The sequence below is a fragment of the Poromitra crassiceps genome (assembly GCF_964638095.1).
Source record: "Poromitra crassiceps genome assembly, chromosome: 15".
NCBI lineage: Eukaryota > Metazoa > Chordata > Actinopteri > Beryciformes > Melamphaidae > Poromitra > Poromitra crassiceps.
In genome coordinates, this window is record NC_139634.1 from 31,650,199 (window position 1) to 31,722,287 (window position 72,089).

Sequence of the window (72,089 nt, forward strand, 5' to 3'; positions counted from 1 at the left end):
CAAGAGCTTTGTTTCACAGTGTTCTAATTTGGTTCGACTGTATATTGTTCGAGAAAGAATCGCCTGCAGTGCTATAATGCAGGAAAGACGCAGGATACTAAGTGTATGAAGGAGGGCTAAAATGTGAAATACACATTGTTCATCCGATTCGGCTTTCCTTGTGCTAAAGTTACAATGTGTGTATCCCAATGTCACCCGCATCTCTCTGAACCTTTTTCTTTCTGTGTTGTCACCAGGTGAAGATTTCAAGGCCAGTGCACCTCTTACAGCCCGGGGCGAGCTCTGTTTCCATCTGATCTCTATCAGAAGAGAAGGAACGATGCATGTTGCAATCTCTGCATAAACAGTCTTATTGCACTCTCTTAGACGTCGTCAAAACCAAACAGGATGTGGTACGAAACAGGATGCTGTCGACGGGATGACATTGCAAGTGGTCAAAGAAAAAAAGTAAAAAAACAAAAACAAAAAAAACAAAGTGGAGCGACCCTTGTTGAACTCCACTTAACACAGTACTGCAGGTTGTGTAGACTGTAATTTGCACACACTTAGTTTGTCTACCAGCGTTTGCCTGTTACGAAGATATTGAACTATTTATTGATTTGTCTATTTGTGGATATATTGATCAGTGTACGTTTATCACTGAGTGTCTGATTTATTCGTCTGAAAGGGCACTTTGTGTTGTTATCAATGGGCGGCGGCTGTTCTGCCACTACTACAGTATGTATTGTTCAATGAGTCCCTCTCTGTCCCGAGCCTGATTGGTTCTCTGTGCAGTGGCTGCATTGCTAACATACTTTTCTCCTCAGCTTGTCTGGTCCGCTCTGCAGCCCCCCTGCACAGATCAGCTTACGCAGGGACAGCACCCCCCCCCCCCTCCTCCTCCTCCTCCCTCCCAAAGGGCTGCAGCTAAAATCCACCACTAACCTCCAGAGCCAGCAGACCTCCAACGCTTTCATCCAGTCTGTGGCTCTCGTTGTTTGACTACAGGCAGGCTAACGGCAGCTAACGATGTTAATCATTTCTTACAACAGGGGAGTTTCCACCTTGGATAGTAAAGGGAAGTGCAGAGGCCTTTTTGGTGCATCTGGCAGGGATGACCTCTTTAGAAATATGCAAAAATACTGAAGCCATATATTATTTACCACCATGGGGCGCTGAGCTTATCTTACTGGTTTTGGACGTAGATATATTAATATTAGCTTCCTTTGGGCTGTCCTAGGAATAGCTTACCACATTATGGAAGCATTTTCTTCTCTACAATACGTTCACTGGTAATGTGTTACTGAGGAATACTTATTGTTTCCAGGTAGGATATTTGCCTTGGGTGGAGTTATGTGTTGAATAAAGACGTTATCGCAGGTTTCAAGATTTGCTGTGATGCATGTTAAGCCGACGAATGTCTTTGTATTTCGAGTCAACTCTCTTTGCATCATAGGCGAAACCATGTGTGCCAGTTAGATAAAGTGAATGTTTAAAACTGGATTAGTTAGTCTACCTCTTGAATCGTTTTGGGAACTTCTGTCATATACGGTACTACTGTTTCCAACAACAGGCAACAACCCTTTACTGTCGAGTACAATAAATTAAGGTGAAATATTTGGGTTCTTGCTTATTTTGTTTGCACTCTCTCTCTCACTTTCTCACTTTCTCTCACACATGTTGCTTGGTTGCAATTATTGTTGCTTTTCTCACACTAGTCAGCTAAGAAACTGTGAACTGCATCAGTATCACACCTCCCCTGATCAGATAAATTGCTGTTACTTTTTTTTAAGCCATAGTGGTTTAAAGTCCAATTGCTGGACTACAAAATACGCCAAAATATGCCACTATCTCAAGATATTCTCCACCTGAACGCAAAGCATTAATATTAATCATGTGGAACCTGGGGCTGTTTAAATTTAGGAGGAGACTAATCTGGGACTTTTAATCTTTAAATGATTGATTCAACAGGGTAATCATTTGTAGTCGCACAGCTGGCTTCTCTAATACAGTAGTAGAGCCTATAGTTCCCAAAGTGGGTTAAGAGGTACTTGGAGAATATGAGGAATAGTTTAATTTCACTATAATTGAATTAATGGGTTTGGAGTTATGACAGTGAATGGATATGAATTTCTAGGCTACGGTATGTCTCAGCTCAGTATAAACAGCCCAAATTAATTCTCCCATGGTGGGAGTCACACAGACAAAAACCTGATCAAATGGTGCTCTGTGGTCTAAATATCATTATGATGATTATTATTATTGTTATTGGTGGTAGTAGTAGTAGTATAGTTGTTATGTATTTATTTTTGCCCCCAACACACTTGGGATTAAAGATCTGAAAAAAAAAAGATCTGAGCTTGCAACCTATTTGTTTCTGGTGGTCATGAGAAGGTACAACCCCACGGTTTGCAGCATCTGGACGTCATGGCAACTTGTGAAGGCGATGGGGAGGGAGGTGGGTGGTGCCGCGCCTGCCCTGCGCTGTCTGGTGTTTTGTTGTAGTGCGCGCCCCCCCCCCCCCCCCCCCCCCCCAAAAAAAAAAGCCGAGCTGCTGTAGCTACTGTAGAGGCGGGCGGGGAGGATGTTGCGTCTGAGCTGCCGATTAGACTGATCAGACCCGAGCAACGATGCAGTGACAGACAGACAAACAGGAGAGAGGGGGTGGAGAAAAGAAGAGGGGGATAGGCTACACACACTCTCTAACGAATGTCTTCAAGAGATGACCCGCTCGTAGACCATGGCACCGTCGGGCTCGCGTAGCATTGCGCGGGGCTGTCAGAGAGTTTTGTACTGGATCCCGGTCCTCTTCATCGCCCTCATAGTGGCTTGGTCATACTACGCCTATGTGTTACAGCTCTGCGTGGGTAAGAACTCCGCCGCATGGATAGTGTGCTGACAGCATGGTGTGTGTGTGTCTGTGTGTGTTGTGTGTCTGTGTCTGTGTGTGTGTGTGTGTGTGTGTGTGTGTGTGTGTGTGTGTGTGTGTGTGTGTGTGTGTGTGTGTGTGTGTGTGTGTGTGTGTGTGTGTGTGTGTGTGTGTGTTGTGTGTCTGTGTGTGTGTGTGTGTGTGTGTGTGTGTGTGTGTGTGTGTCTGTTTGGGAGTGTTTTTTGGATGCAGAAGACTGGCTTGTTGTTTACACACAGCATGACTGTTAGGCGCATGCCAATTGTGAGTGAATGGATGAATTATGAGCATGTTGTAGCTTGCCTAGATGTGTTTTCAGGTGATGCAATTGCCAGACAGACAACGATGTCCATTATGCATTCTCATGATTGAAAGCAGTAGCTATTTAAATCAATCTATCTGGAGAACGTCTCATTTTCATTCATGACACTGACAGGATCAGCTGATGGATTGACACCATCAGCCTTTACTGTGCCCATAAAGCACACCAGTGAGTGTACAGGTTGACATTTTTATGACTATATGAGATCAAGACCTGTTCTCTGGATGTGGATCAGGCCATCTGCATCTGAATACCTGTCTACCACTAGCTTACACTATCAGCATTAGCCTAGCGGTCCTAAGAAGACTTACAGTACACTCTAATAGCTTTGGGCCATTCTAGATGCATGGGGTTCATTATATCGGCCACTACTACACTACTGGCATTATCTCTTTTGGCAAGAAGACCTACTGTAATGGGTGTGTGGGTCAACTGCTGCGTTCACGCTCTGTCTGGCTCGGAGCAGTTGTGCAGGGACACTGTATTGTGTGGTTGGCTATAATGGGCACACAGAGCTTTAGTGAGTGGTGAACACAGAGTTGACCTGGATAGTGAGTAATGCTTTTGCAGTTTTGTCTCGGAGGAGTCTGACTCTGAGCGGCCTGCTCGGTGCTCCATTTGGCATCCTGTCAGACCACCAGGAAAGAAAATCTCCTCTGTCAAAAGGAGTGAAATGGAGACTTTCTAATGAGAGCCAGACACAGCCAAACGTCTGAATTAAAGGGACAGAGTGTTTGTTGTTGTTGTTGTTGCTGTTGCTGTTTTGATTATGGTGGTCGTTTCTTCTCAGATCCTCTCTCTAGAATATTCAACCAGGCATGCCGTTATTATTTCCTGTTATTGTGAAGTGTTCAAATCACTGTCAGTGCAGAATTATGTCACTAAAGAGTTTTAAATCCATTTTGAGCGTCGGGGTTCAGAGGAGAGCTGTTAGTGCCATGTGTGTCATTGGGTTCATCAACATCCTGTCCCAGCCAGGATTAACCTCTTCTATGGGTACAGGACACAGTGGCTCTTGTTGTCCCATTCGTGGGCTATTCAGACAGAACAACATACAGTACATCCAAAAAACAGTTAGTTTGATTATAGGCCTTGGTGTCTTTTTACTGCGTCGCTCTCTCACGTGTGTTGCTTTGCATTCAAGCAGAATGAGGAAAACATGTTGTGGCGCCTTGATGTCACATGCAAATCTGCATGCAGCACAGAGGAACAGCGGGGCAGACCGGGGGCCAGGACGGTGGGTAGCTCAGGGGCCAGCACGCGCGCCCAGGACATACAGAGATAATTGTGTGAAAGTATCGTCAGCTGATATCTCTCGTTCAGCTAGCTCAGTTAATCCCATTGTCGGACTCACTTAACTCACCCCGAGCAATCTGTGCTTGACCCACTTTCTTTTAAAGGGGTGAACACCAGCTTGTTGAACATTTGTTTGCTCTTCCTCAAATGGACAACATTTCAGATCAGAGTTTTGTGTCTGTGTTGCTGCAAACCTTCAGTCTGCAGGTTTGCACAAGAGGGCAAAAGAGGAACGTTGCCATGGCCACATGTCATGCAGGCAAATTGTTTTTATAGCAACATTAATTAATAAAGATCCGTGCACATGCCCTTAACCGCCCCTCTCTGCCCTCTCTCTGCCCTCTCTCTCTCACACACACACACACACACACACACACACACACACACCCTTGTGTTTCTCCCTCAGACCCTGGCAAGGTGGCGTGCACAGGGTTTTTGGCTGCATGCCTTGATTCACCTCCTTGACTCACCTTTCCTCAGATCCTGCTGTGTGTGTGTGTGTGTGTGTGTGTGTGTGTGTGTGTGTGTGTGTGTGTGTGTGTGTGTGTGTGTGTGTGTGTGTGTGTGTGTGTGTGTGAGAGTGTTCATGCTGCTTTATTGGCTCATTGCTAAAGATGGATGATTCTGTATGCTAAGCTTCGTCAATGATTGCTTAGTTATTGGGGAAAATGTAAACCACCTGTAGTGTGTATCCATTTGTATAAGAAAGAAAGAAAGAAAGAAAGAAAGAAAGAAAGAAAGAAAGAAAGAAAGAAAGAAAGAAAGAAAGAAACTCTTCTTCAATTGAAAAAGTTAAAAAGCCTTTATTGAATTTGGGAGTAAAATAGCATTTGATTGATCATATTTTCCCGGTGTCAAATTGTGAGTTCAGAGCACCAGGGTGGTGTTCATGTGAGTTTTGGGGTGCTGATCTGGTGTGTTGGGTGCTGATCTGGGCCTGGTCAGCAGCTTTTCCCTGGTCCCCAGCCACCATGGGCCGCTGTCAGCATTCACACAGGCTACAGTACAGACTGTGCAGGACACCATGTTGTTTTCACAGCCGGCTTTGTGTCATTGTACATGAATGCGTTCCTATATAATCAGGACGTGCTCTATAATGATTTTGTTTCATCGTTTTTTTTAAGCACATTGATCTGTTCTGGGACATTTGCGATTAGAGCTTTATCGATTATTCAGCAATATTCAGCATGATTATTCTTTATTATTCAGCATTTTTCAGTTTTTGATTTGAATTAGGCTGGCAGTGATTTCAGTCAAACTTGTAAATAAAAAAAAGCGTGGATACAGCACACCCAACTGTATAAAGCAGCCATTCCCAACCTGTGGGACGGGGCCTACTGCTGGGCCACGAAGGTACTGCAAGTGGGCCGCCAAATCATTTGCAAAACATTACAATCTTCATGAAACAAAATGTATCATCTTCATTATTATGTATGAGAAATGCATTTCTCCATTGTTGAATGATACCGTTATTTAATTTGTCATCAATTATTCGTTAGCTAGCCGATTGCAGACAGCTCCTCACTTTTAGTTTATGATTTCTGTGTGGTGCTGATGGACAGCTCCTTTGATCCTTACTGCACTCTTTGGCCTTCGTACTGTTTACGGTCGGATGTGGGCCGCGAACATTTTTGAGATTTTCAAGTGGGCTATGAGCTGGAAAAGGTTAGCAATCGCTGCTATAAAGGGTTAAAAACCAAAGGTGAAATGGCCCTTCTTTACCAACACATTTTCAACCAGCTTTGTATGACAAAATCAGTATCTACAAATGAACAATATTTAACTTCCCTCTATCATTCCTGGACTGAGCGCTCTCCGTTCATTCACAGAACTTCCTGGTGCAAATGAAGTCATAATGATGTAATTTGGAGCAGTTTTGCCATGGTGTTACTTTTACTGTCACTATCACACTATTACTATCACTGTTACTATCACTATCACACTATTACTATCACTGTTACGCTCATTATTGCTCTCTCTACCTTCATTTGCAGAACTTCCTGGACCAAATGACATCACATCATTTGGACCAGGAAGTTCTGCGAATGAACAGGGAGCTCGTGGTCCAGGCAAGATGGAGAGAAGTTAAACATGGTTCATTTGCATAATACTCCTGATTTTGTAAGGATACGAAGCTGGTTGAAAATCAGCAAAGTGGCCCTTCAAGTGTTTCACCTTCCTTTGCTCTACATCAGTGCTTCCCAAACTGGGGTACGCGTACCCCTAGGGGTACATGGAGGTACTACAGGGGGTACTTGATAGAAAGGTGAAACTAGAAAAATGTAAGAATAAATCATGGAAATAAATGAAATGTTCAAATGAATCTGCTCAGGAGGCACTGATTGCAACAATTTCACTTTTTTTGTAATGTTATATTCTGCATATTAAGGTGGTATCATCTGATATAGTTTTCTCTTGCAGTTTTCTAAGCAAAATGTTGTAGTCGGGTAAAGGGGGTACTTGGATTCAGAAATGAGGGAAAGGGAGTACTGAAGCCAAAGAAGTTTGAGAGCCACTGCTCTACATGAACCTGACTGTCTTTTCCTCTTTCACTTTGCAGAGTCCATCGACGACATTGCAGAACAAAGTAAGTGTTTCTCCCGCATTATACTGCTGTGGTTCATCTTTGAGTGTCTCTGTGATTGAACCTCTGTGCTGAGCAGTAATGACTAACAGCCACAGGTGGAAGGTTTCCCCTGCCTCGCTCAGACCTGTCAGCCGCTGCTCAGGTGCTTGGCAGGGTTGTAGCCAGAGGATGTGGGTCTGATCTCAGGTGCTTGGCAGGGTTGTGGCCAGAGGAAGTGGGTCTGATCTCAGGTGCTTGGCAGGGTTGTGGCCAGAGGAAGTGGGTCTGATCTCAGGTGCTTGGCAGGGTTGTGGCCAGAGGAAGTGGGTCTGAGTGATGCGGTCTGTCTATTAAGTCTCTCCCTGCAGAGAGGCAGCTCAGACCCAACACCGTTATCAGCCTGTGTCATCTGTCCTTGTAGAATTAGAGGAAAGTGATCCCGAGTTGTAGATCCTGAGCCTTGAATCAAATTGCCTATAATACGTGTGTGTATTTTGTATCCAGACAGTGTAGAGAGATCAACTGAATTCAGATCAACCAAAGGGACCAACATAAACATATCATTTTGTCTTTGGTTGATCTCTGGTATCTATCAAAACTCACCAGTCTTCCAGCATTGCTACAATTCATTTTCTCTATGGACTTGCTGCAATCCTTTTTACGGCGTGGCCAGCAGGCAGAGCCCTCTAGAACAGGGTTTGTCCGTATGTAATCGAAACTCTATTTCATGCCAACAATGGGGTCAGACTATGTATGTTTCATTGTTATGGTCAGATACAAGTGCAGCAACACAAATCTGACTCTCTACAACACTAAAAAAGAAAAGAAAAAGTCAAAACTCGTGTTCATATTCGGTCTTGTTAAACTATAACAGGAAATATGACTAAATATTAATAATACAGTTGGTATTGTGTTGGTATTGTGTGGCTATTAGATTCTGAATTTGACATTGAGGAGGAGCTGTGAAGTTAAGAATAAAACGCTTTAAAGGCAGTGCAAAAGGCTTTAACTGATTAATTGCTTTATTATTCCAAAACTAAGTGATGAACATGTTTTTCTCATTTCAGTCGTGTTTTTGCTGGTGTACCATGTCATTTTCATCCTGTTTGTGTGGGCCTACTGGCAGACAATCTTCACCAAGCCTATGAACCCACTGAAGGAGGTGAGTGAGTCTGACTCCGACGCAGCGTTATTGCAGGCGAGGATGATGAGGCACTGTGGGAAGTGCAGATGTCGGGTACAGCCTCCCGCTGTGATTGAAGGCTGCATTTACAGTAATAATACTTTGGTGTGGAAGCGCCCGGGGCAGCGTTCTAAATGGCTCTGTTCCTGACCACAGCACTTCAGCTCTGCTTGGAGAATACATACATCTTACAGGACATCTCACAGAAGAAACAAAAGCTACCTTGCACTTCAGGCAAAGCACACGCCGGCAATATCCCCGCTAATAGGAATGCCATCCTTTATTGATTGGTAGATCACACTGGTGATATTGAGATTGTAATCCACGTGTGCCGCGCTGTTTCTTATTTGTCTTCAGTGTTCAGTCATGAAAACGGCTGAGTGGCTGAAAGTAATATGGCAGTGCTGCACTGATGCTGGGGCAGAAGGGCACCGAGCCAAAGTAAAAGGCACAACCACAGAGCTCCCCTTGAAAGCCCTTTGGGTCGGAGCTGCCTTGGAACACATATTACTGCACTACTGCTACCAGAACCGCATCTAGTCCATTTGCCCAAATGTGTATATATATATCTATATCTATATCTATATCTATCTATCTATCTATCTATCTATCTATCTATCTATCTATCTATCTATCTATCTATCTATCTATATTTTATAGACTGTAAAAAGATGGATATAGTGAGTGTGATTTCACCTATTGGTTTGTCGACTACCATTTTCAAGCCTTTAATTTGGCATTGTGTGTCCAAAGATGTGATTAATGAGAAATAAACAGCATAGATGTATCACATTTCTTTCTTTCTTTCTTTCTTTCTTTCTTTCTTTCTTTCTTTCTTTCTTTCTTTCTTTCTTTCTTTCTTTCTTTCTTTCTTTCTTTCTTTCTTTCTTTCTTTCTTTCTTTCTTTCTTTCTTTCTTTCTTTCCTTCCTTCCTTCTGTGTTCTGCCCTCCATATAGTTTCACCTGTCCTACTCAGACAAAGAGTTGCTGGAGCGTGAAGATCGCGGAGAGTCTCAGCAGGAGATACTGCGGAGAATCGCCAAGGATCTCCCCATCAACACTCGCACCAACTCCGGAGGTACAGTGCAGTGCACTATAACAGTAGACTGACTAGACTAGAGAGCAGCTTTACCAAACAGCAGCTTTGTCTACAGTACGCCATCTGTTTACCAGTCTGTCTGGCAGAGCGCTCTAGACTGACTCACTGCAAGCTGAGTCACCCCCCCTCTCCCTCAAAGCTCATTTCACCCTGTTACTGTCTGGTGAAGGAATAGAAGAGGTTGCTGTGATGGGTGTGTGTGATTGAATTGGTTGTCTCTTCTCAGCAATCCGTTTCTGTGACCGCTGCCAGCTGCTGAAGCCTGATCGATGTCACCATTGTTCAGTCTGCGATAAGTACGGCTCTCTGCTCAAGCCTATATGGAAAGAATTTATTGCGGCCTGACAGGCAGCGCACTGAGCTCTTACCCTGCTATGTTACAGATGCATCCTGAAGATGGATCACCACTGCCCATGGTACGTACAGAGCAGTTTCATCAATCATGCAAGCAACAGGAGTAGAGGATAATATATATATATATATATATATATATATATATATATATATTAGTAATACTGAACACTTTGCACTTTTACACAAATTTTTGTATTTAGCTCATTTGCTTGTTGACGACACTGCCCAATTACAAGCCAGGATTTTAAACAAAAGCCACATATAGACGGTTTTAACTTGACAACAAAAACATTCTAAATTGAACCCCCGCTCACTTCCTGTTGCAGTGTTTGCTATGGACATAAAAGAAAAAAAAACATTCAAGTGCAGGACTGACCATACCGTGAAAACCGTCTATACAGCTGAGCAGCGAAAACAAAAGTAACGATGTAGAGTGAATATTTCTGCAGTTTGCCGAATGCTGAGAAAAAGGAAGTGCTGTGGGGTTGCGCTCTGGTGAAAACCGTCTATAGAGAGACAAAGTGGGTGCGGGAGAGACCATAGAACATTTCACTCAGACCAAAACTTAAAAAACAAAACAGAAAGAATATTTTTTTTTAATCCATGATTTTGTTTTTTTTACGTTTTGGTCTGAGTGAAATATTGTGTGGTCTGTCCTGTTTCTAAATATAGCTCAACCGTTTGGTTTGACGAAGTAAAACTATTTTTATAAGCATTTTACGAAATGTCTATGGGAAAATAAATGGCGGATGAAAATCTCTGGTACAGTGCTGAAGCAGGAAGTGACGTTCCACTTTGCCTCTCTATACTTACAAGTAGCTGATATATTGTACTAGCCTAATATTGGACAGTTGATTGGAGAGTTTTGGTAACTTGTCATCCCAAGACGTTGGGGGTTCAGCATTTGGCTTATTTTGGGAGCAAAACAAATCCGATTCCAGTTCTTGTAACTGTAGCTGAGCATGATGAACTTGTCTACTCTCTTTTACTGTAATTCACCTTCTCTGCTGCTCGTACCAGTTAAGAACTCAGGAATAAATAGCTGAATATGAGCCAGAGTGCAGTTTGCCCTCTGCTCGTTTTTGTTATAGTAGGCTTTTCAAGCATGTGTTAACTACTGGCTATCACATGTCAGCATCTCCGTCTCCTTACACCCATAAAACTACATGTTCACTTCTAACATATCGTACCACCGTTTGCTTAGAAGAGGACTGAGGCCTTGGTGTGGTTATTTGGTGCCAGTTTGAATGGAGCCTAATTAGCAGACATTACCAGCTCCTCTAATTTAAATTTACATTTAAACCTGCTGAGTTAAATGCTGCAAACTGGCCTGATTGGACAGATTTTACGGTAATAATCATTTAGTGAGGGTCGCCAATTAAGACCAAGTCTGGCTGTGATGCGTTGACTGGAGTTAATCTGTCTGTTTTTTTATTGCACTTTAAATGTAAGCACTCAAACAAGATCACATTATAACAATGTCTATGTTACAATTTCTCCCTCCCACCTATATCCATGTATCTACACTGTATACACTGTATAAATATAGATAGATAGATAGATAGATAGATAGATAGATAGATAGATAGATAGATAGATAGATAGATAGATAGATAGATAGATGGATGGATGGATGGATGGATGGATGGATGGATGGATAGAGAGAGAAAGAGAGAGAGAGAGAGAGAGAGAGAGATAGATAGATAGATAGATAGATAGATAGATAGATAGATAGATAGATAGATAGATAGATAGATAGATAGATAGATAGATAGATAGATGCATTTTCATCGCTGACTGTCGAAGTGTCCTACTAACAATGACCTTTCTCTACACTGACCTGGGTCATTTCAGGGTGAACAACTGCGTGGGATTCTCCAACTACAAGTTTTTCATGCTCTTCTTGGCATATTCGCTGCTCTACTGCCTTTTTATTACTGCTACAGATCTTAAATACTTCATTAAGTTTTGGACAGTAAGTATAGCTGCAGTACCATTCTGTTCAGCATGTACGAATGTTTGATTACACTCTGTTGTTTTCATTATGACGTAATTCTTCAACACAGTCTAGAATATCTAAAACCACATCTGAACAGACATCTGGTAATATGCGTGCTGTTTCACGTATGTTTTTTTTTACAAGGCTGGAGGTAAAGCACATTTCCGTCTGAAGGAATATCTGGTATGAGCCAATCAGCCGATTAGTAGCACTGAAATAGGAACAATGAACAGATTTGATAAGCTCCCCCTAGACTAGTTTAGCAGCAGTTGATAAAATCCTGCTTAGTGCCTAGAGTACTATGCCTGCTGCCCAGCTGTAATTGACTTTGAGCTTGTTTAGCTGTCATAATGTGCTGCCTGTCCTGTTCGCAGAACGGCCTGCCAGACACGCAGGCCAAGTTCCACATCATGTTCCTCTTCTTTGCTGCCTCCATGTTCTCGGTCAGCCTGGCTTCGCTCTTCGCCTATCACTGCTGGCTCGTCTGCAAGAACAGATCCACTCTTGGTAGGTGGCGTACTTGATGCCTGTGTGTGTGTGTGTGTGTGTGTGTGTGTGTGTGTGTGTGTGTGTGTGTGTGTGTGTGTGTGTGTGTGTGTGTGTGTGTGTGTGTGTGTGTGTGTGTGTGTGTGTGTGTGTGTGTGTGTGTGTGTGTGTGTGTGTGTGTGTGTGTGTGTGTGTTGGCAATTAGGGACACCCACCCAATTTAAGACCAGGTGATTGGGGACGGCTTTGTGCAATTGGGGACAAAAGTGTCCGTGTTCCAAGTTGGTAAAAAGCTGGTTCTCGGGTCAGTGTTTAAGGTTAGGGTTAAGTTAAAGTTAGGGTTAGGTTTAGGCAAGTAGTGGTTATGGTTTGGGTTCGGGTTCGGGTTAGGCATCGCTGGTCAGATGACGATCTTCTGCATGTTCTTAGTGGGGGTCCATACCGATGTTGTATGGAGGAACCCCAGGGGAACACTGGGAGAACATGCAAACTCCACACAGAAAGGCCCTTTCGACGAGATAGCCCACCCGGGCAGTATAGGCACCCGACTGACAAGAGGAGGGCGCAAGTGTGGCGACCAGGACACATACTCTTAATCCGGCTTCCCACCCACCCACACAGACACGGCCAATTGTGCCTGTATAGACGCCCGACCAAGCCGGAGGTAACAGGGCTCGAACCTGCGACCCTTGTGTTGGCAGGCACTACCCCGGGCGCCCGATCTTGGTGCATCTTGGTTTCAGTCTTCACAGCATTTGAACAGTGTATTCTTCGTCAGTCAGAACAGAGTAACGTCTTCATCAGTGCGGTGATTTGATGGGACTGACTGGCCTGTTATCAGACAGAGCGGCTTCTCATTAAGTGTGGTGGCACACAGTGCTGCACTTTGTCTCAGATCGAGCAGAGTGGATTATCCCAGGAGTCTGTTACAGAGTCTGTCACAGAGTACTGCTAAGACACAATGGTCAGCGCAGTAAGGAGCTTAGTAACGGACCCTGCTGTGGCAGCTCTGCGGCACAGTCACACCTGGTAGCACAGACTGGGACCTGCCTATCTCCAACCGGGGATCTGTTTTTCCTTTAGAACAAAGATACTTTGATTCAGAAGTTGTTTCAATGATCCCATTATTCAGGATGAATGCGTAATGTGTTGATCTGTTATTTGAGTGAACTCAAGATTCAAGATTCAAGATTCAAGATTTTTATTGTCACTCCATGATACAAGTATCACGTGTGAAATTCTTGTGCTGTGGACTCCGTTTACGACACAGTACAAATAGGCAACAAGCAATGAGCAATAGGCAAAAAGAAATAGGCATCAATAAGCAATACTAAGCAGCAATAGGCAATGAGGCAGAATAGCGATAAGACAAGTCAGTGGCATATTCATTGCACATAGGTGCACATGTCATGTGCATACATTAGACGTGTTCGGACATTTTAATTCGACGTATTTGACATACAGTGCAAATAGCATGTACCTTATTAAACATACAATTAAAACACTGCTGTTATTGTGTGAGGCAGACACCACCTGAACACTAGCAGGGGCGGAGGATTGCAGCTATATTTATTTCATCCTTTTCATGCCAAGCTGTCCCTGTTTTTCCCTTCCCCTCCTCCTAGAGGCCGTGCGCGCCCCGGTGTTTCGTCATGGCACAGATAAGAACGGCTTCAGCTTGGGCTTCAGTAAGAACCTCCGCCAGGTCTTTGGTGATGAAAGGAGGTACTGGCCTCTGCCTCTTTTCTCCAGGTACATTGCTTTGGCGCAGTCTCTCTCATTTTCCACCACGTAAAAAATTCCTTCACTCCCCTCTGCTTCCCTTTACCTGATGGTGCTTGTTTCTTTGTGTCGAACTTGAATAACGACAATAACAGCAATAACAACAACAACAACAACAACAAAAGCACAATTATTACTTTGAAAAACAATCTCTTTACAAATGTCAGATCTCACTGTAAGTAGAAGTCCATTTCATACTGATGTTTGCAAAACAGGTTTAAAGTCTGTTTTTATTATAATAATTTTTTTAATAGTGTAATTCAATAGGCTAACGTTACTCGTTACTTATATAAATAGTGAACTACGGCAATCTGATCACTTTTTTTTTTTACTTTTAGGTTTCTCTTCTTCCAATAGAATATGTAGTTTGGCAAACAATTTTGTCCCATTTTCAAGCAATTTACAATTTGCATTGTGTCATTATCATTATTTACAACCTTTATTATTCCAAAATGTATGAAATTCTATTGTGTACAATCTCACCAAAATACCTTTTTTGGAATAAATGATCAAGCTCTATGTATTTCAATATCAAGGTGGTCTTTCTGCTGTGTTTCCCGTTTCCAGTCTAGGTGATGGCTGCTCCTTCCCCACCTGTCTGGTGAACCAGGATCCGGAGCAGCCAATGTCCCCCGCCGGCCCAAACCCTGCCTGCAAGGGGTAAGAGGCGAGCTGTCTCACAGCAACTCTGAGAGGAAAAAGAAAAAGAAACAATTGAAACATGCCATCTCCCATGAATGATGCAGGCACGATTTGGGCCGATCAGTTTAATCAAAATCAGACAAGTGATGTAGTAGTTATGGCCTTTCAAAGTCCAACATTTTGATCTGTAATTTTTAGAGCATCCCCATCAGGCCAACGAGTGTTTTTTTAAAGGTCAGATCATACTGCCAAAAAGTGTTTAAAATCGGACCAGATATCAGTTGGGAATAGGGCCTCCATTAAGTCTATCAATGGGATTCATTAGGAAAGCTGGATGTGTGTAGCAAGTAGTGTGACTTACAGTGAACATAACTTTTTTCAAATGTTAACCTTCAATTATAGCACCCTCATGAGGCCAACCAGTATATTTTTTACGCAGTGCAAAAATGTGTCATCCATCCAAGTTCTGTTAAAATTGTACCAGCTGGTTTTGTTTTGTTTTGTTTTTTCTTTCTTTCCTCTGTGTCTGAGCCTGTTTGTCTGTTTTGTCTTGTTTGTGTTCTATAAAAATTTAAAATATGATTTTTTTTTTTTTTTAATTAAAAAAAAATTGTACCAGTTGTAGCCTTTAAAAGTGCTCTCATCGGACCAGTCAGTGTCGAAATGCTGGCATACACTGCAAAATGTATCATCTCTTAAAGTTGGGTCCCTTCACTTGGCCAATCAGGGGACAGGACAACAAAGTTGACATTGGGGTTTTGGTGTTGGTTATATTGGATGTCGTCTCCAGTGCAGCAGAGGGCCACCAGTTCCCATCCAAACCACTGAGGGAGTCTCAGAGCCGACTGCTCACCAGCACCCCCTCCTGGTCAGAGAGTGAAACTGCGGAGGACAAAGAGAAGAAGGGTAATGGGTGTTTTCATTGACAGCACAATAATGATGTCCCGGGGGGGGGGGGGGGGGGGGGGGGGGGGGGGGGGGGGGGGAGAAAGAAAGAAAGAAAGAAAAATGCTGTGTTAGTCATGAAGCAGATATTGTATGATGTGGATGGATGATGGATTTTAATTTCACCTGTGTGTTTGTACAGGTACCAGCAACCCAGTGATGACCATAGAGAATGAGGCGTAGTCCCAGTTAGTCAACACCTTGTACCCAGATAAGTAAGTTTATCCTGACAGAGAAATCAGTCAATCCACATATAGCATAATATAGAAAATAATACACTGTACTGTTTATTTCATCCAACAGGTCTATGCTGCCCCCCCCCCCCCCCCAGTGTTTGTGCCTATCAGACTGTGATGTGCTGGTGATGTGTCTCATTTTTCCATTAACACACACTGCTGTAGTCAGCCACTGCTTCTGATTGGTTTACTTGACTGTGGTTAGGGCTCTCGGCATCACACAGAAACCACAGAAAACATCCTATCATCCTCACAGAACTAAATAAATTAGGATTAATATTAATATTGGCAACAGTATCTACCACATGTGGGCCTCAGAACAAGTGACAAGTGGATTGAACTTGCATTCCAGTAATCAGACCCCCCCCCCACCCCACACCCCCCCGTTTGTACATGAATAAGCACAGAGCAGCAATAGAGGTTTTTCACTTTGTTGTCTATATAATATGAAATGAACCTAAGCTGATGATACAATGTGTGTTACACTCTTGTTTTTTCTCCGCAAAGGCGCTGATCATGATTACTGAATGGAAAGTGAAGAAAGCTCTTGTTAGAAATCACATAATTATGTTTAACAGTTTTATTTAGTTCTGTTTGTACTCATACGCATATTTTAGGACATGAATAAATGCAAATATAAGTTTGCCAAACCTTTGCACATAAGTATAGGTTACTAGTGGTATTTATGCGATGTGACTGACATTCCTTTTAAAGAGCAGTGACAAACAGCCCCCCCCCCCCCCCCCCCTCCCCTCCCCTCCCCTCCCCCCAGTGTAATACTTTATGGAAATCTGCATTGTCAAGTCAAAATCAAACTGATGCATGCTTTCATCTCAGGATGTCAACACAAATAAATACCTTGTAGTGAACTGTACCACAAAATGTTTCCCCCTCTCTTGGAAAGGCTGTGTGTAAAGTAGTAATGAGTAACTATTGGAATGAGAGCTCTACTCTGTGACTGAGGACAATTCTTGTATTATAGCATGAATGAGGACACTGCTGTCACACACATACAGTACCTGAAAACCTAGTATTCCTCTGTACTGCGACAGTGTGCTTCCCCTGCCAAATACCTAGTGCTGTCTGGTAGCCGACATGTCAAACTGCCAGCCAAAGATTCCTGACTGTTGTCTGTGGAGGCCTGGAGGGGCTGGCACACCGGCCAGGGATCTCCCAACACAAGCCTCGTTCTGATGCTGCATTTTCCAGCTAAGTCTAGTCCAGTTGACCGTCGTTAAGTTTTCCTGTATCTCATGACGACATGACATTATGGTTATGATGTACTGCAGAAAAAAAGATGACTTGCTCTGGCTGCTTTGTATACCTTTTACCTTCTGAGGATTGTGTCTAATGGGCTTTGAAATGACCATACAGTACAATCACTGGAAACAAGTTTTTCTTTTTGAAGAATGTATTCTTATGGCGACAGTTATGTCAATCTATATTTTTCTATTCCTCTGTCTGTATGACTCGAGACAACTTTATGGATGTTTGGGGCAATGTACTGTACAGTTGTGATGCCTTATAACAATAAAGGTCAATAAAGGTCATCTTGGGTCTTTGATTTCTTAGTAAATCGTAAGAAAAACGGCCACATGGTGTGACGATGAATTCATATTTAACTTTGAGTCATTAAAGATGCAATCAAGAACATTTTGTTAGAAATGTTTTCAAGCCTTTATTTACAAAACAATCTAAAAACAATCATCTTGTATTGCATATTTTCTCTTTTTAAACATTACTCGTTTACATAGTGTGGAAGGTGTGATGAAGAAATAAAAGTGAGAGTTGCTTCAAATGTGAATTCCATAATTCTAAGAATAATAATCAAAAATTCTAATTCTTAGTGGGAGAATAGATACAGTCGGTATGTGTGGGAACGCCCACAAAATGTTACTACGACTGGCGCGCAAGACTAGACGGTGGGGGGGAAAACCCCATATATCTCAATGGGCTGACTCAACAAAGGACAGATACACTACACTACAGGATTGGGGACTCAACAGCAGCCACATAGATGTCTGTTCAGATGTGCGGTAACTGCGGTGGTTGAATCCCCGATCCTGTCTCCCTGGGCTGGGCTAGCAGCTAAATGCTAGCTATGCTGAATTGGGAGAATTGGAGGATTTCCCCCATGCTTACCTTTACCCATTGTCTATGATGAGACATCGCCTGAATCCATCAAGCATCTTAATATATCATAGTTGTTTTTGTATAAATGTACACATAGGATAAAAACAGGATGTTGTGTTTTTAATTAACTAAACATGCCTAACGTGGTAGCCTACAACAGAATGGTATTAAGCAAGTTGATAATTCTGTGTGAGGATGTTTGAAATGAGTGAAATTAAGTCCTTGTATGTGTAAAAGAGAGGGATAGACTAACACTGGTTGACAAGTAGGCTACATGTGGGGGGAGGTGGAGCTGTAAGTCAGTCAGAGACAAAAGTGCCCAGAGAAGAGCTGTGAGTGTGAAGGGGAGCTGGTGGTACGATGGACTTTTTGACCACCACAGACACGTGGAACATGCGCATGGCAGGATGGATTCCTGCTCCACCACCACAGTCAGTGAATTTTGAAAGTCGACAGCCAGAGGAAAAACTGATAAGCTCTGAGAAAAACCTGTGCTAACCTTTATGACCCAGTAGCTCAGTGAGTTGGTTTGCTATCTAGCAGTTTAGAGCTTGTGGGTTTGAGCCACAGTGACTTCTGAAGCCGTGGGTTTGATCCTCAGTCAGTTTTGACTGTACAGCCAGAGGAAAGAGTGATTTAAAGCCCTGAGAAAACCTATCTTAAGAGGTTTGACCTGGTGGCACAGAGAGATGGTTTGATGCCCTGCATTATTGAGGTCTCAGTGACTTTTGAGGCCGTGGGTTGGATCCTCAGTCAGATTTGAATGTCGACAACCAGAGGAAAGGGTGATTTAAAGCCCTGAGAAAACCTTGCTTACGAAGCCTGCCTTGGTGGTACAGAGAGTTTGCTTGCTACCCAGGGATATTGAGATCTCAGTATGTTTTGAGGTCGTGGGTTCAAGCCTCAGTCAGTTTTAAATGGTGACAGGCAGACGAAAGAGACAAAAGCGCCCAGAGAAGAGCTGTTAGTGTGAAGCTGGTGGTGTGAAGGAATAATTGAAGAGATGCTGGGGCCAGATGTTGGTGGGTTCGATTCCCGCTCCACTGCAACTACCTGCCCCCCCCCCCCCCCCCCCCCAACCTCTGAGACATGAGCTCTGAGGGTTATCTGACAGAGAGCTGAAAATTGAATGACATTGGAAGTTGGTCTTGTGTCCCTGTGGTCCGACCCTGGCTGCCGCTAGGCGTAAAAGTAAATTATTTGCAAAACTCCTCTAGACTCAGTATATGACATGTCTGCTCTGGATCTCTTTGCAGTCTGTCCACAGTGTCCATTTCTGTGCATCTGCCTGTAGGAGGCACTGTGTCACTCTGTGGATCTGCCTGTAAGAGGCACTACGGTGCTCTGTCAGCTGGTGATGTTAAAGACAGGGCAGTGCTGTAATAATTATGTGTCCTCCATCAGGAATCGAACCAACAGTCTACCGGTCAGGTAGAGACAGTGACACAGCCACTCAGCCCGCTGAGCTATGTTGGGATTTCTACACACTGTGTTCACACTGAGGCAGGTGGGATTTGAACAAGTGAGTTGAGCTAGAGTCAGGGACTGACTAGTCTCCTTCATCAGCTTATTTCTATCAGTGTTCAAACTACTGATGATGATAAAGAAGGATCACTGCTACAGCTTATAATGTAAACACTTCTTATTTCTGAGGCTGGGATTGAAGCAACAAGCTTCACCCATCACACAACATCCACATTTTAAACTTGATCTGTGACTGTTGAAGTGATTTGAAAGAGAAAGTTGCGCTTCACAATTAGGATTTTCGGACTTAAAGATGCAATCAAGAACATTTTGTTAGAAAAGTTTCAAGCCTTTATTTACAAAACAATCTAAAAACAATCCTCTCGTATATTGCATATTTTCTCTTTTTAAACATGACTCGTTTACATAGTGTGGAAGGTGTGATGAAGAAATAAAAGTGAGAGTTGCTTCAAATATGATCCATATTTGACACTTAAGGAGGTTAATAAGTTGTGAACATACACTTCAACACACACCTATGGAAGTTTCAAGATACTATTCAACAACACAGCATTTATTCAAACATTTTAGTACATGCAGCTGTTCTAGGCAGCATGAATAAAGTGGAAAGCAATACAAAAGGAAAAACGGCACAAAACTGTCATTCAAAAGCCAGAACTGCAAGTGAACCGAATTCCCCCCGAAACAAAGTTCTCAAGTTAAGATGCACGGTAAAAAGCAACGCTTTCCCCCAATGAGTAAAAGTTGTTTTATTACAAAACTAAAACTCTACAAAACCCTTCATTTCAATTAAAAATGAAAACTATGCTCTAGAGAAGTTCACGGTCACCTCATAGCACTTCCTACAGTGGGCAGGTTTATGTTTTTATTTAGATCAGGCAAAACTGGTGCACACCCGATGTAGGGTCGAAATCAGTGCAGGGCCAAGTAGAGCCATGTACAAATGTACCTGTCAATGAGGGTGTTTACATGCACAAAATATTCCACATTTATTCCGGTTGAGGTGTTTTTTCCCAAGCTGTTTGTATGCATCCTCATCCTGATCATAAATGTGCCTGTATACTTAAATAAATCTGAATATTACCATAGAAACTGAGCAAATGCAGACAGAAAAAAGAAAACAGCATATGGGAATGGTGTTCATTTGTCTCAGCGTCCCATCTAAAAAGAAAAGAAAAATGTAAATACCAGGATTGGAGCTTATTCAGGTTATTATAAACAGGATATGTTTTACATGAGTTACTCAAAAACAATATAGCTGAGTGTTCCCAAGTATAGTGGGATATTGGTGTGCACATAAACACACTCCCCCTCTGATTATCACACAAGAAACCATAGAGCTGAGCAGGGAGTAGCATTCTGAAGTGTAGTTGAATGGGGGCAACTATTCAATCAAAGTAATGACGATCAAAATAAATTAAGGTTTAAAAGATAATGTAGCTAATATTAAGGCGGAGCTTGGTGAAATAAGGTTGTCGTCGTCGTAAAGATGCATGTCACAATGTAAAATGGGAACTTAGAGAAGGCAACAAAGATGAGGACACCAGAAACATTTTCAGCTTTCCTTATAAAATCAGGATCTGGTTAGAACTTTAAAGTGCAAAAATTTCTACAGAACATTTTAGGAAAACTAAAATCCCATCTTTTTCAAACGTTTCATGTTAAATGTAACTGAACCAACCAGACCCTCCAAAATGGTGCTTCTTCGTAGGAATAAAAGACTAAATTCACACACCAGCGTGCGTGAGGACAGCGGTGTCCCCACCCCCCCCCCCCCTTCCCTACTGACCATCATATTCAGCTGTCTAAAGTGAGCAGAGCCTATGAGAAACAGCTTCCTAAATGATGTGTTTGTGGGGTTTTTTGTTCTTCCATTATTATCCAGCCGTCACAGCTCGACTCGAGGGATAGGATCCCGCGGGGTGGGAGAGTTTCAGAGTGTCGTCATGACTGTTGCTTGTTAGCCTCTTCTTCGTAAGCATTCCCCGTGCCGTTCTGGGCGTACGCAGAGCCAGAGCCCAGCCCGTACAAGTGACCACAGTACTTTGCATCGTCAATATGATCCTCAAAGAACATCTGCGAGAAGAAGAAGAAAAAAAAAAGAAAGGACACAGGATACTGAGAACATACAGTACATCTATGTATACTGAGATCATGAACTGCATAGTAATTCATTCAGATGGTGCTCTTTCTCTGAAAAATGCAACCATTGACAAATAACCCCATTATTTCTTATTCTTACCACAGCAACGACTATTCCTCCTGGGGTTCACATTAAAAACAAGATGTATACACATGCCTTCACATACATGCATGCATAAATATACATAGTATAATTAAAGCTGCAGTAGGCAGTTTTAAGCATCATCAACGGAACGTTAACCAGAGCAACATACTGTAGCACAGTGTAGAACCCGAATGACCCATGTTTGTTGGCTGTTATTGGCTAGTTACGTTGTAGCTAATCCTGATTGTTTTTTTTGTCAGACGTACAAACCAAACTATAATGAAATAATAATATTATGCTATTGCATTAGTCTATTGCAGCTGTAATAATACCCCCCACAATTACAACAGAACCACCCCCCCCCCTCCCCCAATCTATATATATATAATTTAGTATGTGGGCAATGTTTGTTTGTTTGTTTGTTTCAAGTTCTGTGTTCGGCGACAGCTATGACGTTTCACGTGCGATCGGGCTGAAACCTTCAGGGTGTGTAAAGGGCCCCCGTGTGGGTGACCTGACGGAGCCGGATTTATTTTTAATTAGGACAGATTAATTGCCCTAATTGCCCAAATTCTGATTGCCCTAAGGCTGAGGCTATAGTTCAGTGATGTCATCAGTGTGTGAGGCTATATAAGTGATGGGAGTATAAGTAGGTAGAATCGTGAAGAACCAGACGGAGACGATGGCTTCCGCCCCTCGGCTGTGCAGGTGACCTGACGGAGCCGGATTTTTTTATTAGGCGATTGCCCTAATTACGATGTCATAGAGCAGGCGAGGCTGCGACACGCATTGGTCATCAGTGATGTCATAAGAGCAAGTGAGCTACGGCCGAGCCTAGTCATAGAGCACGCGCGAGATGCCTAATATATATATAGCGACTGATGATGGCAACCAACACTGTAAAGCAACTTGGATAGCTGCAGAGTTAAAGTAGTTAAAAACTGTCAAGAGTCATTCTTCTCCAGAGTTTCATCCATTATCACACATAACCTAACCTCTCTCTCCACAACTTAAAGGAACATGCCAACATTTTGCGATATTCTCGATAGTAAGAAGAGAAACTAGATGGCCCTTTCTTCTCTGTGCGTGCAGTTAGCACAAATGACTGGTAGTCTGTGGTATGAGCTAGCCTACCCCCGTTGTGTCAACAAATACACATTTCAACAGCGTCAAAACGCTCTCATGTACTCGTCGTGACTCATGCATTCACCACGTTATGAAATCAACATAAAATTACTTGACATTATAATACTTTTCTACTGCACGTCTTACTATTGAGAATAATATAATTCTACACTTTCCAGTGTTTCTCTATTTTATGTTTTGAGGTTCAGTTAAAGCTGTGTGTGGTGTCATGTCCCAAAAACACTCTCAATTCACATTCATTTTCCAGTATCTCTCTGAGCCTTACCAAGAACAGGCTGTGTCTGTTGCTGTGCCTAAACCATGAATATTAATGACCCCTCTGTTCTGATTGGCTAACCATTTCAAGAGGGAAATGTGAGACACCACGGACCCGGCAGCTAAAGACCGCAACAGGAAGGGGAAACCGCTCAACTGCTCACTTTGTTAAGTCTACTTCGCCACAAATTTACAGGAGTCCAAGTGACTTGTTTAACGGCTCGGTTTTCTAATATGGATTGTGTGGATTTAGTTGCCGACCGTGCGTTTTGATCATTCACGATGTTAAGCTAGCACATCCAACTCTTTTATATAATAATCAAAGAGGCAAGGGAAATCGTGTTTTATACGATTTGGGACCGTCACAGAACCCACCTCTCTCATCTTGAAGAAAGCCATGCCTGTGAGTAGAGAGTCCGAGCCAGCCTGGTGTTGAGGTCCGATCCGCTTCAGCTCCAGCTGCTCGGCTACTTCCTGTAGCCCGCCCTGCCAAACAGCACAGTGTCAGTCACTACTTCCTGCAGCCCGCCCTGCCAAACAGCACAGTGTCAGTCACTACTTCCTGTAGCCCGCCCTGCCAAACAGCACAGTGTCAGTCACTACTTCCTGCAGCCCGCCCTGCCAAACAGCACACTGTCAGTCACTACTTCCTGCAGCCCGCCCTGCCAAACAGCACAGTGTCAGTCACTACTTCCTGTAGCCCGCCCTGCCAAACAGCACAGTGTCAGTCACTACTTCCTGTAGCCCGCCCTGCCAAACAGCACAGTGTCAGTCTCTACTTCCTGCAGCCCGCCCTGCCAAACAGCACAGTGTCAGTAACTACTTCCTGCAGCCCGCCCTGCCAAACAGCAGTGTCAGTCACTACTTCCTGTAGCCCACCCTGCCAAACAGCACACTGTCAGTCACTACTTCCTGTAGCCCACCCTGCCAAACAGCACACTGTCAGTAACTACTTCCTGCAGCCCGCCCTGTCAAACAGCACACTGTCAGTAACTACTTCCTGCAGCCCGCCCTGCCAAACAGCACACTGTCAGTAACTACTTCCTGCAGCCCGCCCTGCCAAACAGCACACTGTCAGTAACTACTTCCTGTAGCCCACCCTGCCAAACAGCAGTGTCAGTCACTACTTCCTGCAGCCCGCCCTGCCAAACAGCAGTGTCAGTCACTACTTCCTGTAGCCCGCCCTGCCAAACAGCACACTGTCAGTAACTACTTCCTGCAGCCCGCCCTGTCAAACAGCACACTGTCAGTAACTACTTCCTGCAGCCCGCCCTGCCTAACAGCACACAGTCACTACTTCCTGCAGCCCACCCTGCCAAACAGCACAGTGTCAGTCACTACTTCCTGCAGCTCACCCTGCCAAACAGCACAGTGTCAGTCACTACTTCCTGTAGCCCGCCCTGCCAAACAGCACAGTGTCAGTCACTACTTCCTGTAGCCCGCCCTGCCAAACAGCACACTGTCAGTCACTACTTCCTGCAGCTCACCCTGCCAAACAGCACAGTGTCAGTCACTACTTCCTGTAGCCCGCCCTGCCAAACAGCACACTGTCAGTCACTACTTCCTGCAGCCCGACCTGTCAAACAGCACACTGTCAGTCACTCAAGCTCTACTCCTCCGGTCAAAGCCGCGAGGAGAGATCAGAACAGAAATCAAGGCGTGAAGCTTCATCCAGTGGACTGTGTGAGTTTTGCTGGTGTGTTGTGCTGTAGGATGTCATATTTCCTAATTTACCTTGAGGTTTTTACAGCTTTTCATGAGGTACTTGACATCATAGATGACCGGAAAGAACAAGCGCAGGACCTCAAAGAAATCCACTTCCTCCTCAGGCAGGTTAGCATTGGACAGAATCTTGATCAGGTATCCAAAGTCATAGCCACTGCAAAAAAAACACACACACACACACACACACACACACACACACATCTCTTTTCATGTTTTCAAAAAGCAAACTATAGCAGGTTTCTTGATTATTATTTTTTCACTTCCAGTCGTGTGTTCTCTTCCTGTCCCGTTTGCCCCTCTTGTCTGCTACACTTCCCTAAACATGCACGGGCAAATGACTAGAGAATGGCTTCCGTTGTCTTGTAAAAAATAATGCATTCTGCACTGCAGGCCAAATCTCTTGATTCTCTGCACAAAATACAATATCCCATTGTCCCAAAATGATCTTGTGATCTGGATCTATGGTATGTTTTAAAATTAGCATCCTACTAATCAATAAGAAATAACAAAATAAGACGTTCAATAAATCAATAATGAACCAATAACAAACAAAACGCCAATTAGATTAAAAATGTATATGAATAATGAATAAAAAGTATTGTTTTTGTTGTGGCATGCAGCCTTTTAAAAAGCTTATTTGGTAGCAAAAAAATGCTATCTTGCTGACCGTATGCCTGTTTTCTTGTAAGAGCAAAATCTTTTCTTGTATGTATGAGATTTTTCTATTGAAATGTTTTCTAAGGACACCAACATCTCATTATTTCGAGAAAGAATATCTTATTACAACAGAACAATATTCTTATGCTGTTATGACAAGAAACAAAATATCTGTCTGGAGACAAGATGAGTCCTGTCTGCTCAGAAAACATTCATTGAACTACATGTGTTTCCTGATATTATCTGTAATTTGTTGCATTGTGCACTCCCCCCTCATAATGACATGAAAAGATTTTGTTATTTGGTAAAACAGATCCCATTCTGTGAACAGATCTTGCTATTACAATAACACAAACTACAGACGCATATATTTCCAGGCATTTACAGCTTAATCCATGTGCTATATTGTTGTTGTTGTTTGTTTTCAATGACGAGCCAACACAGTCAAATGAAGTCATATGATACCAGAATTAACAACACATTTCCATTCTATCTTTTTCCTGTTCAACTGGATTTGTTGACCATGCTGTTGTTGTTCTTTTGTTTACTGACTGATAATCAGAGTTAAACAGGAAAACAACAGATTTTTCCATGACTATTCCTACCCGTTACGGTTATGTGTCAGGTCTGTGTTTAAATATCACTTTTTTTGTTGAACAAATTATTTTATGCGCCATAAATGAAAATGTATGTGATGAGTACATTAAACTATTGATTGTCTGAATAAAGAGGCTAATGTGAATTACATTTTCTATATACTATTTTACATTGTTTTTCTATGTACCAAGTCTTGTTTTGGTTTGCAACAACCATCACATGGGACTTTTTCTACCAGGAACCAAACTTGAGATTAAATACTCAACCAATTGAATAGAAGATTATGAACACATTTTCAAATACATTTCCAAAACAGTTGGATATCTACCATAAGTTCTCTGGTTCCTGGGAAACACAATTTTGAAGTTCCAATAGATTCGCTGTTACTCACAACCTGGGATGCGTAGAAGAGCCGGTGTTATGCATAAATAAGGCCGTATTTTAAGAGCAGAATACCTGTGGAAGGAGAGCCACTTGACGCCTTCGCAGAGCACCACTCCTGATGTCATCAGCAGCTCTGCAAAGTACAGCGTCTCGATGCCTTCGTCCTCATGCTTCTTGAACTGGATCCCTGAAGTGGTCAGGAGCTCAATAGAGTCCTGTGCGTACATGTCCTCTCTGACGACACAGAGAACAAATCAAAACAAAGACACATTACAGAAACTATGTAGAATATATACATACATATCTATACATATACTGCACATATGTAAAGCACAATTACGATACAGTATAAAGCACTGCATACCAACAATAACATACTGTAAAATAGGGTAAAAATAACCTTCAAGTACCGTATGTAAGCACATTCCCTTATGACTCATCTGCTGAGTCATGAGTCAGCTGCGATGCTGTACTGTACACGTGTGGACAGACTAAATCGTGTTAATTCTAGTTTAATAAATGTGCATACAGTGGGATAATCTTTTCATGTGATGCTGTTATTAAACTCTTAACCAAATACTCATAAGTTCATAGATGCGCTCGAATGTAACACAAGAAATTCAGGAAGAGAGTCAGAAAAGAGATCTTACGTGAGGTTAAACTTAAAATTGAACTGCCATGTTGATGTTCCTGGTGGGTATTCGCCCTGTTCGTTCATAAACGTGAGGCCCAGCTGGATTATCTTGAGCAAATCCACATTGCAGCGCAGCAACTGGTACTGATAGTCAGCGTTGCTTCTGAACTCTCCGATCGGTCTGGCAACCACACCTGGGAACTCTGTGTCCTGTAAACGTAAAGAAACCCATTATGATCTGGGGGTGAGCTGAACAATCAATGGGATATCTGCATGTCTATCAGTCCAGTATGCGCCGTCAGTCTATGAGCACGACTCACCATAGCAATGTAGTTGTATTTTCGGATAACATGTCGGATCCTCTTCAGCTCCTCATCCAGGTTGTTGGCCCAAACCTCACATATTCTTTGGCTGTGATCCACAGTAGCTGCGGGCATAGTGTCACTTCTACATGCAAAGCAATGAAGAGAGAGAAAACACCTTAAAACATAACTTCCACATGCATAGCAATGTTGAAAATGCTTAGACTGCACCACACACAAAATATGAACTGCAGGACATGCAAACCCCTCTTCATCAGATGCTAGATCTCAATGGAGGGGTAACTTGATCTCAGAGCAATCTGTGCTACTTTTTTCTTATATGTGCTGCTTAATGTTAACTATCATGTCAAATAAGAGCATGCACTCTTTGACCACAGAGGCTGTCTATCCCTGATATCAAGGGCACGCTACAGTCCATCATCAGCTGAAAACGTAACGTTAGCTGGCTCACGTTAGCCCGTCGTAGGCAGTTTTCAGCAGCAATTTGGGCTAGCTAGGTTAACTGTAGCAATTAGCTAGCCTGCTAAAAGAACTGGCGATAGTTAACGTATGCATTACAATAGAAGCTACCAGGTGGGGGGTATGTCCAGTTTTGACATACTTCCTGGGAAGACAGATATGTCGACAGCCAAACAGGAGTGTGCAAAACATGCAAGGAGCAGCAATACACAATCGGCGCCACTTGGATAACGTTACTGCAAAGCTCACTGTGGCTTCACTAACTTACCGTTCCCCAAACTGGGCGGGTATGTTAACGCCTGTACTATTTCCAAACTACAAATTTGATCTACGCTCTTGTGTCGGGGGTTTTCACTAACTTTTAAATAGTTTTATATTCAGTATTGTGTCGATGTCAACCTACAGCTGCCATCATAGCTGAGCCTACAACACGACGTCACGTCATCACGTAAAGTGAAAACGTCATGTATGTAATGTATGCGTGCGTAAAGACCGTCCCTATTTTGTCCAGTGCTCCCCCCCTTACCTCTCCATTTTTGGACTTGAAAGGCCCTTTGCTGTATTTCCCTGGAAAAAGAAAGACATCTTCTGGGAATCAAGCCAAATACTGTGTGAAAGAAGGAAGGAAAGGCTATCAAAGAGTCATAGGACTTTTAAAAATGTGTTGATGATGATGATTATTTATGTTATTTTTACAGTCTAGTCTAGTCAACTAACACCCACGTGTCTTGCTGCCTAGTGATAGCCTTCTGAAACTGGTTGACAACGCCATTAAATCTGGTATTCATCACATCAGTCAACAATAGCCTAAATTACGTTTTGTTGTCAGCTTTGGTAGGTTGCACAAAGACATCATTTGGCAAGGTTTCACTTTTCTTGCATGCAGAATCACAGATATGTAGGCTACAGGCCCATGCCAAATTACTTTAACGTTACCATACCATTAAAGTTCGTAGGGCAGAAGAAGTCTCGCTTGGCCAGCAGATCTCCACACTTCGTTTAGCGTTGTACCAGCGCTGGAGAGAGTTAGGCATCATAGTAAGTGTTATCAGTTTACACTTGACAAATAAAGCAAAACCGACTGACCTGATATGGCTTCTGATGCCCCGACAAACAGAAGGAAACTAATTGTATTGTAGCCCTACAGTTGTAAACATCTAAAATGGTCAGCTTCAGCAAGATTGTGCACCTACTGGCATAAGCACGTGCCTGGATTGGATGATAATAAGGTCAGATAATAATAATAATAATGATAATAATAATAATAAGATGATGACAATAATATATATTTATTTATTTCACATACACAATTTTGCATTTAGATCAGCTTGACAAATTTGGTTTGGTCTACGAGATTAGAACAAGTAAACCCACTCACACTGCTCTTTCATACATACATGGCCAAAATCCTGTATGATGTAGGCTACATTAGACCTTTTTGATGCTACTTATACAACATGCAAAAAGCAGGATAACAGCTGTCAAAATAAATGTGCCACAGTACAAAAATACATTAACATGCGTTACTTAATGATCTATGCATTAACAGTTTGGAATATTGTCACAAGCCTAATGCACAGAGTTCTATTACGGGGAACACAGTGCAATATCTAGTGTTACAACCTCAGTGCCTGGGACAGTGCCTGATTGTTCTGCAGAGAGAGAGAGAGATGGCACAGATACTCAGAAAATGATCTTCTGCCCAAAGCAACAGTATATTTGTGTCTTCACATGCTCTAGTCTGCTGGTTAAGCTAAGCATACAGTATTTACAGCATGCACAATTATACCAGTAGACCATGGATTCCCTTTGGTATGAATTTGGTTTGGTCATGAATGTTGCAATTCAAAATGTGGTGTTTAATATTGGGTGAAATGTACCAATTATAAAGTCGTCTTATCAAAAACTCTAAGTTACCTAGTCTACAGACACATTTCAAAATGATATATTGTAACATGGTTATTATCACATGATATAGTATCTTGGTCTACACTCCAGAGTTCAAATAGCCAGTGAACAGAAATTAATTGCCAGCCATAAGGCCACAGACCATTGGTTACAGTGATGCAATGACTCCAAAACATGGTTGTGTGTGAAGTGAGTTGATATTTTGTAATATTTCCTTTCGTGATGAAATACCCGTTTTGTCATTTGAATTGGGCATTTTTCAAGTGGATGGATAGAACGGAGTCGCATGTTTCTGGTGGTTCAAGCCAGACTGAGGTGAAATGCTGAACCCAAACTGCCTGTCTGTAGCCAGCAAGTCAGTTACAGTACTGCTAAATAATTCCCTTTGCAAGCCTTAATAAAAAAAATGTAATTCATGTTGTATAGGCCTAATGAATAAATTAAGAATATGAAAGATGACCCAATAGCTTTTAGCATGACATGAAGTAAAAAGCACGCTTGCTTAAAATATACACATATGCACTTATCATCAATTTACTCACACATTGGCTATGTTTACATGTGTGGAGAATTATGTTCTTACCCGGTTACTACAGCAACCCGGTTTGGTCTAAAACAAATATGCCATAACTTGGTTAAAATAACCTGATTAAGCTCAAACTCCAACAGAAGATGCGCGGCTTACTCCGATATTTGAAAGGTTAGTGTGGGATGGAAAAATCATACTCCTTTCAGTTTGGTTTTGCGCCATCTGTGCAAAATGTTATGGGTACATTTTTATGGAAAAAAAAACATGCTGGCCAGCAATATTTACTATTGCTATTTCTATTAGGATCAGCATTTCTTTCACCTGTAACAGAAATGACCACAGTCGTCTACAGTTAACAACAGTTAACTGGCTTATTCATGGTAACAGTGATATAGTCCGAGACGGGGCATCAAAGGTGCAAGTAACAAATAAACAGCTTAACCCGAATAAGACTTAATTGGAGTATAGCCAATAGCCGGGTTACTCTGTGCATGTAAATATAGTCATTGTTCGAAGGGCCTCTGGACAACTGGAAGCTGCTATACCCTCCGGCTCCACCAAATTCTACATGTACTCAGGCAGCAGAGTAGGCAGTCTCATCAGAGTCAGGATCCCTGGTACTGTCCTCGCTGAAGCAACTGAGGTCTGCGATGCCAGACTCTGGGTCACTATTGTTGGAGAGGTGGGGGTCGGAGGTCTGGCTCAGGATGATCAGGCTGCTCTCTGGTGCTTTCTGCTGACAGGGGCTGCTGGTGATGACCCCGCCGGCATAGTCCTGAGGAGTATTGGCCAGAGCCAGGCTGTTGCCAGAGTTAGGAGCCCATGTTGTGGGGCTCTTATCCAAGATGGCCGCTTTCCGGGCAACACTCCAACCCTGCTCCTTCTCCAGCTTAGTGATTTTCTATTGGTAACGTAAGCTTAGTCAGACACGAATACAACAGAGATAAACCAGAAGCACACATTTGTACTAATGGGAAGCAGTGTATGAATATAAAACTCTACCTCTTTGTGTGAGGCCAGCTGCTCCTCGAGCTGCTGTGTCTCTTCTCGGATGGCAATCAGGTAGTCCTCTACAGACTGCCGAGGATGCATCCCTCTGTCGAAACGGTTGTACAGTGCTCGCCAGAATCTACAAAGAAAGAGATCTTAGACTCTGAAATGAACTTATCAACCCTCGTCCGAATATTTAGTTTAATTAACAGGTGGTGTAAATTCTTTACAATGCAGTCTAATAATACTCAAATAAGGACAACCTGCATTGTCTGCATATTATTATTCAATTCAGACTTAGAATTTGTGGGAAAATAAATGGTGTAATGATAACTAGTAGATCTGTAGTTTGTGATAACCTACTTAAAACAGTAGGGGGCAGTAGCTGGCCGGAGAACCCCTTGAGTCTGGCTGTGGTCAGGCCTGTACAGGGGGTTGATGTAGTCTGTCCGGTCCTTCCACAGATACATCCACAAAGAGTGGGTCGTCTCATGTAGTCTGTCAATCAAAGCAAGGAAGAGAAAGATGGACAACTCATTCTCAGTTGGACTTTGCCTTTCAAAATCAAATGTGTGAAAAAGAAACTGATTTAGAACATGCTTGTTTGTGTCTCTAGGGTGGCGTAATCTCTATAATTTACACTAGCCCAGTAATGTAATATACTACTGGTTTTCACTTCTCTTCCAATAGTTAATCTAATTTTCTCAGAGGCATCACTTTGACCGGATATCTCTGCTGTGAAAGGGAGAAGAAACTGATGGTGGCTAGTGGCTACAGGCTTAAATCTCACCTCAGCTCTATCCTCTCTCGCTGGTTGTTGCCAATGAAGTTACCATACTGGCAGGAGTAGATGTGACTGTGAATGGCGATGAGGAACCTCTCGTTGAACTCAAAGGCACAGGGGAACTGTTCCATCAGCTGCCACACGCATTCGAGGAACTGATCCATGACGGGAGAAATCTCCTTAGGGTCTCCATCCAGGTGGTTGCATCTGGGGAGAGGTGAGTACAATAGGATCCATCAAATGTACAGATCTACATTATAGATGCCATTCTGTAGTATTGGAAAATAATAATTTGGAGTCAGACCTGTGAGAGAACTTGTGTCCAAATGAGACCCAGTCTCTTTCAATGAGAACCTAAGTGCAGGAAAAAGACATGCATATACTGAGACATAAGGACTGACTGTTGTATAGATCTTGATGTGTTTCTTCAGAGCGAGACATTGTACACAGCTAAGCCGTGGAGAAAGGCTGGACCTCCTCACCCCCCGTGTGGGCTGATTTTCTTCTGACCCTAAAGGCATTTCCAAAAAGCCTTTCTATTATTTTGTGTATTTCTTTATTTTGTGTCGTTTGTGTGTATTTACTTTTCATGAATTGCCTCTTGGCAGATCCCCAGTCAGCCAGAGGAAATCCTTATGATCCAGCACCATAATCACCCCCCGCCCCCCCGCCCCGCATGGTATTCTGTCAAGTACAATCAGAACGTTATTGAACAGTGTGTCCACATCAACGTGCTTCCATGCCCACGAGAAATTTGAAACCTGCAATTAAAACGATGGGATCTGAAGTGTTCCTAAAGTGAAATTAATTAAGTGCCACTCACACAACTGAGACGTTATAGCACAGCACTCTTTTTTTTAGATGCAATTCCTCACTACTACTAAATTAAATGAATAAATGCAAATGTTCAGTATGTACCATGAGTCCTTTGAGGGTCCTGTAGTAGGGGTCCAGCAGCACACAGGCCACTGAACACACCTGGGCAGTACGGTCCCAACCGTCCGAACAGTGAACCAGGACACTGACCCCCTCCTCTGCAACAGCCTGCACACACACACAACAAATACACATTCTGTACAGTCCCATGGCACATTCTGGGCATCTAACGGCTAGCTAACAAAATAATATTTGAAAAACATGTTGTAAAAGTGCAAATATGATATCATATATGCAGGGTATGGGATTCCTCCGAAATACATCATCCAGCAACTGTATGAGGACTCCATCTGCCCATGAGGGTAGCAGATTCGCGCCCCCATGTTACCTCCAGCTTGGTCGGTGCCAAGTCATTCACAACGGGAAGTTAACCAGCCCTTTTGAAGTGAAGAACGGGGTGAGGCAAGGCAGCATGCTGTCTCCAATGATTTTCCTGATGGTCATCAACTGGATCATGGAAAGAGCAACCATGGCCAGTAACACAGACATCCAAGTGGACCTTCATCAAACAACTTGAAGACCTCGATTTTGCAGACAATGTCGACCTCCTTTCCCACAAACAACAACACGCACAGTCAAAGCTGACACGACTCTCCGAAGAGGCAGTGAAGACTGGCCTGAAGATCAATACAAAGAAGGTGGAGGTTGTGCAAATGAACAACAAGCAGGAGCTTCCACTGCATCTACAGGGAGAGAACATCAAGGAGACAGACCGCTTCACATATCTTGGGACCACAGTCAGCAAAGATGGCGGCGCAGACAACGATGATGGCAAGAATCGAATCAGCAAGGCAAGACACGACACGACACGCATTTAACTCATCTGGAACTCCAAGGCACAGTCCGTCCGACACAAGATTAGAATGTTCAACACCAACGTGAAAGCAATCCTCCTGTAGGGATCTGAGACATGGAGAGTGACCAACACCACCAACAACAAACTCCAGAGTTTCGTCAACAGATGCCTACGACATATCCTGAACAGCAGGTGGCCTGAGAAGATCCCCAATGGCAACAAGTGGGAACCAGAACCTCATCAGCCAAAACGTAAAGAAGCGAACGTGGGGGGGTAGATGGGACACAGCCTACTTACTGGGATCATCAGGGGAGGAGAAGAGTTGGGAAGCCATAACAGACCTGGAGAAGATCGGTCGAGGAGGAGGCAGATCGCCAGACTGACAAATTGCACAGAACCAAGTCTGTTGGCGTGTTGTTGTTACCAGGCCCGCCGCACCCCATTACGCAGAGCACGCAGACTGCGTAGGGCATCATGTGACTGAGGGCACACAAAAAAAAAAAAAAAAAAAAAAAAAAAAAAAATTGTGCCCTCAGTCAGGCCACTCACTGAACAGCAGGCCAGGCGCCGCCTACTGGTTTACTAGTGTTTTTATTACTTTATTCAGGGTTAAAGTGGGTGCATCTCATTGTAAAATTGGACTCGGGCTTCAACTGGCCCAAATCTGGCTTCAAACGACCCAAATCGGGCTTCAAACGGGCCAAATCTGGCTTCAAACAGCCCAAATCTGGCTTCAAATGGTCCAAATTGGGCTTCAAACGGCCCAAATTGGGCTTCAAACAGCCCAAATTTTTCGCCGCCGCCCTTCGGACGCCGGCACGCACGTCGGCCCGTATCGGCCTGGCCTCCTTGGTATCTAATGCCCGGCCTGAATTATGATCCCAGTCCGCCCCTGCTTGCATGTACAGTTTAACAATCGCTTGTTTGCTGACATGTACAGTAATTCTAACAATTGTTTGTTTGCCACATGTAATGTAATGTGAGATACACTAGTATCCTTCATAATTAATGAATTTGCAGTCTTTCGTTTGACAGTTATTGAAAGTTTTGCGGGGGGGGGGGGGGGGGGGCACCACAAAACAATTACGCTTAGGGCACCCAAATGGCCAGCAGCGGCCCTGGTTGTTACGGTGGCGAAAACATAACCTGCAGGCCTGGCCAACTCTGTTAGCGGAGGTAATAACAACAATAATATTAATACTTTATTTATATAACACTTTTTATGGCAACATTAAGATGGGACCTAAGATTAACCTAAGAGGGACTCCTCAGGTAATGTGTGCTGAAGAAGGGTTTCCAATAGTCCCCGTTCCATTAGAGAGGTAGGAGCCAAACCCCACTTCAGTGTTGTGTCCTCAATGCTGACCCACGATTTGAGGCGGTCAAAGAAAATGTCATGGTCAACAGCAACAAAGTACTGTGATCTATTTGCTGTCGCCACGCTACTTCTGTCTCTCTGCTTCTCTTCTCTTCTCTTCTCTTCTCTTCTCTTCTCTTCTCTTCTCTTCTCTTCTCTTCTCTTCTCTTCTCTTCTCTTCTCTTCTAGGGGCAGGGCTCAGACACACAGCGATGTGGACTTGAAAAAAGTGAGCTGCTAATTTTTAGGGAATGTGAACTTTGTTCAAAATTGAAAATTGTGAACTATGAACATGAACTACTTCATTTTAATCTGTGTGAGCTGAACGTCGAGCTATCTCTTGTGAAGTGTGAACTTGCACAACACTGACTGACAACAGATATGATTTGTAGAAAAATATTTTCTGTATGGACTGAAGCGATGCATCGGACACCTGACTGACTGACTGACTGACTGACTGACTGACTGACTGACCGGAATTTGCTTCTTGATGTCAACAAAAAAGTAAAAGCACACATAGGAAAGGCTTGGTCCACATAAAAAGCCAGTGTATGCAAACACGGAAAAGATGATCAAATTTCCATCTCTCATCTCTTTCTCCAAAACAGTAGACAATCAAACATGCTATCATAATCTGGAATAGTGGTTATGTCATTGTTTGTTTGTTTTAGTATGTTTGCTTATGTGCCTTTGTCTGAGCTTGTAGAGTAGGGGTTATGTAATCGTTTTATTATGTCTGTGCCTGTGTGCTTTTATCTGTGCCTATGTGCTTATGTGCTCTTGTACAGTAGCTTTTCTCTTAATGTGTTTTTTTAATATGCTATCAACCTACCAAGGACTGTGCTTTTGTCTGTGCTTGTCATTGTTTATACTTAGGTGCACACACACACACACACACACACACACACACACACACACACACACACACACACACACACACACACACACACACACACACACACACACACACACACACACACATATATATATATATATATATATATATATATATATATATATATATATATATATATATATATATATATACTGTATATATATACGGTATATGAGTATTGCTAAATCTGACACATTTACATGGTGGCCTTAAGTGCTAATGTTAATTACTGTGTATTGTCCCTTCTTAAATAACACACACACACACACACACACACACACACACACACACACACACACACACACACACACACACACACACACACACACACACACACACACACACACACACACACACACACACACACACACACACACACACACACACACACACACACACACACACACACACACACACACACAATCCAATATTGGGTACAGTGGTGAGGCAGACAGCAGGGATTTACTTCCAGACTAACCTTGGCGATGAAGATGCCAGCATCTAGGACAGCTTTGATGTGCTTCAGCCAGCCTGAGCTCTCCAGACCCTCCAGGAAGTCTGACATGGAGGGGGAACGCAGCTCGCACACTGCAACCACAACACAGCTGTCTCAGCGGCCGGAAACACGGAGCATACCTTATCACTAGACTTTATTAAAACTCACAATATGAACCTTCGAGGCAATACATGCATTTATAAGGAACTTGACTTGTGCATGGCAGGAGAAAATGTGGGTCACCAACAGGATACCTTGTTTATCAGAACCGACCACTTTTAGCCTCACCATGACCCCAGTCAGTGTTGACACACACACACACACACACACACACACACACACACACACACACACACACACACACACACACACACACACATACTGTACATGCATACACATATATATATATATATATATCTTATCTATATATATATATATATATATACAAAACCATAGAACAGCCAGCACACTTGAATGTCTTTCACAAGTTTAATCCAGCATCTAGGCAATAACAGCGATAACGGACATTTCAGCCAAACAGGCCTTCTTCATTAACATTACATTGAATACAGTTAGAGCAAGGGAAATTCCCATTGGGCAAATAAGACAAAGATTGAAGGGCGTGTGAAACAATCAAGCTCTGACTAACATATCCCTCAGGTTCCTAGCTCGTTTCTGAGCAAAACAGGAAACCTCCATCCTCTCAAAAGGTCTATCTTTGATCCCTTCCCTAAAACCTCCTCTGTCCATGATTTTAATATTGTCTGTGCCACAACTTTTTCTCCTGTTTGTCAGGACATAAAAAGATGTATTTTAAAACACTGGCATATACAGCGTAGTGACCCCCAAGTGGGCCATGTATACAGTATGTGAAGGAGCCCCCTATTTTTGCACAGAAACGAGCTAGGAACTGGAGGGATATGTTAGTCAGACCTGATTGTTACACACGCCCTTCACATTTTTTTGTCTAATTTGCCCAATGGGAATGTTCCTTGCTCTAACTGTATTCAATGTAATGCTATGATCAGAGGCGAGTTATTTTCACACCCACACTCTGGTAAAAAGTTTCCTATCAAGAGTAGGATTTCCTGTAAAACAAAGTTTGTTGTTTACCTTTTGAAATGCCCATGCGGCATTTGTTATGTGGGTAAAACCACGAGAGAGAGAGGAAAAACCGCATTTCTGAACATAAAAGCAATATTAGGAACAAAGATGAAAAGTCCTCGGTAGCTAGACACTTTAATTCAGTGGGACACGACGTGTGCTCTCTCAGGTTCCAGGGTATAGAATTTGGTGGACATTTGAAAAGGGGTGGTAACAGAGACAGGGCTCTGTTAGAAGCCTTCTGGATACATACCATACAGACAGAATATCCCAAAGGCCTCAATAGGAACTATTATTGGGCTGTTTTCTTTAGATTCTTTTAAATTACTATTTTTCTATTTGTAGTTTTTCTTATATATTTCCTAGTATATTTATTTATCTTGCCTGTTATACTGGGTACAGCAGGACCAATGCCCTATAAGGAATAAAGACCTAGGGCCTAGGTCTTTATTCCTTATCCTATCTGCTGTAGTTGTGGCTGACCAACCTCACTTGCAGCACCAAAACCCAGTTGAATTATTTGTACGTAGTACTTCAGATGTCCTTGATATAGAGCCTGTTTGAAGCACTACACATATCTTCTATTGTCCACTGATGTAGTAACTTATGAATGTAACATTCTTATAACCGTGTTTTCTACAAATGTATTCTTCTACTCGAGGTTTATTTGGTGTGTTTGTAAAATACTTGATTGCATAATTGATTGTATTTCCGATATAATTGTATATAGCCGTCATTTCCGTCTGATGCAGCACAACGCTGAAGAAGGCCTGTTTGGCTGAAACGTCCGTTGTCGCTGTTATTGCCCAGATGTTGGATTAAACCTGTGGAAGGACATTTAAGTGTCCTTTTAGTCATTGTTTTGTGTCTCGCACCCGAGCTTTTATCGATTGGTGAGTGCGCTCGCTACTAGTGTGGTGTGACAAAACCATAACCAAAGAGAAAGGGCAAGGCAGGCAATTAAATACACATCTATTTCTGCATGATAAAGCTGAATGCATTCGGTTTGTTTTCCTTGTAAAACGGAGTATGGAACTACATTTTCCATCTGAAGGGTTCAATGTAAATGGTAAATGGTCTGCATTTATATAGCGCTTTTATCCAAAGCGCTTTACAATCAGTAGGTAGTCTACATTCACCCATTCATACACCGATGGCGGCAGGCTGCCACGCAGGGTGCCTACACACCATCGGGAGCAATTTGGGGTTAAGTGTCTTGCCCAAGGACACAACGACGGCAGCTGGGAGGGAGCGAGGATCGAACCGCCAACCCTTGCGTCATTGGCCGACCCGCTCTACCTCCTGAGCTAAAGCCGCCCCATGTAAATATTTGCAAGTTCACTCAGGGGCAGAGCGGTTGAGATTTACGGAGGACAAGTCGTCATATAAACACTCATAATTCACGCACTTGTAGATAACGTGTAGAAAAACATTTGTTCTCTCCTCACTCAATAAAAGTTGTTGACAGGAGGTCAGGTGACAGATGTGACAACGTGTGTTTTTCTGGGAGCACATCAGTGTGCTGACCTGTGACACTGTGCTGCCCTGTGACACTGTGACAGTGTGCTGACCTGTGGCAGTGTCTGTGACCTGAAAAGGGCAGTTTAGGCGAGTACAACGATTTATGATCGTCCGATGGACATCGCTACAAAGTCACTAACATTCCATCACCGCTCAACTTTGATTTTGGACGCTCAGAAAAAGTATAAACACTCGAGTGATTAGGCCTATAAAATCACAGATGTGCAGGCATTTGCTCTCATCTCGTTACTTCATTTTGTCACTATAGTTCTAAATAGTAACTAGTTACTTTACTAAGCTAGTCTTTATTAAAAGCAACTCAGTCAAGTGCTTTCAAGTTACCCGCCTAAAAACTTGACAGCTTTTATGTCTTCTGGTGATGTTCTCACCTGTAGGCTATAGGAATCATCACAGGGTACACTACTGTCTCCTTATCTGTTATCTATTCTACTTAACAAACAGCTTTCATTTATTCGGTCTGATCGTCTTTATGGTAAACCAGTACTCTCTACGATCACAGAGGTGATCATAGTACTGGTTGGCAGCGTTGATTAATCATGTCTGGTCTAAAAATAAACAGCAGATAGCGCTCACAACACAACACATTGGCAAGTGCTTTTTTCAATGCCCTAAAGACTGGGAGGAGAGCGAGCAGCAGGTGAACGAGTTCAGTCAACCTTTGGTTTTATTACACTCAGGACAGTGTACCTACTGGGTAAATAATATTGCACTTAAAAAAATACTGAAAAATGATTTGAGCTAACCCTGCTGGGCGGGGGTCTTCAAAACCTTATTGAAGTGTGGAATGGGGAGATAGAGAGAGAGAGAGAGAGAGAGAGAGAGAGAGAGAGAGAGAGAGAGAGAGAGAGAGAGAGAGAGAGAGAGAGAGAGAGAGAGAGAGAGAGAGTCTCCGAGGGACAGGCACTGTCTCCAGCATTTTATGAGGGAGATTTCCCTTGTGGTTGCCAGGGGGCAAGGAGTTATCACAACTAAGAGCAGCTATAACTCGTTCATACTCTAAATCACATCATTCTCACGCCCTCAGTCTCTCTTAGGGGGAGAAGGTCCCACATTGTCCACTCCGGGAAACCAAAATAGCTCGGAAATCAAATCCAGATGGATTCAAAGTCTTGCTAGGCGCACCCCTGCACATTACCCAGAAATCCTCCTGTGGGCTCATTTGAGGCCTGATTGCAGCGCAGTCTGCATGAGCGCACATGGAAGCCACAGGGGGGCAGCGCGGGTTCCTGCTATGCCTTAGTAATGTGAAGACGCAGCGGACATACTGTCAACACAAAGTGCTGTTTTGGCAAGCTCGGAAACTATACGATTTGTTCCAGTAATACCGACGTGGTGCAGCGCTACTGACTAGGGTTGTCCAAAGTATCAATAAGTATCAATACTAAAAATTTGAAACGGATACAATACTCATTTGCAACAGGTATAGATAATATTGATAAGTATCAATACTAAAACACATTTATATATACAATACTCATTTGCAACAGTATTTATACCAGCAGTACTTTTCTTTTCATGAAAAATCAAACATACTACTGATGTTGCTGTTGTTTGTTGCTGTTCAACAAGCTAAACGTGTTGTGATAGGCTGATGCCTAGAGCATGGGTAATCTGCTGTGTAAATGCAAAGATTTTAATGAGTTTTATTGGGCCTAGATTATGGAGAAGTGTGCGTCTTCATTTATTTGTATGCCTCTTGATGTGTTGTCATCGAAAATGGTATTGAGTATTGATATTTTCCTCTGTGTTGGTATCAAAGTAGAAATTCTAGTATCGTGACATCCCTACTACTGACACACTGAGGAATGCACCACTATGGGTCTACAGAGAATAAATCTTAAGTGATTAAGAGAGATAATTTCACCACGACTTGATAATTACCTTCGAGCATTTTTTGCTGGCTGTTCCTCATAACATGGATATTCTCAATGCCGATGAACTGAAATTTGATGTTGGAGTAGTTGTCTTCATTTTCATAGCCTTTTCCTGCAGCTCGGTTTGCGATTGCATTCAACTAAGAAAGACATGTGATTATTGTCAGAGAGGTCTGTTACAAGTTTGACAGACACCAATGTGTGTTCAATCTGTGCAAGAGCAAAAATAATAAAAAGGCTTGATTTTAACCAAATGTTCTTTACATAATATTAGCTAGTGTGGAGCCAGGATGTTTTCCAGGCTTTTGCTGTGCGCACACGCAGCTGGCAAAACGCTGTGTGGAAAATAAGGCCCACCTGAACATACAGCGCGGTACTGTAAGACGTGTGCCTTCAAAGGCCACTGCTTAGCCACAAAGGGCTCACCTTAGGCCGGGTGTCCACCACATACATGAAGTCACTGCGGGGGTTGGACCTCAAGATGGCCTCCAGCATCTGCTCATCCTCCAGGCAGCGAGCGCTGAATCCTGACAGCGGCTGGCTGCTGCGGCAGATGGCAGCCTGGGAGGAAGAGAGAGGGACTCTGCCTTTATATAGGAACATTTCCTGCACGCCTTAGTAGTCTATAGTGAGAACTGACAGTTAAATGAAGGTCATTTAAAGCAGTGCATTTTTGCTTTGCAGACATTGGGGAAAAAAAGAAAAAGTGGGTTTCACCAATATGTGAGAGGCAGGGCCAGCCCAGTACTATTTCACTGTATTTTTCCTGGACTTGCTTGTTCAAATTAATCAACGACACATATTTCATATTGCATTTAGGAGCCACAAGGGAAAGGGCCGGGGGCTGTTGTGCGACTCCCCGCTGCGGCTCATGAACCAGAGTGGAGCCCTTTGCACTAACTGAGCTCCACACACTGGACCCTGAACCCTGGGAAGCTGACCTCACACACATAAAGCAATCCCAACTGTCCAATCAAAGAGGAATAGGATGGATTATAAATGTTTAGGCCTGACTCAGCCATAGGGCTTTCACAATTAGAAATCATTGCACTTATGTTACAGAAGTTGGTTCTAAGTCGGGCTTCTTTGATTTGATGATTTGTGGCTTTCAAAACGTACGTTCTGACCGACTGTATTTTGTTACGATTCTCCCAATTGTGCCCCTTTAATTAAAATGAGTCATCAATAGGCTAGCAGAACCATTCAAGAAAAGAATGCGTGGCAACGTTACATAAGCTAATATTTGATCAACGTACATGATTTTCTTTGCAGTAGTATGACAGAGCAGGAAATCTCCCTCTGCTCCGGAATTTGGAGCTCCCGACGATGATTGGGGGCGTGGCTGATTTAGGTACAAAGAGGTCTGCTGGGTAGGTGTCACTCACCTGTGAAAACAATAGACCAAAAAAAGTAAAGAAGCAACTGCAATGTCCACATTGGGGTTAAATAGTACAATTAGTCTTGGAAGTCGGGCATACTGACCTTGTAGTCTCGGTTGACAGAAGAGAGTTTCCAGAGAGAGTTTGGAATTCCCATTCTGCTGTAATCAGCCTTGAGGCCCAAGAAGTCCCACTCCTGTCGTCTCTCCTCCTTATCAATGTTAGGCTTATAGGAGAAGCAATATAGCTCCTCATAACACTCTGCAAGACACAACATTTGCTCACAAGAGTTTGGCCAGTAGAAGCATTCCAATCTGAGTGACAGAAGTGTAGCAAGAGAACAGAATATGCAAACCACATTTTGCACAAGATTCGTCAGCAAATCTGTCATTCACACTGTGAATGACAGTGTGAATTCACCTGGCTGCACCACCACCTCAACACAGTGTGAATTCACCTGGCTGCACCACCACCTCAACACAGTGTGAACTCACCTGGCTGCACCACCACCTCAACACAGTGTGAACTCACCTGGCTGCACCACCACCTCAACACAGTGTGAACTCACCTGGCTGCACCACCACCTCACCACAGTGTGAATTCACCTGGCTGCACCACCCACCTCAACACAGTGTGAACTCACCTGGCTGCACCACCACCTCAACACAGTGTGAACTCACCTGGCTGCACCACCACTTCAACACAGTGTGAACTCACCTGGCTGCACCAGCACCTCAAGACAGTGTGAATTCACCTGGCTGCACCACCACCTCAACACAGTGTGAACTCACCTGGCTGCACCACCACCTCAACACAGTGTGAACTCACCTGGCTGCACCAGCACCTCAAGACAGTGTGAATTCACCTGGCTGCACCACCACCTCAACACAGTGTGAACTCACCTGGCTGCACCACCACCTCAACACAGTGTGAATTCACCTGGCTGCACCACCACCTCACCACAGTGTGAATTCACCTGGCTGCACCACCACCTCAACACAGTGTGAACTCACCTGGCTGCACCAGCACCTCAAGACAGTGTGAATTCACCTGGCTGCACCACCACCTCAACACAGTGTGAACTCACCTGGCTGCACCACCACCTCAACACAGTGTGAACTCACCTGGCTGCACCACCACCTCAACACAGTGTGAACTCACCTGGCTGGGAGAGACGCTGTAAGGACACATGGACATCGTGGCAGTCGCGCTCTTGAGGAATGACGAAATGAAGAAGCTGGAAGTTCTTGCAGTGAATGAGCAGAGGGCATCCTGTGGCTGTGGCGGCTTGTTTCTCCACGCTGCACACCAAACTGTGAAGCACCTGATCAGATAAACAGAAGACAAACATAGACCTTTTAAAATGCTATAGCATTTTTACAGTGCAGAAAACAGAATGAGACACCCACAGACTGGAATGAAACACACTTGTTTAGCGAGTCAAGTCAACCTCTCTCATTAGTGGAATTTCGTGGAAATCATTTCTGTTTCCTGTCATTACAATTCAACTCCTATTCTGGTTCCTAGAGCTTGGTGCAATTCCAACTCCAAGTGCAGGAATTGAATTGGAATGTACCATGCTGCAATGAACCCAATTGTATTCATGTGTGATGTTAGTCCCCATAGTAGCATTTCACTGTAGTGAGACTTGACTTCATTGGGGACGATGCTCGGGACCCGTAACACCTTTCATTTCTGAGGTAAGAGACCTCGCATAAGCCCATTAGGCTTTCTTGTCTCTTACCTGCACAATATTTTTTATACACTCGTATCTTTCGTTTGTTCTTGATTTTACTGTGTGCAAATAAACAAACAATAAACCTACACTATTTTTCATTGTTGTTGCCAGCCCGCACTGTGCAGCACCCCACTAAAGTCATAGTAGGTCCTAATGCCTGCCTACCCAGGTTTCTGTGCGGACCCCAGTCTCATTCTCTACAAAGATGGTGTGTGTGGCTGTCAGGTAGAGCGTGCCCACACTGGACCTCCTGGGCGAGACTCTGTCAGTCAGTCTGACATTCTCCACCTAGAGGAGGAAGACACAGAGAGAGAGAGAGAGAGAGAGAGAGAGAGAGAGAGAGAGAGAGAGAGAGAGAGAGAGAGAGAGAGAGAGAGAGAGAGAGAGAGAGAGAGAGAGAGAGAGAGCAGCATCAGATACCCCCATCATCATCAGATGGACGAGAATCCATAATTGCACCTAATAAACACCGAACAGAACCCGTTATAAGCCCATCAGACCTCACTGACAATAATAGCAGCAGAAGGGATTTGGCTGCTTGCTGTATACGTGGCCGTCGAGGCACTACACGCCCTTATGATGACCATCATGCAGCCTGTGTTTGGTTTAGGGTCCGAGTTAAAACCAAACACTGTCCTATAAAGCTCGGAGTGACAGACCGTGCCGGGGGAAAGGGTGTCCCAAAGGTGTCCGTCGGTCGCACAGTGTAGAAAATGTAATCACTGCAATCGGAATCCGCGGTTACCTTTGGTAGTCGGATGTGCTCCATCTCCAGCTGAAAGATGAGCTAGTAGTAGCTACCCCGCAACTAGGCCTATCGCGATAAAAACACGAAGTCTAATTTAACCTACGGACAATATGACATTATAACGTTATACTGTATTTATGCTGCATTGTAGGCGGGTTGACTGGCTATCCGTCATTGACGCTCAGGTAAACCAGCCATAATATTGCCATATTGCATGTGCTGCTTTCAGGACCTGCCCCCCCCATGGTCCTAAAGCCTGTCCAGTTCTGTTTCGCAGTGGGTTCCAGTCGTGAGCAAAAAGCGTGAGTGAGCTCTGAGTCTTTACATTAAATATTCATCTGCACATCTGTTATATATCTCGATTTTAATCTGTAGGCAATTGGTGTTTCTCATTCTCATGCACCCGAGCACAGGGCTGCAGCAGCAACACGTGCTGGTGGGTCGTTTCTGCAATTGAAAACTCCAGTCCCCATCAGATTGCTTTCGAGGCCGCGAAAAAAAATTGCTGGATGAAACACAGCAGTTTATTGTTAAATTAAGAATATTTTGACTAAGATACAATCCTAATGCTGTGAATCCCCTCCTTTTAACAAATTTTTGGCAGTATTATTACATACAGATTCAGATTATCCACTGCACTAAAGGACCATCAAATAGCATGGACTGGAAAATACTAGTCTATAGAGTTATGCTAGAATTTTTTTTTCTCTCCAGTGGCTAGTTAGTTAGCCTATACTGAAGGGTCTGAATTAGGGTATCTGGGCGGCTGGGCCAATTGACATAGCACATGACATGCACACACACACACACACACACACACACACATGCACACACACATGCACACACACACTAACCCCAGTCAGTGGTCATGGGTGTGACCCATTCACTGCAGATTGCAAGTAGACAAACAGAGTTTGAAATGTTATTCATAGGCTACATTCATATAGGATACAGTATGCCTTGCTGTCAGCATAACATATCTAAAGTTTGTTTAAGTCATTGTCATGCTGTTCAACAGAGCGTGCACTGCCGTGCAGCTATTTGAGAACCTCTGCAGTGCAAACAGATGTGTGCCAGTTGATTTACAGTTGAATGTATGCTTTTGTCTTCACACTCTACGTTACCAAGACCAAGTTATTCTGACCTCTTTTGGAGTTTTGGCAAAGTCACGCTGAGATTTAGGGTGTATTCTTTATATTTTGAATTATTTTTCCAAGTGAATGTGCAGAGCAGCCATCTGTTGCAGATGGCAGAGAAGTAGAAACAATAAAAGTGATCAGTTAAACTAAGCAGAAGTGATGGACTTACTGATGCCTGGCAGCCCTGCTTCACTCCCTCTCCTGTGTTCAAGCATGAGGAACCAAAAAGCTTGAGCCTGCTACCACTACAATCAACACTGCTTCATTCTGAAAATATAACAGAGAACACGTTTTGATTTGTTGTTTCTGTTGAGATGAGTCTGGGATATTCTTCTTTGTTGACTAATTACCGAGGAATCACAGACATTTGTCTATACTGGTCAAAATACGACCGTTTTGATGGTTAGAATTCATTATTTGTATATGATTGATATAGGACGACTCCAGTTCTTCACCCTCATATCAAAGAAGATAGGAAGTGATGATTTATAGCTGAGCCTATAAATGGAGTGCGGAGGGAAGATTTAAGACAAATATTTAGTAAAGGTTGTAAACTTGTGAAATCACTGATGCGTGTCATCCAGTTTTACTGTAGCCTACATTTGAGAGGTGATCCATTACAACCGTGACCTACTTTGATCTGCCACTCCACAGTAGGCTACTGTATGGATGACATAAGCATCTTGACCTATATTTCAAAGCCGTATAACCTACATACAATTCTTCCAAATTAGGACATAATTTACCATGAAAAACCTTTGTGATTAGATTCTTAATCCAGGCCCATGCTGTTGTAATCCCTCATTTGGAAATACAAATTCATAATTTTTACACTATGGATTAGACCAGGGGTTCCCAAATTTAAGAATGCCACGGCCCACTTTGAAATCTGAAAATCTTCCGGGGCCCACCCAACCCTTTAATCCCAATCCCAACTCTGGTCAATACACGAGACTAAGATGATATATTTCCCTATATGTTTTTTAATATTATATATTTTTTATTTTGTTAACCGAGCATGTGAACTTGGGCATAAGGGAAATAAATAATCCATCCAGATACAAAAACGTTTCGGCAAAATACCCAAAAGCAGATTGCCAACATTTTCTCCCCCTCTTACTCATCAGAAGTATTTGCATGCATAACACATTTGTTGAGAGAAAATGTGATGAGCAACAACAGAAGAAATCAATCCACAAGCTATTAATGCTAGGCTGTGAAAAATGCTACCTTATCTGTAAAGGGAACCAAATTTCATTCAGATAAATTGAGCTGAGAGGTCAAGGGACCCCTTTGAAATAGTTTTCCCTCGCCCAAATTTAACCTATGTTTGGAGCATTATTTAGCCCCCTCGTCCACAGGTTAGCATATTATGCTTGGTACCAATGGATGCCTTAGGTCTTCTAGTTTCTTCTGATAACAGGATCTCCACTGTAGCTTTAGAAATGACCCTGCTACAGCCATTAATTGCCCACGAAAATCGGGAGTGTTGGCAGACTACTCGTGGCCCACCTGCAGTACCCCACGGCCCACAGTTTGGGAATCACTGGATTAGACATTGGGTCCATAAACTGCAGTGGACACACTTTGGAATTCATTTTTGGAAGTCATCTGTCCCGTGGGACTCGGAGTGGAGTCAGCCCGAGGCCAAAATTAACCCACAAATTGAAAGAAATGCTTGGACACGACATGAATCAACTGTGACTGAGTTGACTGAGACAGTTGCTGTTAACTGCTGCCAAACATGTTTGAACAAAAGAACGGTTTGCATACAAAACGTCTGAAATGAAGGCTGTTGTGCCTTTCAGTGAAACTAGTTTTGGCCAAATAGTGGTGAAAGTAGATTTGATTGAGTTAATGGGCTGATTCTGTTTGCTCAGTGTGGGGTTTTAAACCTACTGCTCACTGAAAGGTCTGTCACTCTGCACTGGCAGCTCACTCACCATTGTCATACTCTATATATGTGCACATACAGTACCTGTGAGTAGCACAAGTCCAGAACACTGACCCAGATAGACAGTAGCGGGGAGAGCTTGCCTTCAATGATGAGTACAACCTAACCCCTAAGTACAAACTAATGCTGCATCTCCCTGCCTAATAAAAAGAGTCTTAAGTCAAAGTAAGATCAGGGAATGTCTTCAGGCTCCAGTGCCCAGACGCTTCTCAAAATGTAATATGTGGAGGCTTTGTGTCGGTACATTAAATTAAAGAAGTACACCGTTTTAAACGTCTGAAACACAGTGGATGCTTGAATTTCTACATCATTTTTTACAATTTGTCCATACATGTTCAGCACATCTATACTGAATACACATTAGATTAGCTTTGCCTAAGGCTTTGGAAATATTATGTGGATGTTCCATTCTGACAAATGCCGCATAGCAATATTTATGTGTTTTCATTTATTTAATATACTTTAATATACTTACGGTTTTTAGTAATTTAAAATGAGTTGTAGTTCTTTTAGTTTTTTTTTATATAATTTTATATAGTTTTATGGTTTTTAGTATTTTAAAATAGTAGTTTATGTATCAATGTTCTTCGTTGTTTTGTCTTGTCTGTCTGAGACCAAGGACCACAATGGAAACAAGTCTCTGGACTTTGTTGTGTTTTTATCCTTGATGTTGTTGTTCGAGATGCACATCCTTTGATCATGTATTCTTTCTTATCAAACATCTAATCAATCAATCAATCAATCAAACAATCAATCAATAAATCAACCAACCAATCAATCAATCAATCAATCAATCAATCAATCAGGAGGAGCTGATTAAAGTCCAGTCCATTGTTTCCTAATAGTTTACGAAAGGGATTGGATGCTGGCAATGTTCTTTACCCCCAATCTCTCTGTGACTCTAACCTTTGATACATCCTACTATGGACCTTTGTTTGTTGAATTGAGGACATCTTATTGGCTCAAACGCTGATTGAACTAATTATTTATTTATTTTTAGGTCTAAGTCACTCTGGCTCTATTGATGTATCTAAAATGCTTCTACTTTGAGCTGTTGTCTGGGTTATCAGTAATTGTTCACTCTAACATTTCCTGCATGGTGACACTATGTAAACTGGAGCGAGCAGTCCCCTCAGTGTCTGCATGGCAAACACCACTCAATGTGTTGACCATATCCAGGTTGTCGGAGCTGGGTCAGTCAGCCATTGGAAGACAAAATGTATTCAATTGGCTTCACACAATTAGTGCAAGTCAACACTGAGATATGGTGAGCCGGGGACTCTTTTCAATCTATGCCATGGTTACGGCGATTACATTAAATGTTATGAATCTTAATGCTAATTCCAAAGGTATAAGCAATGTTATAACTGAATAAAACTCTCAGAGAGGAAAATTTTATTAGACATTATCATTATATAAAAAAACAAAAACAAAGATACATCCTGGTGCTGCACTAGTACCTCCTCTGGTCGGTGGGGGCACCTGTCTGGGTGGAGGGGAACTGGGGAGGTAGCGTGATCCCCCCGCACGCTACGTCCCACCGGTGAAACTCCTCACTCTCGGGTGAAAAGAAGTGGCTGGCGACTGCGGTGGTGGAGCAGTGACTGGGACAGCATATGTGTGTATGTGCATGCACGTGTACATATTGAATATCAAACATACATATTAAAAATAAAATAATACTTTTATGATGATTTTGAACGTGGCACCTCGGTTCTCCTTTGCGCTGTTTTCCTCTCTTCGCCTCCATTTAGCTATTTCTAAAATGTTGGCCATTTGAAGCCAGATTTAGAGGAATATCCCAATTTAAATTAACATTAGGATTAGACTGTTGGGATGTCATTATTCAGTTTTAACCATCAATATTTTGCTTCTTTTCTCATTAGGATAACTACTGTATATTTATTTTGAGATTTTGGTCAATTATTTGTGCTTTTATGGTTATTAGCTTAGTCACTCACTTCTACACTAGCTTCTACACTGCTGCCGCTTTTCTTGAAATATAGCTGAATCTTGCTTCACCCAAAATGTTATTCACATAAAAAAAGACTATATCCACAATGCTAATTATTTTTAAAGAACTGCATCTTGACCTGGAGACATCAAATGGAATTCAGTGTTTTGCTAACTACAGTATGACATGTGATAGTGGTGGTAAAAACCAACAGCTCACTGCCATAACAGCTCTGGCTAACATTACAATGCTAACTTTAGCTGCAAAGTAGCCAACTAACTTGCTATAACTATGCCTATAATAACTAACAGCATAACAGCCGTCTCTTCTTTCTGAGACGGCTGAGGTCCTTCAACGTCTGCCGGACCATGCTGAGGATGTTCTATGAGTCGGTAGTCGGCTAGTGCCTTCCTGTATGCTATTGTGTGCTGGGGCAGCAGTCTGAAGGCAGCGGATGCCAACAGACTCAACAAACTGATCCGTAAGGCCAGGGACATTGTGGGGCTGGATCTGGGCTCTCTGACTGCGGTGTCAGAGAAGAGAACGTTGTCCAGGCTACGCTCCATCATGAACAATGACTCGCACCCACTCCACGGCGTGCTAGTCAAACACAGGAGTACGTTCAGTGAGAGACTGATTCCACCTAGATGCAATACGGAGAGGCACAGGAAATCATTCCTGCCTGTGGCCATTGGTCTATTTAATGCCTCTCTTAAAAGAGCACCTCGGAGACCAGTGTTGCCAGATGACAAATGTTGAATTATCGTACCAGAGGGTCAAAATTATCGTTTTTGGAGTGAAATTATCGTACGCCCCCTCCCCAGCGCGGCGCGCCTTTGGCGCGCCTATGTCGGGGGGGCTGCGGCTGATCACAGGCTACTTTTTGGACTTGGCATGATTTTTCAACACTGTGATCTCAGCCTGCGTTGCAACAACAACAAAACACCCTGCACGTATTGGCTGCAAATATGTTGTTTGAAGAGATGACTGTATAAACAGATAGAGTGATAGACGTAGGATTCGTCTAAGTGTCACAAAATGATGAAATTATCGTACATTTGGGGGATTTTGGGATTATTGATCGTACATCGTACAGAGGTCGAAATTATCGTACAAATACGATAATTATCGTACGTCTGGCAACGCTGTCGGAGACGCTCAGTCTCCCTGAGACTGAGCCAGCCGATAGGTTAACTGTGCCTGGCTGAGCCACGTGTAACGTATAGGGCAAGCCGACTTAATATAAGTCCAGGGTGCAATAATGATAATTGACACGGAATGTATACTTAGGCTACTCTACGTATTTTGTATTTTGCTTACTTAGACATTCTACTTATTTTTGCTTCTATCGCATTTACTACTGTTATTCTATGCTATGTTGTGTTCTTCTGCTTATTTTGCTTAATATTGCATTAACTACCGTACTGGTTTTTTTATGCTATGTGTGTTCTGTGAGCGAGCTACTGTAACTTGTCCCAATTTGCCCCCGGGGATCATTAAAGTCTTTCTGATTCTGATTCTGATTCTGATTTCATTTTCACATGTTTGAAAAGGGGATTGATGCTCTACTACTAATGACCGCCATACATTTTTCTTTTTTCTTTTCTTCCAAAAAAGTTGAGGGGGCAACTGCCCCCTCAGTCTCAATGGGCATGATGCTTCTGGTCCTGATGCTGCTAACAGTATTTGCAAAGTACTATTAATCTACATTTTTCTTTATCATGGCTAAAATACCATATTGTGTGTAAATGTGTGTGTGTGTGTGTGTGTGTGTGTGTGTGTGTGTGTGTGTGTGTGTGTGTGTGTGTGTGTGTGTGTGTGTGTGTGTGTGTGTGTGTGTGTGTGTGGAAAGCTACAGTATATATACTGTAGGCAGGTCCAGGGGATGCGAGGCTCCGAGGCTAACACAGAAACATACTCCACCTGATGTAAGAAGCACAAAACCCAGACTCGTGACATCAGATGCAAGGTGTGTCTATATAGAGTTTGACAATAAGGATAATTCAGGCCAGTTGAGTCAGTGATTCACTTGAGTCAGTGATTCAGTTGAGTCAGTGCGCCTCAAAGGAGTTATTATGTGTGTGTGTGTGTGTGTGTGTGTGTGTGTGTGTGTGTGTGTGTGTGTGTGTGTGTGTGTGTGTGTGTGTGTGTGTGTGTGTGTGTGTGTGTGTCTGTGTGTCTGTGTGTCTGTGTGTTTGTGTGTGTGGTTATATAGACAAACAGCTATTGGCATTCGTGTCTCCAGCCTGCCTACGTTTAAGGATGGCATTTGCTTTCCCATCAGCATGCAGGTCAGATAATGCCCTCAGCAGCCAAGGCTTGGTGGGCGATTGGCCGTGATATTTGGCTGCGTGGTTGGACAGAAAAAGTGAGGTGGAATAGAGCTGGGGGTGGTCCTCCTGTCCACTCTCTGGTCTGTTGGACAGAAAAAGTGAGGTGGAATAGAGCTGGGGGTGGTCCTGCTGTCCACTCTCTGGTCTGTTGGACAGAAAAAGTGAGGTGGAATAGAAAGCTGGGGGTGGTCCTGCTGTCCACTCTCTGGTCTGTTGGACAGAAAAAGTGAGGTGGAATAGAGCTGGAGGTGGTCCTGCTGTCCACTCTCTGGTCTGTTGGACAGAAAAAGTGAGGTGGAATAGAGCTGGGGGTGGTCCTGCTGTCCACTCTGGTCTGTTGGACAGAAAAAGTGAGGTGGAATAGAGCTGGGGGTGGTCCTGCTGTCCACTCTCTGGTCTGTTGGACAGAAAAAGTGAGGTGGAATAGAGCTGGGGGTGGTCCTGCTGTCCGCTCTCTGGTCTGTTGGACAGAAAAAGTGAAGTGGAACAGAGCTGGAGGTTGTCCTGCTCTCTGGTCTGTTGGACAGAAAAAGTGAGGTGGAACAGAGCTGGAGGTTGTCCTGCTCTCTGGTCTGTTGGACAGAAAAAGTGAGGTGGAATAGAGCTGGAGGTTGTCCTGCTCTCTGGTCTGTTGGACAGAAAAAGTGAGGTGGAATAGAGCTGGAGGTTGTCCTACTCTCTGGTCTGTGGGCTGGGCAGCGTTTCTGGGGGCCAGCTGCCACCTTCCCACTGAGGTCTTGAGCTGGTTTGAGCTGGTCTTGGCAGAAATGCTCTCCGCAGCAGACTCAACATTATTTGTAATTGTCAGGCTGTTTGATGGAGAAAGGTGACTGAAAAGATTTCACGTTTTGTTTGTTTTTCTTTCTTTTTCTAGAGCTCTGAATTGGAAGTGAAGTTGCTCCGGAGATGCCAGGCTTTTTGGTGGTGTACCACCGTGAGGCCCAGCCGTGTTATTGATTTTGTGATGTCCATGACGCCAATAGCTCAGGGAACATTGAGCAATACCTGTCTTCCATTAAGAGGACTTAACCCCCCCCCCCCCCCCCCCCCCAGTACTGTAGCTTCATTGACCAATCAGCACCCATGCTTTTAGCAGCACTCCTCTAGGCTGCGCTGGGTAAACAGAAGTGTCTGTCTCAATGTTTGTCAATGTCAGTTGCCTAACCATTTATCAGTAGTCAAGTCAGTAAGTACCCAGGCAGCTGGGATCTGTTTGGTCTGCGTATGCATTAGAAATCACAGTATCTACAGTAAAGGGGAAGGGGTGGGGGGTGGGGTGGGGGGGACAAGATGTCTGCTCTTTTCTGTTCTTGCTCCCTCTGGGTGGGCCCTTGACCTCAGGATGGGGGCTTATGTGCAATATTGGCTCCCCCAGACCACAAGCATGGACTTGAATGCCCCCCCGCCCCCTCTTCCTCCTCCCATCTCTCAGGGAGGGACGTCACTCCGCAAGGCGGGGCAGGACTGCAGGCTGAAGTCTAGGGGCATGGCAGGGCCAGAACCTATGAAGCAACAGTGGGGGACAGAGGGGAGGAGTGAAAATAGTGCTCTGCACAGTCTACATGCCAGCATAGTAGAGTTGAGCAGACGTTACAGGCTGCAGCCCGTGGGGATCTGGAGATAGACTCTCTCTGACTTGTATCTGTGCTCCATGTGCAGTCGATCTGCAGTGGCTCCCTGCGGCGTATACAAGTGAACTGGAAGAAGTGCATTGACCGTTTCAATCGCTTTCAGAACTTGGACTGGTCATATTATCCATCCGGTGTCATTCTACCAGGTAGGCATTCATGCATGACTCTAATTTTATATACTGTATGAAAAATAACTGAATATGAATCACATTTACTATAATGCTGGAATTGACCAATCAGACTACTGTAAGAGTTTTGGGTGGTAAACCAGTCTAGAGTATCATGACAGTGAAATTCAGCTGGCTTCTAGCCATCAGTTTAAGCAATAAGCTGTTACTTTTAATTTATAGTGTGGTTATAGTGTGGAATGTACAGAGATAATTTGGAAAGAGCATGGATCTGTTCATTTTTATTTATTATTATTATTTTTAACCTGACAGGCTTAATTGTTCAATTTGTATTTCCCGTTGAACAGTGGCAATTTTTTAAGCTCTCTCAATTTTCACCTGTCAAAATGATGTTCCTGTATGCAAGAGAAAGTCCAGATAGCAGATCATGTGGATACATTCTACCGTGATCTCGTCAGTATTCAACCAGTGTAGCTCAACTGTATTCTGTAGAGGCCATATAGTACAAGCCACATTGTTATGTTAATGAGCTGTCAGATACAAGACTTGATTTGCATTTCTCTTGGTTTAAAAATCCACACTTAAATGGAGATCAATGCATCATTTTGGACGGTCGTCAGTGTTGATTAATTATCGGGATACTAAAAGCATTGGTTGAAAGAGGAAGACTGAACTTCAAAAGCAAGCTAAAAACAATTCATTCGAGAGCAGGGATACTTCACCACTGGTTTATCGTACTGAATTCACGTGAATTCATTTCCTTTTGAAAAGCAAGTTCGGTGGTTCCCCAACAATCATGCTAATGAAAAGTGACAGTTTTAGAGAGACAAAGGCAATCGCACAGACAGAGAAAAAAATCTTTGAAGTTGTTCTTTTTTTGGTTGTAATGTAATTAGTGAGGAGAGTTATTGGAATGTCTTTATTGTGTGCATATGGCCCCTTTATGAATGCAGCCCTTTGAGTATTTAGCTCTGCACCATAACCCAGGACAATAGTTTATAATGAGACTATACTGTATGCTAGTCGCACAAAGTACTTAGCTGTGTTGTTATGTCATAGGCCTACTGTAGGTTGTAGGGGTGACATCCATCAACTGTCAAAACCCACCAATGTGTTTCTTCTTCTATTGTGTAATTGTGGCTGTTAAGGGAACAAGTAGGAGCTGCTCAACCTCTCAGGGAGGTGTAGCCAAAATAAACTGCTCTCACAGACCTTCAGTTTCACAACTCTTGCACCTATTGAATCTGTTCAAAAAGGGAGTTCCTACTCAAATATTGATACTAAGATAAACATGAATAGTATAACCATGGGGTCAAATAGTGAAATTGCACCCATCGGAAACTGTGGCTTTGAGAAATTACTCAAAAATATATTTAGTAATATTACTTATTTTCTGTGTTTGTCTGCCTCTTAGAGACAGTCGTGTGCACACTTGCCAGTTCACATATATGGATTTATCCAGTGACATTATCCAGAGGTGTCATGCAAGCCAAAATTCTGAGGGGGCGACCTAAGGTCTGAATAGATTTGCATTGATTCAATCAATCTGCCCAGATAAAGTGTGCTGAATCCACTCATGATTGATTGATTTATCCATCTATCAATCCGTCCATTTAGCTATCTCTAAAATGTTGGCCAGATTTAGAGGAATATCTCATTTTAAAATTAACATTAGGAGGGGATTACACTGTTGTGATTCATTATTCAGTTTTAACCATCAATATTTTGCTTCTTTTCTCATTAGGATAACTACTGTATATTTATTTCAAGATTTTGGTCAATTATTTGTGCTTTTATGGTTATTAGCTTAGTCACTCACTTCTACACTAGCTTCTACACTGCTGCCACTTTTCTTGAAATATAGCTAAATCTTGCATCACCCAAAATGTTATTCACATAAAAAGACTATATCCACAATGCTAATTATTTTTAAAGAACTGCATCTTGACCTGGAGACATCAAATGGAATTCAGTGTTTTGCTAACTACAGTATGACATGTGATAGTGGTGGTAAAAACCAACAGCTCACTGCCATAACAGCTCTGGCTAACAATACAATGCTAACTTTAGCTGCCTGGTAGGTACAAGTAGCCAACTAACTTGCTATGCTAACTATGCTTAATATGCTTAACTAACAGCATTTCATTTTCACATGTTTGAAAAGGGGATTAATGACTGCCATGATTGTTTTTTTTTATATATTTATTTATGTATTTATTTAAACACATCTGAGGGGGCAGTTTCAATGGGCATGATGCTTCTGACATTACCCACTACCTATACACCTCAGCACACAGATGTATGCACACAATTTTCCCTTTCTCTATTTAAACTTACTTATTTACAATGACTGCCTGGCACAAGGCAAAAAACCTCTTGATGGGGAAATGGGGAAAAAACAGAAAGCAGAATAAAAACATTTTGAAAGAGGCTAGGACAGGACAGGCATAAGCTAGACAGACACACATGAGGACTGTTTTCCACAGCATGTTCTTGTCTCTCTGTGTCAGTCAGCATGCTGGGGCAGGTCCTGTCTTTCGGCCGCTCCCTGGTGCGGAGGAAGGTGGTGGACATGAGCCTGGAGGACTCCAAGCTGTGCCGCTGCCTGGGCACCGTGGACCTCATCGCCCTGGGAGTGGGCAGCACCCTGGGCGCCGGCGTCTACGTCCTGGCCGGAGAAGTGGCCAAGGGCGACTCGGGCCCCAGCATCGTCATCTCCTTCCTCATCGCCGCCCTGGCCTCTGTCATGGCCGGCCTGTGTTACGCCGAGTTCGGCGCCCGCGTCCCCAAGACCGGCTCCGCCTACCTTTACAGCTACGTGACTGTAGGGGAGATCTGGGCCTTCATCACCGGCTGGAACCTCATCCTCTCTTACGTGATCGGTGAGTTGGTGACATTCTCTGGCTTTGTTGTTGTAGCATGAAGGTGCTGGTTCTCCATGTTCTCCATGTTGTCTATGCCTTTGTTTTCTCACAGGTACCTCGTCAGTGGCCAGGGCTTGGAGCGGGACATTTGATGATCTGATAGGAGGCCACATAGAGATATTCTGTAAAACCTACTTCAGCATGAATGCTCCTGGTTTGGCGCAGTACCCGGACTTCTTTGCCGTCTGCCTCATTCTGCTGCTCTCTGGTAACTAAGAAGGCATATCCAATAGCATCAAATGCACGTCAACATATTGGTCCAGTAGAAATTAGGATGTTGTTGTTTTTTCACAACAGCCAGCATTCACGAGGCACATCTGGCTTAATCCAGTAAAGAGATGGCAGGACATTTTGTGATAAGTGGTTAATATGAGTGGCATGGCCCGTACTCTACGGTGGCCATGCTGCTGATACTTGAATGTCAGGTTTGTGTCAGTCCACTGGTCACCCGCAGTGACCCCTTCCTTTAACCCTTTCCTGTTCATGCATGCTGCATTTCAGCAACGCCCTGCAACACATTTATACAGTTACGCACATCGACACCTGCACAACCAATCTATTTACAACCTCAGGCCACCGAGTAGCTCCGTTGGAGCAGCTTGTGAGGCCAAGGATTCAAACTGGAAATTGTCCGGTCAGAAGCCCCTTAAGGCTCCTGTCACCTCTCCTCTTAGCGCAGGGCTGTCATGCAAGCCAAAATTCTGAGGGGGCGACATTCGGTGGTGACCAAAGGTCGCCGGCTAAAGATTTTCAGCGGTGACCTAAGGTCTGAATAGATCTCCAATGACTCAATCAATCTGCCCAGATAAAGTGTGCTGCTGAATCCACTCATGATCGATTGATTTATCTATCAATCGATCCATTTAGCTATTTCTAAAATGTTGGCCATTTGAAGCCAGATTTAGAGGAATATCTCATTTTAAATTAACATTAGGATTAGACTGTTGTGATGTCATTATTCAGTTTTAACCATGGCTAACATTACAATGCTAACTTTAGCTGCATGGTAGGTACAAGTAGCCAACTAACTTGCTATGCAAACTATGCCTATAATAACTAACAGAACATTTCACTTTCAATTTTTTTTTTTTTTTTGTATCTGTTTCAACGGGCATGACGCCTCTGCTCTTAGCAGATCTCTGACCCTTTACCTTAACTGACTCAGCAATGTTTTCTGGATATTTTATCTGTCAGTGTGCCAATGCAAAGATGACCTTAGCTCAGCGTGACCCAGAGGCAACCCTCTACCTCTAGTCTTGTTTTTTTTGCAACAACAACAAAAATACACTGAAAAATGTTACATGCAGGACCATTGTTACCACGTTTTACTAAAGAAAGTGTATGACACCCATGACCAAAAATAGTGATCCATTCTGTCATTGTGTTGGATGGATGGAATTATAGTGAAAACAAAGTATCCCCCTTTTCTTCTGGGACCCCCTGGAACCCACTTTGAGAATCACTGCTGTAGTGAGCACTGCTGTGGTTATATTGTCTTTTCGCTCCTCCTTCAGGACTGCTGTCATTTGGAGTGAAGGAGTCCGCCTGGGTGAACAAAGTCTTCACTGCCATCAATGTGCTCGTACTCATGTTCGTCATCGTCTCCGGATTCGTCAAAGGAGACACTCGCAACTGGAAGATATCTGAAGAATCTCTCATAAATGCCACCATAGTCACAAGGTAATATTTCAGATATTACAATGAAGAGGAATAAAATGTGCCAACACTTGGATCACAATTGCTCCATGCTAAATACTAAATATCCATTTCCAAAAAATTCATCTACCAGAGGGGAGAGAGGGGATATGGGGGACAGAGGGGACACAGGGGGACAGATGAGGATAGAGGCGACACAGGGGAGGCAGAGGAGGACAGAAGAGACACAGGGGGACAGAGGGGACATAGACAGAGATAAAGTTGCAGCTGATGTTTATAATACTTTGTAAATGGTTAATTAATACTGTGTAAACATTAATTATTATTTAATTGTTTGCTAACAGTAAAATAACCATTAACACAAGTTTAATTAACTATCAATTTACCATTAACGATGGTTATTATAAAGTGTTACCATGATATGTACCTGTATGAATATACAGTATATTATGCAACGAAAATGAATGAAGCACAAAACAGCAGATTCAACACATTCAGTTCACGACAGTTAGCGACAACATTCACCAGAAAATTAAATGCAGAGAGTGTAATCAGCAGTGTGCAGTATGTAAAACAAAATGAACGAGTTTAACAACATACACAGTATTACTGTCAGTCTAGTCTAGTCTCATGGTCCGTATCACACACCAAACAAAATGGACGAGTTTAACAACGTACACAGTATTACTGTCAGTCTAGTCTAGTCTCATGGTCTGTATCACACACCCGGCAGAAACGGCCAAACTTTTCTGCCAACTGTTTTGACATGTGATTCAGGAACCTGTTTGTTTTGACATGTGATTCAGGAACCTGTTTGTTTTGACATGTGATTCAGGAACCTGTCTGGGACGGCCAATGTGACCAGTGCTTACGGAGTAGGAGGATTTATGCCCTACGGCCTCAGTGGGACCCTGGCCGGAGCCGCCACCTGCTTCTACGCCTTTGTGGGATTTGACTGCATCGCGACAACAGGTGAGCCTCTGGCGTTACGTCGGAGAGGTTGCTGCACTGCGATGTGGCCTTGTTGATCTTCATCAAGAGCTGAATATCAAGGTGCTTGTCCTCGTGCGTCGCAGGCGAGGAGGTGAAGAACCCGCAGAAGGCCATTCCCATCGGCATCGTGGTGTCGCTGACCGTGTGCTTCCTGGCTTACTTCGGCGTGTCGGCCGCGCTCACGCTGATGATGCCCTACTACCTGTTGGACGAGAAGAGCCCGCTCCCCATGGCCTTTGAGTATGTGGGATGGGGCCCGGCTAAATACGTGGTGGCTGTGGGGTCACTGTGCGCCCTCTCGACCAGGTAAGGAGCAGTTTCCACTAGATTTGCCTTCATAAAATTAAGAACAGATGGTACAAAATGTCAATATTCAGATTGATTGGAGTCAACATAATTCATAATCTATTGGATGTTTTGATTATAGTGCATGTGCACGCAATAAACGGGTGATAATTGGGAATAAGATGTGGTCATCATCTATGGCCTTGGCCATATCTCTGTCTGTGTCTTAGTACTGGATTGATTGCTATTGCTTAATTGGATGTGGTGGGTGCAAGTAATTGCTTAAGTCTCTTTGTTTTGAGATCACTGCACGTCTTTATGATATAATACAATTAAAACAGCCTATATCTGCTGGGTGAGTTAGGCAGTGTCTCAAAACAATATTTCAGTGTGACCTAATTCTGTCTTTCTTCCCTGGTTTGTCACCGCTTCCTCGGTCTTCCATCAACAGAACCTTGTAGATGTCGGTCACCGACTTATCCCATGATCTACATTCATGAGCGCATTATCGAATTTCACTTAAGTCAATCACATCTTGGACGAGTCAGTGCATGTTAACCTCTGACTCTGTTCTGTGGCAGACTGTTAAGCGGTGCCATCAGTTGTTTCATCTATTAACTCAAATTTGGGCACTTTCATACTTGAATTGAACATTGATGACATGATTCTCTGTGTGCCTGGGAAATGTAATGACTCCAGGGTGTCATAAAAGCCAACCTGAAAAAGTGACTATTTGGGAAAAACAAGGGCTTTATTTTGACATCCCTCCTGTATGTAAATGAACGGAAGAAATTGATAGATCGATACTTAAAATGTAATGACTATGGGACTAGTGCCAACAGGAAAGAAAGACACTCGTTGACTTTGATCATGCTCTGAAGCTTTGATGACGTGATTGTGTTTGTGTGTGTGTGTGTGTGTGTGTGTGTGTGTGTGTGTGTGTGTGTGTGTGTGTGTGTGTGTGTGTGCGTGTGTGTGTGCTGTGCCTCTTGACTAACGTCTTGCATGTCTCTGCTGTCTCATGCAGTCTGCTGGGCTCCATTTTCCCTATGCCTCGTGTAATCTATGCTATGGCAGAGGATGGGGTGCTTTTCAAAGCCTTAGCCCGAATCAATCCTAAGACGAAGACCCCACTTATTGCCACTATGACCTCCGGTGTAGTCGCAGGTGAGAGCCGGGTGGGGAGCATCCAGTGACATCACTTCCTGCTAATCTCTCTCCACCAATCAGCTGTGAAAGATACAATCAAAACATGCAGATGAATCCAGAAGTTCTCTTGCCCCCAACAATCTTTAAATTGCCCCAATAGATTTGAGCTTTGATTTATCCATTTGGTCAGAGGGAGAGAACTTTTTCTTCTACATGCACGCGTTGTTCTTTCACAGTTGTGCAGGTGTCCAGTGCAATGTCTTCTTCCCCAGAGTGCCCTCAACTTAACCTTTGAAACCTCTTCTCCCTAGCCTGTTGGGCTCCATGTTCCCTCTGCCCCGCATTCTCTTTGCCATGGCACGAGATGGCATTCTGTTCAAATTTATGTCCCAAGTGAGTAAGCGCCAGTCGCCTGTGGCGGCCACCATGGCGGCAGGTACCACTGCGGGTAAGCTCCCGAGACCAGGACTCCATGTTTCACCTGCTGTAATGGGGTTTTATCGTGGAGGTCTTTGGGTTTTGTGATGCACTTCTGTGCAGGTGGTGTTGGTGGTGCTGACTGCATGTTAAACATGGTGATGGTGTCGCCTCCAAAAGCATGAGAAAACCCCTTGCAGTCATCATTAAAGTTGATCCGTTCTTGTTCATATTTTAATAATGACCAGAAGCTTTACTGTCGTATCGCTGTGTTCAGCTGTTCAGTCCACACACATACACTGAGGCTGAAAGATATTCACACAAGAATAGAATTGCGATTATTTGACAAAATATCGCAACAGCAATTTAAACTGTGATTTACACAGTGTGAGGGCAGATAGATTGTTTTTGATATTGTGAGGAGCACCAGACACACCGCTGCTCTGTGTCTGAACCATGCTGGAGAGATCAGCTCAGTGCTGCAGTCAGGTGCTGAGATACCAGAAACGTCACAGTGCATCTCACTTCAAACAGCACTTTGTATGGAGATGAATACAGCTTTCATATCAGCCCTGGGAAAGATTTTGCTCTTGTGTCTGTGCAAAAAAGGTTTTTTGAACAATTATTTATTGAGTTTTAAATGTCATGTTGGTGACAAAAAGCAAGCAGGGACAACAGCATCGCAGTCATCTCAAATGATCAAAAGGAAAAGCTAACAAGCAACAAACAATATACAACATAACAGCAACGACAGACAGAAAACAAAAATAGACCAGGAATTGTGCAAACATGTCTGCATACTGCATGCAATCTAATCTGCATCTGATCATGTGCATTTACTATGGTGCATGTAGAACAACTTTTTTCTCATTGTAATGTTGTTACTGTTGTGTGGTTGTATGCAATGTGTGCAGAATATAATTGATGTTGTCTTGTGTTTTATATTTTTTGTGAAAACATTTGATTCGCTCATCATACACCACAGTGTTTAATCTTATTGTTGGACTATATTTTAAAGGTGAATGATTTTTTGCTTGTGCTAATCGTTGTGTTTCCTCCCCATGCCTTAGCCATCATGGCTTTCCTGTTTGACCTAAAAGCGCTGGTTGATATGATGTCCATTGGCACTCTGCTGGCCTACTCACTCGTTGCTGTCTGTGTGCTGATACTGAGGTGGGTACATTTATTTAATTATGAAAGCAGTGTTTTTCAACCTTTATTGTGCCAATGTACACACCACGCCGCCATCCCAAATGTTACAAAATGAAATGGATGATGGATCTTAACCAAAATTAGTTGACAAGAATGACAACCAAAACATGGAAGGATTATGTAATAATGTTGCATTATGAACTGCAGTAAAAGCAGTTACCCCAACTAATCACCTCGTTGGTGTAGCCTACCACACCACTCAGGGTGTTGCTTCACACTGGTGATGTAATGCTTCTGAATGCTCCCATTGTATGAAGCTGAAGTGGCTGCTTGTGTGAACGCAGGTGTTTACCCAAGTTTCTGTACTTAAACCCATATTTCTGTTATGTTGCACCAAGGGGACTCATCACCGCAGCTCCAGTACAGCACATACTGACACAGTGACTGTAACTTGTTGGTTTTAACCTGGCTTATGCACAAACGTCATCCTAGACCTTCACTTGTTTCCTCAAATGAAACTAAAGCACCTTCAATTATTTTAGAATTTAAAGCATCAGGAAAGAGGCTAAACAGAGGATATATACATCAGTAAACAGAGCAAGTTGGTTCATTATTCATTTCTACAACACAACTTGTTCAAAGTGTTTAAATAAACTATCCGATATGTTGATATTTTCCAACTCTTTTACCGATACTGATATATATGCACAATTTTCCCCTCGCCTAATTTCAGAGAAAATCAAGTCTCTCCTGTAGTGGAATTAACACATTATTATTATACCTACTGTTATCGTGATGGCCAACTGGCAGATGTGGACATAAATACAATGCTTTTCAAAATGTAAACATTCACTGGGCAAAATAGGAACACCACTTGAATTTAGGTTATGTAAAACATGCCATATTTTTTTTTATTATGTATTATGTATTTGTTTCTTTCAAACGAAATTAAGTCTTGAAGCATTCATCAAGCATCGTACATTTCCGCATAATCAAAGTGTCATTTTATCGGCATGTCATATCGAAATGCTCATTTCGGGGCTGATGCCGATATTTCATTTGAAAGCCTTTACTTATCGGCCGATACCGATGACATGCCGATATCATCATGCATCTCTATTTGAAAAGATTGCACATTAGGTTTAGAAAGCAGTAGTATAAACTTTTGCACTACAGCACACCCTAATGGACAGACACAGACCTTTGACTTTTGACGCCTTGCTCCTCCAGGTACCAGCCAGATGGATCCCTGGAGCAGCGGAAAAGTAACGGTGAGAGGGACTTCCTGTCTTCTGAGGAGTCTGACCTGACAGAGTCCGAGTCCCACCTCAACATGCTGAAGGGCGGCGGCTCCACCCTGCAGTCCGTCCTGCACCCTCCCCTCGCACCCTCAGAGCATTCCTCCAGTGTGGTCAACATGTCCGTCGGCGTGCTAGGTAGGCAAGCTGAGCTCCAAAATCTTCCAAACATTTCATCATCGTCTGCAAAACAATTTATCTGACGTATGAAAAGACTGTGGCCAATATAGCCCATTCAGAAATCAGAAATTAGTTTCTGATGGTTTAAGGCTTAATATCCCCATCGAAAAATCCACAATTTTGTTCCCTGAAAACATCCAATGAAAGCTGATAAAATAAGCTATGGATATGTGGTTTGTGTATGGTGTTTGCACATTATCCTCTTTAACATGACATATAAACTTTTATTGTATATCTGAGCACACAGTAAGCAATTATACACAATAACGCCTTCTAGTGGTAGAATTTGGCAATTTTCATCAGGACTGGAAAGGGTTAATATCGTATTATCTATGATAGAGGAGGTGTTAAGTGTGTGTTCTCCAACCACAGTGCTGCTGGTGTGTGTGATGAGCTACCTTACCACATACCATGTTCATTCCATCATCCGCATGGAGGTGTGGATCCTGGCAGCGCTGTCCGTGTCGCTCCTCTTCTTCAGCGGCTGCGTCTTCATCATCTGCAGGCAGCCTCAGACCAGCAAGAAGGTCTCCTTCATGGTGCGTACCGGCCAACGCAAACCCTCTCCATTCCATTGCAAACCTCTCCCTGCAACATGCTTCCACTCCGGACGTGACTATACGAAATTGTGGCGATCGCAATATTGGTGCCATTTTATTCTGCTGTAGTAATCACAAATGAGACGGCTTGCCCATCGCAGTTTCACTCTCAATCAAAATTATATTATTTGTACTTTGTAATGATCATGTTTGAATTGTTGTTTACACTCTAGCGAGTCGTGGTGCCATTGCTAGATTGTTCGATTTGTCGCTCAGAAGTAAACATAATTCTACACAGTCAGACTTTGTTGTCACTGAACTTTCTAGACACGGTATTCTGTTTTGTAGGTCACAAAAACTGATGGTTGTCTTTGTGTTTGTTGCTGCTGCCACAGGTTCCTCTTCTGCCTTTTCTGCCCATTTTGAGTGTTTTCGTCAATATTTACCTCATGGTTCAGCTGAGTGGAGACACCTGGATACGTTTCTCTGTGTGGATGGCTGTGGGTGAGTCCCTTTTTAGCCGTAGGCCCACATTATGAAAAGCATTGCACTCACTATGAACATTTGGGGATCAGATATGGTATCTTGGATCTATAACTCCCAACGCTTCTCTACATCTCAGGTTTCCTGATCTACTTCGGCTATGGCATGTGGCACAGTGTGGAGCGCCAGCGCCAACTCCAGGGCCCTCTCAGCAACAGCAGCAGCAGCACCCAGGAAAACTGCAAAGCCAACAGGGAGAAGCAGCAGGGCGGCATGGACACGGCAGCAGGGGACCAGGAACGCTTCATCTGCCCAGAGAAGACCAGCCGGTGTTAAAGGTCACCAGGTCAATCATAGACTCTGTGAAGAGCCACGCCTTGATATACCTGTATATACAGCTTACCATCTGTGCCTCAGTCACAAGCGCGCATTCAATAGCCAAAGGGAGCATCAGTATTCTGTATTAGTGGTGATGCGATGGGGAGCGGTGGCCTCCTGATCTCTGTCACTATGTTGGGACCGCATACAATATGGCTGTCCAGTACGGACAGCAGAGTACCTACATGAATTGAGAGGACAGGTAACACACTGGAGAGTGATGGTCTTTTCCTTGTAACATTGAAGCAGTCATGGCAAGACTGTGGCAATGCTTTTATATCTGGACTAATGTTTATAATGGCATGAATGAATCTTTTCTGTTCAGTTTTAGTGTTTTAAGCCTGTTTGCACAGGTGGACTTTTCAGCATACGGTCTTTGAAATCTGTTATCCTTTTAAAGGTCCAGTATATCATTAAATGGAGAGATTTTGATAATGTACTAGTATTATAATGTTAGTTTGTTGGGGGAAAAACTCATCGGTAATGTTCTTTGACATAAGCAAACCACACTGAAAAAGCCCCACTTCAGGATTATGACATGCTACCAATTAATCGTATCCGTATTTAGCATGAGTATTCCACATGCATACATGTGAAATTGTGATAGGCTACTTGTTAACAAATAATGATAAGAGAAAAGTGGCACTTTACACACTTTACTTGCCTTAATCCAGTGTAGTAACACGTACATTAACGACAGGAAAAGTACACAATATTACTGTGTAGATAATAATACTTTACACTTACAATGGTGTAACATCACTGTTTTAATGAAGCAATATATGGTGTGCATATCAGAGATTTTCATCAAGTGCCTTGTCTACACAGTAATATTGTGTACTTAGAATGCTTGGGCCAGTTGCACAAAGCACCTTAAGTTAAGATTTTCCTTAGAGCCTGTTAAGGTGTCCATAAAATAAAATCGGTTGCACAAAGCACCCTTAAATCTTCTCCTTAAGGTTAAACATTTTAAGGAAAACATAAGCACAATATTTAAGAGTGTTTTGTGCAGCCGATTCAATTTTATGGACACCTTACTTTGGTTCGGTGCTTTGTGCAAACGGCCCCTTTTCCTTAATTCACTGGAATAAGGCCATTGTCAAGTGTTACCGAAAAGTATTTGAGCTCACAGCCAAATTCAGACAAATCAATGTTACACTCAAATATGTTTGCATGCACTCGCATGTCATGACAACGTATTCAGAGCCCTGAAAGTGGGTCAAGTGTTGTGTGCCAATGGAGTAAAAGGAGTGCTGATGAGATTTCCAGGTCTGTAGCTAGTACTTTACTACTAATATTGACCTTTACTGTAGTAGTGCGCCCTCTGCAGGCGTTAGTGGTGGTCTTGTACAGCACAAGTTTACTTTAGTCTTTTTATTGTTGCTTGGATGTTTTATCTATGAACTGTTACAATCAGTGAATATAAACATAATGTGTTTATTTGATACAGCATTCTACTCAAGAATTCAATTTTTTCTACTCTATTGGAGTAACATAGGCTATGTTTTGTGTATTTTTTTTTCTACAGGTTATCATACCTTTCCTGGAATTATTCTCACTTAACCAGAGTATTTTGCCAACAAACATGTTTCCGAGATGCATAGCATGTTAATTGCCAGTCAAACTGTTATCTTACCACATAATTTAAAAATGAGTCTTTAACTGGGCATATTCAAACCTTCTCTCCGGTTTGAACGTCTTCTTCTGTCTTCTCTTGACCTCAATGTCCTACTTCAGTGCACCAAAGGACTGAATCTATCGGCTTTGTAAGTCTAGCGTTGTTTCGTAACCAGTTGTTTCAAGAGACTTAGTGGGACCAATTGCCTAAAGATTTGCTGCTTACATTCTTTCCTCTGGGCTTGTAGGGGCCACTGGTGTGTCTGTCTTGTGGTATGAATGGTATGGCTCAATGAGCTCCAGTTTACATTATGTAGAAACTTGTTTGCTTTCTGATCTTCTACCTGTGATGTACTGCCAGAGTTTTTACCACACCCTCTGACATTTGATGAACATTTTGTATCTTCTTGAGAGATGCTGAGGTTGTAGTGTAGGGTATGTAGTTGATTGATCGGGTTGATAGATCATCATCTTGCAATGGTCCGGTAGTCTAAATAAATGTGGAACAAAGTTAGAGGATGCCCTCACCAGGACCAAAAGTAGCTCTTCTAGACTTTTAAATGAACCTCTACATCGAGTGTGTAGAGTCTTCCAGTGAGTTTATGGGATGATTGTTTTCCAGTGCATAGAAGTAAGTAACCATGATGAAATTATGTACTATCAGTTGTTACTAACTACATTGATAAATGCAATAAATGTATTTTCCAGTAAGACCGGTGTTTGGTGTTTTGGTTTCCTACATCATTATGTAAAGGGGTTAATTTCAATATACAACCATTTTGGGAAAAATGCTGCTTCCTAAATTGGATAATTTAATATGTCGAAATTACATATGATTTGATTCTATCCTCAAAAACTGTTTAGATGACTTTAAAACCAGCCATTATTTTTGTTAGAAGAGGTGTCAATGTTTTCAAATAGTGGACATCCCATTTTGAAAAACGTTTCATGTAAAGTTTATGAGAAAGCAGCAGTCTAACAGTAAGTTAGACTCATGAAGCTGATAGTCCTTCACCTGACCACTCTCAATGACCGCTGGAAGTTTTTGGACCACACTGGAGGTCTGATAACTTGACGAGTATCAACCAAACAAGACATAATTGCAATCATTACTGCAGCACCTGAAACAGATGCTGCCTTCCAGACACCTGGGACGTGGGTGTTTCCCAGTGGAAAAGTCCCACCCCCCACCTTCAAAGCATTCCAGAGCACAAAGGCAAAACGCAAGCAAGAAACATGGCGGACACACGACAAACTTTTTTTTGTTTGACAAATAGCAGGACAGCTTAACAACGAGCAGAGCACCCTCCTTGCATATTTAAACGAAAATGAGGAGCAGCAACGGCACATAAGGTAACGGTAACAGATTCCGTTATACATTTTATTTAGGCACTTCATACTTTGGACTACATACTCCATGGTTGCGGCCATTGACGTCAGACAACTGATTCCCAGCCTAGTGGGGGTAGATTTTTTTCTCCCAGTTTTCAAGTCGGAGCTCCCACTTTGAGTGCCGTTCCAGCGCACTTTTCCTAGTAGGAGGCCAGTAAAACCGAAGGTCCCAGTTGTCTGGAAGGCAGCATAACAATCTGTAGGATGCACACTGAAGTCCAGCAGAGGGCTCCACAGTATATGTATCTGCTCTTCTCCTGTGTGGAGCACAGAGGGTTTGAGCAGAGGGGAGCTGAAGTTATTTTCCCTTTTCCTCTCCGTCTGTCTGTGAGGAGGATGGAGCTGGAAATCTAAACAGGGCAGCTGGAGCCTGCAGAGTTCCAGCGAAGCACCGGGTCTGACCTCCTATCCCACTGAGCGCGTCCCTCTCCTTGTCTCACTGGCCCTTGTGGTCCTAGAGAGCCTCAAGACACCATGAAACTTTGGGTTGTCCTTTCCCTGGCACTGCTCTGGGTGCAGCTGCAAAATGGTGAGTAAATCTGCTTACTCCACATCTGTAGCTCCTCCATGATCTTTTGCAGTAGATTTCCCTCTTTGAGCCTTGTGAAGTTACTGTTACTTGAGAATTTGACTGTAATCTGGAAGTAGAGAGAGGATTCGATAATCGGAGGTTGGCTGGAGCTACCAGTATCTGTGATGGCTGATGGGGAGTATGCTGGGAGGTGTAGTCAGAAAGAAGTAATCTCATTTACATAATGGCAAAGACAGGCAGTACTTATTCATAAACGCTATTATGCTTCGTCAGGGATACGCTGACCCTGAACTACATGTGTCTGTGTTTCGGACAATGTATGCCAATTAAGATGGAAAAGGTTTTGAGTCAAATAAGAGATAGTATTTGTTTTTGCAGTGTTTCTCTGCAGACCAACTCAAACCAGCTGCATCTGAGGCATGCGACAGGCGTTTCTAATTAACTCGGCCTTCGCTGTTGACCTTTTCTTGGAGCTCTCATTAATTCTGCATAGAGCAATGAAACACCAAAACCTGAAATTATTTTTCACTACTGTTGTTTTTTTTTATGGTTTATATGTTCCACGGCCTCCAAGAAAAAGAGAACGTTGCTGTGAGAGAGACTGGCGTCGGGGCATTTTGTGCCAGTAATAAAGACTTCAAGCTTCCTGCCCAACTGTTGATGCAGCTGGGGGGAAATATTGACTAGATCTCCAGATGGACATACTGAGCTGTTCACCACCAGGCTGGCTCTCTGCTGCTTCAGTCAAGGCTGAACAGCCTGACATAACCTGGGTCTGGGTGAAAGGACACTAGGACAGTGACAGAGGGGATGGTGGTGGTGTGTCTTCTTTTTAACCATCTTGATTGGGTCTACTAATTCCTCTCTGGTTATGTTGCCTATATATAGGGGCCTGCCAACAAGTCAAGCGCAGGAAAGACGCAGGGGAGAACCGCATCAGGCCAGGGGGGAAACGGGTGAAGGCGCGCTTCCCCAAACTGAAGGAAAAGGATGCAGGAGGGAAAGGCCAGTCCCTGCTCACGCAGGTGCTGGAGAAGGGCCGCTTCCTGCGCCTGGGCGACACCACCACCCTGACCCCTGGGAGAAACATCGAGCTGCGCTGCAAAGGCAACAAGATCGGATGGTCCTACCCGTCCTACCTGGACACCTTCAACGACTCGCGCCTCAGGTGCCTGGCGGACATCATCACCTGTTTGTGGTAGTGTCAATTCATAGGTAATGATCTATTAATCAATGTGTTATCTTTGCCTGCCCTCCCTCCCTCCAGCATAAGGCAGAGTGACAAGTACAGTCAGTTGATCCTGACGTCGCCCTCTGCTGCTGACACAGGGGTGTACAGCTGCTGGCTGATACTGTGTGATGGGACTGAGTGCGAGAGGGATCCAGATCGCATCTCCACCTCATACATCTACTTCCCAGGTGAATGATTATGATACACGTGCATGTTACATTTTAGGTGTGTAGACGGACGCATTGCTAATCTGACTGTTGGCCTTTGTATTGATCAAACCTAACCAACCTGTTAAAGGATGGTGGTTAGCACTGTTGCCTCACAGCAAGAAGGGCCTGGGTTCGAACCCCGGTCCGTCCCAGGTCCTTTCTGCGTGGAGTTTGCATGTTCTTCCCGTGTTTGTGTGTGTCCGCCGGGGTCCGGATGCTCCGGTTTCTTCCCGCCGTCAAAGACATGTATGTTAGGGTTAATACTCCTGTCAGTGCCCCTGACCAAGGCACTGGCAAAAGCACTGGAGTTGATCTCCGGGTGCTGCACTGTGGCTGCCCACTGCTCCTAGGTTCTAGGTAGGTACCTAGTATTGGATGAGTCAAATGCAGAGGATAAATTTCCCCACAGGGATAATAAAGTATACAAATACAATACGAGTGATAGTGTAACCCCACACATTGTTCCCTCTGACCAGATGCAGACAACCTCTTTGTCCCCTCTGCCATCTACTTTGAGATTGTGTACCTGCGGCCGGACCGCCCTGCTATTGTTCCCTGCCGTGTGACCATCCCGCAAGCCAAGGTGACGCTGCACAGGGAGGTCCCTCCGGAGGAGATCACAGCGGACGGGACCCTGGTGACCTACAACCCCACCAAGGGATTCGCCCTGCAGAACCCCAGTCCCGAGCACCAGGGGGTCTTCTACTGCAAGGCTGTGACCAAGGGAACCCCCCAAATCTCCACAAAGTACCAGCTGCTCTATGTGGAGGGTAGAGACCCAGCAATCACACTCTTAATTCACTAGAGAGCTCAACCGTGACCGCCCACTTTTCCTCAGCTCCCGTTCCATCAGAGAATTCCCCATTAATTTTCTCCATAGATGTTTCAAAAAATTCTTAAATAAAGAGTTTTAAGCCTGGAACCAAGCCAACCAGCCACCTACTGAATCGTAAGTGACCATAAAATATTTCACTTGGAGCAAAAACAAAAAAATAAAAAGCGAGAAAGAATATTTTTTCGATTCCCACGAGAATGGGGAATTCTCTGATGGAACGGAATAACCAATATAATGAGATAATGTCAATAGATAACAAACAGCGTGTTGCACATTGAAAAACTTTATTACTCCTGGAATTTCTTTAATGACTTCCCCAATAGTTTAAGTGATTATACCCTAAAATAAGAGAAGCACTTAGTGAAACTACTTTTCCTTTATGAAGATATCTCTGCAATGTCGTAAAGCTCTTTTAATAGTCTAAGTCTAATCCACTCATCTTTCTGAGGGTAATGCTAATTACTACTGACAAAAACAATCAGTTGGACCTTTCGTCTTTATGATGGCAATGGAAAATGCTGCTTCTTTTAACAAGAGCCAAACACTAACAATGTAATTCCCCATTCTCCTTAAAACCACTTGTATGTTATGGATATAGAATCATTCTCATCCTGGTAAACACTGGTGATATTACAGTAAGTGCAGGAACAGTATTGATTTGCCTGTGCCTTTACTGTAACTGTCAAACACAGTGGCCATGCAGCTTGTCATCACGTGCTTAGAGCCACCACGAGAGCCATTTTCACTCAAGTCATGAATCACCTGCTGGCTACTCCTGGGTG

General features: G+C 43.2%; 5 protein-coding genes across 5 annotated transcripts in view; 3 read left to right on the top strand and 2 right to left on the bottom strand.

Annotated features, from left to right (window-relative positions):
* The first annotated feature begins 2,594 nt into the window (after positions 1-2,594).
* On the top strand, positions 2,595-17,338 carry zdhhc2 (zDHHC palmitoyltransferase 2). Its single transcript, XM_083651447.1, has 13 exons — positions 2,595-2,846; positions 7,066-7,092; positions 8,139-8,233; positions 9,212-9,332; positions 9,580-9,649; positions 9,737-9,769; positions 11,562-11,682; positions 12,081-12,213; positions 13,818-13,944; positions 14,542-14,634; positions 15,407-15,522; positions 15,704-15,776; positions 15,865-17,338. Exons 1-12 carry the CDS (start codon positions 2,720-2,722, stop codon positions 15,742-15,744), a joined length of 1,104 nt encoding a protein of 367 aa, XP_083507573.1. The 5' UTR covers positions 2,595-2,719; the 3' UTR covers positions 15,745-15,776; positions 15,865-17,338.
* A 3,942-nt stretch (positions 17,339-21,280) lies between these two features.
* On the bottom strand, positions 21,281-27,477 carry cnot7 (CCR4-NOT transcription complex, subunit 7; the record flags this gene model as incomplete). The annotated part of the gene is made up of 6 exons (XM_083651450.1): positions 21,281-21,491; positions 23,419-23,529; positions 24,778-24,922; positions 26,479-26,640; positions 27,057-27,250; positions 27,361-27,477. The coding sequence occupies 6 exons, from the start codon at positions 27,475-27,477 to the stop codon at positions 21,360-21,362; spliced, it is 861 nt and encodes a 286-aa protein (XP_083507576.1). The 3' UTR covers positions 21,281-21,359.
* Positions 27,478-30,833: 3,356 nt separating this feature from the next.
* On the bottom strand, positions 30,834-44,919 carry mtmr7a (myotubularin related protein 7a; the record flags this gene model as incomplete). The annotated part of the gene is made up of 14 exons (XM_083651358.1): positions 30,834-31,160; positions 31,262-31,388; positions 31,613-31,747; positions 32,040-32,240; positions 32,338-32,387; positions 32,952-33,077; positions 36,496-36,605; positions 41,041-41,173; positions 41,460-41,594; positions 42,290-42,418; positions 42,516-42,673; positions 43,574-43,736; positions 44,316-44,438; positions 44,896-44,919. 14 exons carry the CDS (start codon positions 44,917-44,919, stop codon positions 30,834-30,836), a joined length of 1,941 nt encoding a protein of 646 aa, XP_083507484.1.
* An 11,633-nt stretch (positions 44,920-56,552) lies between these two features.
* Positions 56,553-66,940, top strand: slc7a2 (solute carrier family 7 member 2; the record flags this gene model as incomplete). The annotated part of the gene is made up of 11 exons (XM_083651357.1): positions 56,553-56,919; positions 57,014-57,169; positions 58,476-58,641; positions 59,453-59,589; positions 59,694-59,916; positions 61,356-61,492; positions 62,532-62,634; positions 63,844-64,049; positions 64,464-64,630; positions 65,026-65,134; positions 65,253-66,940. The coding sequence occupies 11 exons, from the start codon at positions 56,553-56,555 to the stop codon at positions 65,447-65,449; spliced, it is 1,968 nt and encodes a 655-aa protein (XP_083507483.1). The 3' UTR covers positions 65,450-66,940.
* A 1,845-nt stretch (positions 66,941-68,785) lies between these two features.
* The window catches only part of pdgfrl (platelet-derived growth factor receptor-like), a 4,674-nt gene continuing 1,370 nt past the window's right edge, over positions 68,786-72,089 (top strand). Inside the window, exons 1-4 of the mRNA XM_083651363.1 lie at positions 68,786-69,029; positions 69,921-70,200; positions 70,300-70,451; positions 70,949-71,242. Of these exons, the coding sequence (XP_083507489.1) occupies positions 68,975-69,029; positions 69,921-70,200; positions 70,300-70,451; positions 70,949-71,242 (781 nt within the window). The 5' untranslated portion in view covers positions 68,786-68,974. The remainder of the gene's footprint in view (positions 69,030-69,920; positions 70,201-70,299; positions 70,452-70,948; positions 71,243-72,089) is intronic.

Bases quoted from the DNA above. Each gene is read 5' to 3' on its own strand.
- zdhhc2 (XM_083651447.1), top strand. From the start codon at position 2,720: ATGGCACCGTCGGGCTCGCGTAGCATTGCGCGGGGCTGTCAGAGAGTT. The intron at 11,683-12,080 runs GTAAGTATAGCT...TCCTGTTCGCAG, and splicing joins ACTTCATTAAGTTTTGGACA to AACGGCCTGCCAGACACGCA. The intron at 13,945-14,541 runs GTACATTGCTTT...TCCCGTTTCCAG, and splicing joins CCTCTGCCTCTTTTCTCCAG to TCTAGGTGATGGCTGCTCCT.